This window comes from Bombina bombina, chromosome 1, assembly GCF_027579735.1.
Source record: "Bombina bombina isolate aBomBom1 chromosome 1, aBomBom1.pri, whole genome shotgun sequence".
In the NCBI taxonomy this organism is placed as follows: Eukaryota; Metazoa; Chordata; class Amphibia; order Anura; family Bombinatoridae; genus Bombina; species Bombina bombina.
Genome location: NC_069499.1, coordinates 123,179,556 through 123,251,644, shown reverse-complemented (window position 1 = coordinate 123,251,644; position 72,089 = coordinate 123,179,556).

Below are 72,089 nucleotides of genomic sequence, written 5' to 3'. Positions count from 1 at the left end.
ACAAAAGTTGTAATCTAGCCGATAGTGTCTTTATTTGCATGTAATATATGTGAGGTGTGGATACTGGACAGGTAAATATATTTATATCTCTAGATGGTTATAACTTTATTAAAGTTATTATAAAGACATAAAGGGGTGAAAATATTCATAAAATAGAGAGGAGAACATTGCTAACCAGTACGGCGTGCCTAGGAGGTATAGTTAAATAAATAAAAGGCTGCAGAACCATTTAACATGAGCTATATATTTGTAACACTATCCTGCAGCAGTATGGAGCTTTTGTGCTATTGCCAACTCTATCTCATATGTCATAATGTAAAAGGCTAAATGTTAAAGGGACACTGTAACCAATTTTTTTTCTTTTGTGATTTAGATAGAGCATGACATTTTAAGCAACTTTGTAATTTACTCCTATTATCAAATTTTCTTCATTCTCTTGGTATCTTTATTTGAAATGCAAGAATGTAAGTTTAGATGCCGGCCCATTTTTGGTGAACAACCTGGGTTGTCCTTGCTGATTGGAGGATAAATTCATCCACCAATAAAAAAGCGCTGTCCAGAGTACTGAAACCAAAAAAAAAGCTTTGATGCCTTCTTTTTCAAATAATGATAGCAAGAGAACGAAGAAAAATTGATAATAGGAGTAAATCAGAAAGTTGCTTAAAATTGCATGATCTTTCTGAATTACAAAAGAAAAAAATTTGGGTACAGTGTCCCTTTAAGTGGGAGATAACCTCTATGAAAATATAAGTTAGATCAGAGCTTTCCAAACTTTTCATGTTGGCGACACACTTTTTTAGACCTACATCATTTTGCGACACAGTAATTCAGTTGTACTAGCAAACATACATAAATGATATAATAACGAAATGTATTTACAAGTAACTGTATGTAATTATGTGCAAGAATAAAAAAAAATGTTTAACACCACTAGCTACTTAATATTTTAATGGGATGTATGAGGTTGATGGGATGAACACAATTTCTAAATATTTGGTGGAATATTAGATAAAGACACTCGCATTTCATCATCAAGCATTTTTAAGCTTCCCCTTCCTATCCATATATCAAGAGCAGGAGCAGCAATGCACTACTGGGAGCTAGCTGCAAAAAAAATCCCCACTTTGACTTCTGACTTTAGCCCAGCGTTTAAGCTGCTGCCCTCAGAGCTCTGCGAGTCCGACTGACTACTGCCCGCACTCCAAACACACTGCTGTCCCACTCACTAACTACACGTGCAGTCACGAGCCGATTGAGGAGACTAAAAGTGCAGTCAGAGCCAATGTGCCGCCAATGGGAATAGTTTCAGTTCCCACTGAGCTGCGCCAATAGGTTAAGATGATCTGTGACCCACTAGGTATCAATCACGTGTCAACCACATGATATGCGTAGCAGGCAGGCGGAAAGACAGAAACCAAAAAAAATTGTTGAAAAAAATTAAATTTAAAAAAAATTTGTGCTGAAGCAAGGACACACCTACACACTGCTGCCGACACACAGTTTGGAAAGCACTGAGTTAGATATTAGTTAGCTATAGTAGCTGAAAACGCAGCTTAAAATTGCTTTCTTATCAAGTTAAAGGGACACTGCACCCAAAATTTTTCTTTCGTGATTCAGATTGAGCTTGAAATTTTAAGCAACTTTCTAATTTACTCCTATTATCAAATTTTCTTCATTCTCTTGGTATCTTTATTTGAAATGCAAGAATGTAAGTTTAGATGCCGGTCCATTTTTGGTGAACAACCTGGGTTGTCCTTGCTGATTGGTGGATAAATTCATCCACCAATAAAAAAGTGCTGTTCAGAGTACTGAAACCCAAAAAAAGCTTAGATGCCTTCTTTTTCAAATAATGATAGCAAGAGAACGAAGAAAAAATGATAATAGGAGTAAATTAGAAAGTTGCTTAAAATTGCATGCTCTTTCTGAATTACAAAAAAAAAAAAAAAAATTGGGTTCAGTGTCCCTTTAACTCTGCACTTGTATTTTCTAGAGCTAAAGAAGAGAGGAGATATTCTAAGGAGCCTTACATATGTATGTTGTATGTTCTTCTCCTATATTTTCAAGACATCTACTGTAACACATCAAATCTTAGTAGTAAACATAATATCTGGAACTATTTGTAAAGGTATAAACACATATTGAGTATTGAGTACTAGAGTTCTCAAGATGACTTTGGCATCCCCAATCCGTAATGTAGTCTACATATTAAATCTTTATAAAAAAAAATAAGTGGAAAGGCTCAGACATCTCGGCCACAAACATCTAAGTCCCCAAGCATATTCAAAGTAAAAGCATTATATGAGTACATAACTGGGGACACTAGGTCAAACATAATTTTAACCATATGTGTCTATTATTATCTATGTATATAAAGTACAGAAATAAATATGTAGAACAGACAAGCACAGATAAAAATTGGTAGGTAGTTAGCTGGGTCAAAGGAAATACTACAAAACATATTTTATAGTGGGCTGCAGAGCTTTAGCTGTAGAGATTTCCTTTAGAGGAAGCACTTACCTAACTAACGGCTAGATTTAGAGTTTTGTCGGTAACGACCCGCGTAGCTAACGCTGGCTTTTTTCTGGCCGCACCTTTAAAATAACTCTGGTATTGAGAGTCCACAGAAAGGCTGCGTTAGGCTCCAAAAAAGGAGCATAGAGCATATTTAACGCAACTTCAACTCTCGATACCAGAGTTGCTTACGGACGCGGCCAGCCTCAAAAACGTGCTCGTGCACGATTCCCCCATAGGAAACAATGGGGCTGTTTGAGCTGAAAAAAAACCTAACACCTGCAAAAAAGCAGCGTTCAGCTCCTAACGCAGCCCCATTGTTTCCTATGGGGAAACACTTCCTACGTCTGCACCTAACACTCTAACATGTACCCCGAGTCTAAACACCCCTGACCTTACACTTATTAACCCCTATTCTGCCGCCCCCGCTATCGCTGACCCCTGCATATTATTATTAACCCCTAATCTGCCGCTCCGTAAACCGCCGCTACTTACATTATCCCTATGTACCCCTAATCTGCTGTCCCTAACACCGCCGACCCCTATATTATATTTATTAACCCCTAATCTGCCCCCCACAACGTCGCCTCCACCTGCCTACACTTATTAACCCCTAATCTGCCGAGCGGACCGCATCGCTATTATTATAAAGTTATTAACCCCTAATCTGCCTCACTAACCCTATAATAAATAGTATTAACCCCTAATCTGCCCTCCCTAACATAGCCGACACCTAACTTCAATTATTAACCCCTAATCTGCCGACTGGAGCTCACCGCTATTCTAATAAATGTATTAACCCCTAAAGCTAAGTCTAACCCTAACACTAACACCCCCCTAAGTTAAATATAATTTTAATCTAACGAAATTAATTAACTCTAATTCAATAAATTATTCCTATTTAAAGCTAAATACTTACCTGTAAAATAATCCCTAATATAGCTACAATATAAATTATAATTATATTATAGCTATTTTAGGATTAATATTTATTTTACAGGTAACTTTGTATTTATTTTAACCAGGTACAATAGCTATTAAATAGTTAAGAACTATTTAATAGCTAAAATAGTTAAAATAATTACAAAATTACCTGTAAAATAAATCCTAACCTAAGTTACAATTAAACTTAACACTACACTATCAATAAATAAATTAAATACAATTCCTACAAATAAATACAATGAAATAAAATAACTAAAGTACAAAAAATAAAAAAGAACTAAGTTACAAAAAATAAAAAAATATTTACAAACATTAGAAATATATTACAACAATTTTAAACTAATTACACCTACTCTAAGCCCCCTAATAAAATAACAAAGCCCCCAAAAATAAAAAAATGCCCTACCCTATTCTAAATGACTAAAGTTCAAAGCTCTTTTACCTTACCAGCCCTGAAGAGGGCCCTTTGCGGGGCATGCCCCAAGAAGTTCAGCTCTTTTGCCTGTAAAAAAAAAACATACAATACCCCCCCCCAACATTACAAGCCACCACCCACATACCCCTAATCTAACCCAAACCCCCCTTAAATAAACCTAACACTAAGCCCCTGAAGATCTTCCTATCTTATCTTCACCATACCAGGTTCACCCACGACCGGAGTTAGAAAGATCCCATTGAAAAGATAGGATCCGCAATTGACGTAAGGGGATCTGCGGTATGGAAAAGTCGCGGCTGAAAAGTGAGCGTTAAACCCTTTTTTGAATGACTCCAAATACCGGCGGTAGCCTAAAACCAGCGTTAGGAGCCTCTAACGCTGGTTTTCACGGTTACCGCCAAACTCCAAATCTAGGCCTAATATCCTTCATAATAAACTTATACTTTGGAAAGAAGATGTTTCTAAATAACATGTCTCTCACTAAAGTACTTATAAACTAAACCAAATATAACACAGGGTCCATACTACTTTTTAGAAAAAAGTAAATGTACTACATCTTGTTTTAGCCTATGCCAGATCTACTTCGGCCTTGTATCAGTGGCGGCTGGTGACTTTTGAAGATGGGGGAGCACTAGCCCCGTCCCTCAGATGGCTCCGCCCATTTTAATGTGTGTGTGTGCATATATATATATATATATATACACACACACACACAATGCTATATATATTGCCTTCTTATCTATATCGCGCCCTCCATACCACACACAAATTACAGATTAAAAATGTAGTAACAAATGATTGGCGATAATTGGATTTGTGTTAATAAAAAAATTTATTATAGGTTGTCATCCATTTTTTTTGACTGAGTTAATAACTTTTGATTTTTAAAATAAATGAGTTTACACAGAATACAACTTTCCTGAAGCATAAATATCCAGCATATTAAATTGAAAAACTATAAATTCCCTACATTCATTGTAGAGGCGTAACTAGAAACCACAGGGCCCAGGTGCAAGAATACAAGCAGCAGGGCTAATAGGTTAAACAGAGGGTGTGAATTAAAACTGCAAACAGAAGGAAACTGCTTCCAATGCAGCCCTAGAACATGCATAGCTAGACCGTCTAGCTATGCAATATAGAGCACTATATATATCAGGTTTCTTAATATAAGTAGACTTTAAAGAAATGTTTCCTATTAATGTTGTCTAGATAAATATGAGCAACCATCCATCTATTAAAAAAAACTAAATTTTATCAAACAGCCCATTGGGAGATAGTGAGCATGAAAACAAGTGCAATTTAAGCATCTTACTTAAAATTACATGAAACCCAATTTTTTTCTTTCATGATTTAGAAAGAGCATGCAATTTTAAACAACTTTCTAATTTACTTCTAAATATGCTCAGTAGCTGCCGATTGGTATATGCACATAGATGCCTCGCGTGATTGGCTCACACATGTGCATTGCTATTTCTCCAACAAAGGATAACTAAAGAATAAAGCAAATTAGATAATAGAAGTCAATTGGTGTTATTTGAAATTGTATTCTCTATCTGAATCATGAAAGAAAATGTTTAGGTTTAGTGTCCCTTCAAGACCTGAGAATTGTTACAATGAAAGAGCTCCTGTCTAAATAGATTTCACCCTTATTATTAACAACCTAAACAATTTAAGGGAATCATTACAAAATATATACAAAAACACACACATACTGTGAATACATATCCAAAAGGACTAACTATATGAGTGGGATGTTAACCTTATTACCAGGAACATGGGAAGAAAAAAGATCACATCTTTAACAAAAAAAAAAAAAAAAAAATCTTAGAAATACAGGGTGAAGGGAGGTAACACAACACAGTATAAATTAGAAAATCAGCCAAACTTTTCAGCAAACTTTGAATGCACTAGAGACAATTATAGTGACAAGTAAACTGCTGCCCTGTGACAGGTTAACTAGTCTCATTATTTAGTAAAACCTGCAGTGTGTTATTTTCTGTAGCTTCCCACAGTTAGCAGTGCTGATATGTTAAGTCCTCTGGCAGCTGAGGGGTTAAACTGCAGCCATTGTAGCATCTCTTTCATAACTTATAAATGAGAGATGCTACAATGGCTGCAGTTTAACCCCTCAGCTGTCAGAGGACTTAACATTATCAGCACTGCTAACTGTGGGAACTTAGCTACAGAAAATAACACACTGCAGGTTTTACTAAATAATGAGAGCAGTTGACGGCAGCCAGCCTTCTGCATGAAAAAACAAACAAACAGCCAATTATCTTCCCCAGACAAGATAACAGCCACGTTTGCAGTTAGAGACATAATATAAACAGTTAGTGATTTATAATGAACTCTGAACCTCTTATCTGTACAACACCGCGTCCGGCTGAATCCTAACCCTGACATAGTACAGACACCAGTGACTCTCCACTGCTATTGCCGGCAAAGTGTGTAATGCAGTTCTGACAGGAATCCTGTCACAGGATGCAAAGCTGTAAACAACATGAGAGTCTAGCTAACTAACCCAATGCCTCTTTTAGGTCCCAGGCTCCAGCACCACAAAACTTAGTACCTTCAATTTAGCGCGCTCATTTCCCTGCCAGACTGAGACTCCTCTTACACTTTGCGTGGCTTGTGCTGTTTTAAGCCCATAAGCATAAAACACAAATGAGCAAGGCATCCAATCCATGTTGCGCAATTGGAGGGCAGCTGAACGGCTGACTGCCAGTCTCCATTGCGCAATCGCTCGGGGGGTGTAGAATTTTTTTATTCATAAAAAAGACAATTTTTTTTATTTTTTATAAAATCATTATTAAAACTTTTTTTCCTTTCACTTAACTGTGTACACATAAAAAGGAGCTTTAGTTTGCAGGCTGGTATTTCAAGTCTCCGGCCATATTTGACATTCTTTCAACTAGTCTCTACTCTAGTCTCTGCCTATTGCCTAAGCCTTAAGCCCGCCCCCTGCCTAAGCTTAAAGTACTAGACTACTACTAATCTACCGGACTCAGACTGTTAGACTATGGCTACTGATGTCAGTTGTCACACTGTCTGACTCACTACACTCACCCGGTCTCATTAGTCTCTAGCCGGTACTCCGTCCTGGCTCCTCGCTCAGCTCAGCAGGCTTGCCATGCGGGCTTCTTTTACTGCTCACTGCTCTCTGCCCTCAAGACATTGCTCCTCCTCCCAGTCCCACACACACACAGCTCTTAGTGTGCGAGTGTCACGTGACAGCTGGCTCCCGCACACTAAGAGCTGTGCTCTTTAAGACGGCTATCGGCTGGCCTGTAGGTGGAGCTGCAGTCAATGCAGTTTTAAAGTGGAAAGAGCTTTTGCCTATACTTCTATGTATCGCACTGCACAGCATGTGCGATAGATAGAAGTATTAGGCAAAAGACCATTCCACTTTAACCCTAAGGCAGCCTAAATAATTAAAACCAGCAAATTGAAATGTTTTTAGTCAAAAATTGCAGTGGAGCCTGGAGGATTTTTTAATTTAAATAAGCACAAAAGGTTTAAAAATTGAATTTTTTTTTTTAAATTTTGTACTTTAATTTTTTTTTATTTTTTTTTTCATCAGGGGTCAGGGGGTTCAGGGGTTTCACACAGGGGGTTCACGTGCTCAAGTGCTCCTATAGAGGAGCCTCCACTGCCTTGTATGGGGTCTCGCAGCAACAGTTCACCTCTGAAGCTATGCAGTGCAAAACAGGTTGATTGCACTATTGTCCCCTGGACCAGCTTCTTGTTTGAGTATGGATCACCACCAAATGAAGTTTATCCGCTCCTTATGGGTCTGCTTAAGTGAGGCGATAGCATAATATAATTGGAGGAGATCAGAGGTAAGAGGGGTAGAACATCGTCCATCTCTCCGACCTATGTTTTTTCGATTCACATATCCCCATAGGAGTATACCTGTTATGATCTTCCAATCTGATATCAAGGTATTGTGATGTGGCTAAGGGAGAAGTGTGCACTTGTCAGGTTGAGTAATGCATTTAGCATTATACACAGAAACAAATTTGGGAAATCCAACTACTGAAAGCCAGAATACGGTTGTATCACAAATTGAATGTATAAATTTTGACATTCCAGTCCGTTATTCTTCAGATACCAGAGGGTGTTTTGATGCACCATGTGTAAACACGGCTCCAAGTAACGGGACAAAAAAAAACCTGTTTTTGGGTGTTCAATCTACACCGCTACAATAACAATTTGTGTGCAACTTTTTTCATCTTGTATCTTATGTATTATGTTTAATGCATCCCATATGATACTGGTTTAATACTTTCAGCATATATACAACTGTGAAAGACGAAACGATCTGCTTTGGGGTAGTTTTAACATAGATCCAGGAAAATGTATATTCATGACACCTGATACCTCTAACATTTGGTGGTGCCCGTTGAATACTGGAGTTGTTATCTCTTATCCCTATAGCTTTTGCTTGTCTTTGAATAAACCACTGTATAAGTTAACATATGTTTATTGTTTAATGTTACACTTTCTGTCAGTCTGTAAACTTTGGGGTTGAGAAACATAGATCCAGATTCTCTATAACATGACACCTGATACCTCTCACATTATTGGTGGTGCCCGCTGTTACTGGAGTTGTTTCCTTACCCCCTACAGTTTACACTGTTCTCTACCATTAATATTGGAGATGATTTTTTACATTCTGGCCAATTGATGTATTGTGCACAATACATAAAGCGATACACCTTACACATTATTTAGCTGTTAAAGTGTAATTTTGCTTGTTGCTCTAAATTTATACAGGAGTTGCACTGACATAGATCCTCATGGATCACTATGGTGGCAGATTTTACGCCTTGCACGTAACCACCCACTAGTGGAGGTGTTGTCAGTACAGACAGTTCACAGTTTTAGTGATTCCCCTGTTGTTCTGTGAGATTTACAATAAATTTGTACAGCAGAATCTGTGCTAAAGCATTTGTCCAACTACGTTTCCTTTTCATTGGTTCATGTGTCTATATATTAGTTAATAACTAAGATAATTATATTCTCTGAATGATATGTAGGTATGTAGTGAATGAGAGCAGACCTCACTTACCGCTATTTAGCGGAGCTGGGCATTTTGCTTAGCATTTCATAATCAAAAAGATGTGCTGAAATCCCTGTCTATCCATATAGCAATCTAATTGCGGTTGCTATATAACCTTCCTTTTCAATAATAAGTACAGATCTTGTAATGGAGTTCCCATAGCGTTGCACAATACAGTAATTTTTTAGTATATAAAATCTCTCTATGCTCTGCTATACAGTGTATCTACTGCCTTATATATACACAAACGCATCAGAGAGACATTTAAAGGGACATATATAGAAAATGTTAGATATAAAAAATATATTTGGTGCAAGAATTTTTATATAAAGAGTTATAAAATATATGTTATTTAAAAATTATGTTATTTTAAAAATTGCATGTTATGACAAATTTTGGTATAGGATGTGGTATATACGGCATTAGATATTCCATTTACAATTTAGAGCTTCAATTGGAAGTATAAACGGGCTATTTATCATAGCATGATTTTGTCTACAAACACCTCTTACAAATACAGTCTATTTTAAACGATTTGGATACTTGAAAACATTATATAACAAAATACAAAAAACATTATATAACAAAATAATTGTGGAAAAGTGTTTATACTATTAGTGATCTCTAGTGATGTTGCGAACCTAAAAATTTGCGTTCGCGAATGGCGAACGCGAGCTTCCACAACTGTTTGCGAACGGGCGAACCGCCATAGACTTTAATAGGCAGGCAAATTTTAAAACCCACAGGGACTGTTTCTGGCCACAATAGTGATGGAAAAGTTGTTTCAAGGGTACTAACACCTGGACTATGGCATGCCTGAGGGGGATCCATGGCAAAACTCCCATGGAAAATTACATAGTTGATGCAGAGTCTGGTTTTAATCCATAAAGGGCATAAATCACCTAACATTCCTAAATTGTTTGGAATAACGTGCTTTAAAACACTGAGGCCTAGATTTGGAGTTCGGCGGTAGCCGTCAAAACCAGCGTTAGAGGCTCCTAACGCTGGTTTTGGCCGCCCGCTGGTATTTGGAGTCAGTGATTAAAGGGTCTAACGCTCACTTTTCAGCCGCGACTTTTCCATACCGCAGATCCCCCTACGCCATTTGCGTATCCTATCTTTTCAATGGGATCTTCCTAACTCCGGTATTTAGAGTCGTTTCTGAAGTGAGCGTTAGAGCTCTAACGACAAAACTCCAGCCGCCTGAAAAAGCAGGAGTTAAGAGCTTTCTGGGCTAACGCCGGTTCATAAAGCTCTTAACTACTGTACCCTAAAGTACACTAACACCCATAAACTACCTATGTACCCCTAAACCGAGCTCCCCCCACATCGCCGCCACTCGATTAAAATATTTTAACCCCTAATCTGCCCCCCTCAACGTCGCCGACACCTGCCTACACTTATTAACCCCTAATCTGCCGAGCGGACCGCACCGCTACTATAATAAAGTTATTAACCCCTAACCCGCCTCACTAACCCTATCATAAATAGTATTAACCCCTAATCTGCCCTCCCTAACATCGCCGACACCTACCTTCAATTATTAACCCCTAATCTGACGACCGGAGCTCATCGCTACTATAATAAATGGATTAACCCCTAAAGCTAAGTCTAACCCTAACACTAACACCCCCCTAACTTAAATATAATTTACATCTAACGAAATAAATTAACTCTTATTAAATAACTTATTCCTATTTAAAGCTAAATACTTACCTGTAAAATAAATCCTAATATAGCTACAATATAAATTATAATTACATTATAGCTATTTTAGGATTAATATTTATTTTACAGGCAACTTTGTAATTATTTTAACCAGGTACAATAGCTATTAAATAGTTAAGAACTATTTAATAGTTACCTAGTTAAAATAATAACAAATTTACCTGTAAAATAAATCCTAATCTAAGATATAATTAAACCTAACACTACCCTATCATTAAATTAATTAAATAAACTACCTACAATTACCTACAATTAACCTAACACTACCCTAACACTACACTATCAATAAATTAATTAAACACAATTCCTACAAATAAATACAATTAAATAAACTAGCTAAAGTACAAAAAATAAAAAAGAACTAAGTTACAAAAAATAAAAAAATATTTACAAACATAAGAAAAATATTACAACAATTTTAAACTAATTACACCTACTCTAAGCCCCCTAATAAAATAACAAAGCCCCCCAAAATAAAAAATTCCCTACCCTATTCTAAATTAAAAAAGTTACAAGCTCTTTTACCTTACCAGCCCTGAACAGGGCCCTTTGCGGGGCATGCCCCAAGAATTTCAGCTCTTTTGCCTGTAAAAAAAAACATACCATACCCCCCCCCAACATTACAACCCACCACCCACATACCCCTAATCTAACCCAAACCCCCCTTAAAGAAACCTAACACTAAGCCCCTGAAGATCTTCCTACCTTGTCTTCACCTCACCAGGTATCACCGATCCGTCCTGGCTCCAACATCTTCATCCAACCCAAGCAGGGGTTGGCGATCCATCATCCGGTGGCTGAAGAGGTCCAGAAGAGGCTCCAAAGTCTTCCTCCTATCCGGCAAGAAGAGGACATCCGGACCGGCAAACATCTTCTCCAAGCGGCATCTTCGATCTTCTTCCATCCGGTGCGGAGCGGGTCCATCTTGAAGCAGGCGACGTGGATCCATCCTCTTCTTCCGTTGTCTCCCGACGAATGACGGTTCCTTTAAGGGACGTCATCCAAGATGGCGTCCCTCGAATTCCGATTGGCTGATAGGATTCTATCAGCCAATCGGAATTAAGGTAGGAATTTTCTGATTGGCTGATAGAATCAGCCAATCAGAATCAAGTTCAATCCGATTGGCTGATCCAATCAGCCAATCAGATTGAGCTCGCATTCTATTGGCTGATCGGAACAGCCAATAGAATGTAACTTAGTTCTTTTTTATTTTTTGTACTTTAGCTAGTTTATTTAATTGTATTTATTTGTAGGAATTGTGTTTAATTAATTTATTGATAGTGTAGTGTTAGGTTAATTGTAGGTAATTGTAGGTAGTTTATTTAATTAATTTAATGATAGGGTAGTGTTAGGTTTCATTATATCTTAGGTTAGGATTTATTTTACAGGTAAATTTGTTATTATTTTAACTAGGTAACTATTAAATAGTTCTTAACTATTTAATAGCTATTGTACCTGGTTAAAATAATTACAAAGTTGCCTGTAAAATAAATATTAATCCTAAAATAGCTATAATATAATTATAATTTATATTGTAGCTATATTAGGATTTATTTTACAGGTAAGTATTTAGCTTTAAATAGGAATAAGTTATTTAATAAGAGTTAATTTATTTCGTTAGATTTAAATTATATTTAAGTTAGGGGGGTGTTAGTGTTAGGGTTAGACTTAGCTTTAGGGGTTAATACATTTATTAGAATAGCGGTGAGGTCCGCTCGGCAGATTAGGGGTTAATAATTGAAGGTAGGTGTCGGCGATGTTAGGGAGGGCAGATTAGGGGTTAATACTATTTATGATAGGGTTAGTGAGGCGGATTAGGGGTTAATAACTTTATTATAGTAGCGCTCAGGTCCGCTCGGCAGATTAGGGGTTAATAAGTGTAGGCAGGTGTCGGCGACGTTGAGGGGGGCAGATTAGGGGTTAATAAATATAATATAGGGGTCGGCGATGTTAGGGCAGCAGATTAGGGGTACATAGGGATAACGTAGGTTGCGGCGGTTTACGGAGCGGCAGATTAGGGGTTAAAAAAAATATGCAGGGGTCAGCGATAGCGGGGGCGGCAGAATAGGGGTTAATAAGTGTAAGGTTAGGGGTGTTTAGACTCGGGGTACATGTTAGAGTGTTAAGTGCAGACGTAGGAAGTGTTTCCCCATAGGAAACAATGGGGCTGCGTTAGGAGCTGAACGCTGCTTTTTTGCAGCTCAAACAGTCCCATTGTTTCCTATGGGAGAATCGTGCACGAGCACGTTTTTGAGGCTGGCTGCGTCCGTAAGCAACTCTGGTATCGAGAGTTGCATTTGCGGTAAAAATGCTCTACGCTCCTTTTTTGGAGCCTAACGCAGCATTTGTTTGAACTCTCGATACCAGAGTTAAATTTATGGTGCGGCCAGAAAAAAGCCCGCGGAGCGTTAACAGCCCTTCTACCGCCAAACTCCAAATCTAGGCCTAGGTATGATGTTGTATCGATCAGGTAGTGTTTTTATTGTTTTAAAAGATAGATAATCCCTTTATTATTATTAGTGTGAAGGAAACTGACTGCTATTATTTAACACAGTCAAAAAAGTGTTGTTTTTTTTTAAATCTACACTACTGTTACACCAGATATGAGTTGCACTGGGGGACACGGTGCCCTGGCAGGCAGGCACTGAAACGCACACGTGTGATGGAAACTGACTGCTATTATTTAACACAGTCAAAAAAGTGTTGTTTTTTTTAAAATCTACACTACTGTTACACCAGATATGAGTGGGGGCACTGGGCAAGTGGGCACAGTATACGCTGTGAGCCGGACACACACGCTGTCAGGCAAGCAACTGCAATTAGATTACACAGGGAAAAAAAAAAGCAGACTGATGTTCTAGCCCTAAAAAGGGCTTTATGGGGTGTTGTCCTTACAGTGGAGATCAGATGAGTCCTTCAGGACTGTAGTGGACACTGAATACTCTAGCCTAGCTATCGATTTCCCTATTTAATCAGCAGCAGCTACACTGTCCCTCCTCTCACTAAGAATGCAGCTTCCAAATGAATCTAAAATGGATGCTGTCCGGGAGGTAGGAGGGTTTGGGAGGGAGGGTCTGCTGCTGATTGGCTGGAATGTGTCTTCTGACTGTGAGGTACAGGGTCAAAGTATTACTCAATGATGACGAATAGGGGGCAGATCGAACACCGCATATGTTCGCCCGCCGCGGCGAATGCGAACAAGCTATGTTCGCCGGGAACTATTCGCCGGCGAACTATTCGCGACATCACTAGTGATCTCATAAACTATATCTATTTGAGATATGTGTTTAAAATAATCATGTGTAGATATACTTATATTTTTTTTTATCAAGACATAAATTTGTTTGGAAAAAAGCTAGAAGGATTCTTCCCCTGCCTTAAGTGCAAAGCATGTAGTGATGTCAAAAAGAAAAAAGAGATACAGCCAATGGTCACAAAGAAAAAAATATAAAATATTTGACACTATAAGGTGCACAGACAGAAATGTAGTTTATGTGCTTGAATGTAAATGTGGAAAACAATACATAGGGGAATCGGAGAGAACCCTACGTGACAAAATAAGTTAAGAAAAATTGGAGGAGTACAAATGCTAATAAAGAGCTAATAAAGTTAGAAATTAAATGGATAAATTAATTAAAGACTCTGACACCTAGTGGGCTTAACCAAGAAATTGAAATAGGATGTTTTTTTAAATGAATAAATCACTAGCACATTTATAATCACGTACAAAAAAATTAAAAAAATAAATAAATAAATAAAAAATCTTCAAATAAAAGTTTTAAAAGTTATATAAGTTTTAAGATTTAGAGAAATGATATTAAAATATATTGATAAAAAGAAATTCAAGTATATCTACACATGATTATTTTAAACACATATCTAAAATAGATATATTTTATGAGATCACTAATAGTATAAAAACTTTTTTCAGAATTATTTTGTTATATAGAATGTATCCAAATTTAAAATAGACTGTATTTGTAAGAGGTGTTTGTAGACAATATCATGCTATGATAAATAGCCCGTTTATACTTCCAATAGAAGCTCTAAACTGTAAATGGAATATCTAATGCCGTATATACCACACCCTATACTGAAATTTGCCTTAACATTTTTTAAAAAACATACGCCTAGATTTAGAGTTCTGCGTTAGCCGTCAAAAGCAGCATTAAGCGGTCCTAACGCTGCTTTTGACCGCCCGCTGGTATTTAGAGTCAGCCAGGAAAGGGTCTAACGCTCACTTTCAAGCCGCGACTTTTCCATACCGCAGATCCCCTTATGCCAATTGCGTATCCTATATTTTCAATGGGATCTTCCTAACGCCGGTATTTAGAGTCTTGGCTGAAGTGAGCGGTAGACCCTCTACCGACAAGACTCCAGCCGCAAAAAAAAAGTCAGTAGTTAAGAGCTTTATGGGCTAACGCCGGTTTATAAAGCTCTTAACTACTGTGCTCTAAAGTACACTAACACCCATAAACTACCTATGTACCCCTAAACCGAGGTCCCCCCACATCGCCGCCACTATAATAAATATTTTTAATCCCTAATCTGCCGACCGCACACCGCCGCCACCTACATTATCCCTATGAACCCCTAATCTGCTGCCCTTAACATCGCCGACACCTACATAATATTTATTAACCCCTAATCTGCCCCCCCCAACGTCGCCGCTACCTAACTACACTTATTAACCCCAAATCTGCCGACCAGACCTTGCCGCTACTCTAATAAATGTATTAACCCCTACAGCTAAGTCTAACCCTAACACCCCCCTAAATTAAATATAATTTTAATCTAACAAAATAAATTAAATCTTATTAACTAAAGTATTCCTATTTAAAACTAAATACTTACCTGTAAAATAAACCATAATATAGCTACAATATAACAAATAATTATATTGTAGCTATTTTAGGATTTATATTTATTTTACAGGCAACTTTGTATTAATTTTAACTAGGTACAATAGCTATTAAATAGTTATTAACTATTTAATAGCTACCTAGTTAAAATAATTACAAAATTACCTGTAAAATAACCTAACCAAAGTTACAATTAAACCTAACACTACACTATCAATAAATTAATTAAATAAATTACCTACAATTACATACAATTAAATAAACTAAATTAAATTACAAAAAAAAAACCCCCACTAAATTACAAAAAATAAAAAATATTACAAGAATATTAGGCTAATTACACCTACTCTAAGCCCCCTAATACAATAAAAAAGCCCCCCAAAATAATAAAGGTCCCTACCCTATTCTAAATTAAAAAGTAACCAGCTCTTTTACCAGCCCTTAAAACGGCTTTTTGCGGGACATGCCCCTAAGTAATCAGCTCTTTTGCCTTTAAAAAAAATACAACCCCCCCAACATTAAAACCCACCACCCACATACCCCTACTCTAACCCAAACCCCCCTTAAATAAACCTAACACTACCCCCTGAAGATCTCCCTACCTTGAGTTGTGTTCAACCAGCCGGGCACCGATGGACCAAAAGAGGACATCCGGAGCGGCAGAAGTCTTCATCCTATTTGGGCAGAAGAGGACATACGGACCGGCAGACATCTTCATCAAGCGGCATCTTCTATCTTCATCCATCCGGAGCGGAGCCATCTTCTTCCAGCCAACGCGGATCCATCCTCTTCAACCGATGCCTACTCGCCGAATGAAGGTTCCTTTAAATGACGTCATCCAAGATGGCGTCCCTCAAATTCCGATTGGCTGATAGGATTCTATCAGCCAATCGGAATTAAGTAATCAGCTCTTTTGCCTTTAAAAAAAAATCCACCCCCCCCAACATTAAAACCCACCACCCACATACCCCTACTCTAACCCAAACCCCCCTTAAATAAACCTAACACTACCCCCTGAAGATCTCCCTACCCTGAGTTGTGTTCAACCAGCCAGGCATCGATGGACCAAAAGAGGTCATCCGGAGCGGCAGAAGTCTTCATCCTATTCGGGCAGAAGAGGACATACGGACCGGCAGACATCTTCATCAAGCGGCATCTTCTATCTTCATCCATCCAGAGCGGAGCCATCTTCTTCTAGCCAACACGGATCCATCCTCTTCAACCGATGCCTACTCGCCGAATGAAGGTTCCTTTAAATGACGTCATCCAAGATGGCGTCCCTCGAATTTCGATTGGCTGATAGGATTCTATCAGCCAATCGGAATTAAGATAGGAAAAACCTGATTGGCTGATTAAATCAGCCAATCAGATTCAAGTTCAATCCCATTGGCTGATCCAATCAGCCAATCAGATTGAGCTCGCATTCTATTGGCTGTTCCGATCAGCCAATAAAATGCGAGCTCAATCTGATTGGCTGATTGGATCAGCCAATCAGATTTTTCCTACCTTAATTCCGATTGGCTGATAGAATCCTATCAGCCAATCGGAATTCGAGGGACGCCATCTTGGATGACGTCATTTAAAGGAACCTTCATTCAGCGAGTAGGCGTCGGTTGAAGAGGATAGATCTGCGTCGGCTGGAAGAAGATGGCTCCGCTCCGGATGGGTGAAGATAGAAGATGCCACTTGGATGAAGATGTCTGCCGGTCCGGATGTCCTCTTCTGCCCAGATAGGATGAAGACTTCTGCTTCTCCGAATGTCCTCTTTTGGTCCATCGGTGCCCGGCTGGGTGAACACGACTCAAGGTAGGGAGATCTTTAGGGGGTAGTGTTAGGTTTATTTAAGGGGGGTTTGGGTTAGAGTAGGGGTGTGTGGGTGGTGGGTTTTAATGTTGGGGGGGTTGTATTTTTTTTACAGGTAAAAGAGCTGATTAATTAGGGGCATGCCCCGCAAAAAGCCCTTTTAAGTAAAACATCAAATATTGTGTTAATAATGTGTTTTCAATATAGTACAGGGTGAATTCAATTTTCAAATGACTCTTTTTTTTTGCATTTTCCATACTGTCCCAGCTTTTCAGAATTGGGGTTGTATTAAAGGAATGCCTGATCCAGACAGAGCATGCACATAGGGCTCTGTGTCCCAAAACACCAAATGAAGCACCTCCAAGTGACATAATTGTAAAGCTACTAAACTTCCATGATGAAGAGATTATCAAGTGCACCATAGCGTAGCACCCTATTAGGCATGCAGGAATTGGGGTTGTATTAAAGGAATGCCTGATCCAGACAGAGCATGCACATAGGGCTCTGTGTCCCAAAACACCAAATGAAGCACCTCCAAGTGACATAATTGTAAAGCTACTAAACTTCCATGATGAAGAGATTATCAAGTGCACCATAGCGTAGCACCCTATTAGGCATGCAGGCATTGAAATTCAAATTTTCACTGATCTTACCGGTTGCTCTTGCACTAAATACAACATGGTGCTGGAACATGGTGGCTTCCCGCTAGAGCTTCGTAGTTGTTTCGGCTCAAAATTGACATAACGGGCGAGTGGAGCCTGTAATCTGCCTCCCTATGGTCCAATCATACCTCAACACCTGTCCTGGACTGAGCGGAGGAGTATGGCAGACTTGGAGAAGCAACAGCATTGCAGACACATGGAGGGCTCTCAAGTCACATCAGGTCCATCTTGGATTCAGGCCTAAGCGGTCTTCTTCACACCGGAGCCTATGGGGAACATCACTGGATCCTAACACTGAACCTACATAAGACTGTTACCTCGCCTGGAGGCAGGTTGGTGTGCGGAGCGCATAACTCAGGTGGCAGAGCTGTGTGGGGCTGCGGCAGTCACAGGGATCCTGAACTGGCCACGTAAGGCAAAGACAAAGTGAGTACATCACCACACTAAAGGGTCACTGCTCCCATCCAATCTATTCCGATATTCCGCCTAGAACATAAGCAAAACAGATGGGATAATAGCATATAACAAGATTATTTTTACATGGCCCAGGACTCTGTCGTTACATACTGATTTAAAGCAATAGACCTTGTGGCTCTCCATTTCAGAGGCAAACGATCTGTATAAGTCAACTCAGAAAAGTCCCTGACAAAGGATTTTCATATTATTCTGTAACAGCTCATTATGTAATGTGGGCTACAGACCAAGCAAGTTAAAGTCAAAGTGATTACAGCACCACAATAAAGGATCACTGTTCTCATCCAAACTACAGCAGTATACAGCCTAAAACATAAGGCAAACAGCTGGGATCATAGCACGTAACAAGATTATTTTTGCATAGATCTGGACTCTGATCCTACACACTGATATATATATATATATTTAAAGCAGCAGACTTTGGGGCTCCACATTACTGAGGTAAAAGTTTTGTATAAGTTAACTCAGAAAAACACCAGTGGGCTGCCTGTTACTAAACCAATTATGACATATAACTGTCTACATAGCCTTACAGTATTCCCAAAAGGCTTCTGCCCTCATAAGAAATCTGTCAGAAATGGCTGCAAGGAAAGGACCGAAATCAGATCAACTTAACAGACCCCAATCAAATATCCCATCGGTGTCAAGCCTCAGAAAGCTCTGCAGCAGAAACTCTACAATAGTGATGTCGCGAACTTAAAAATTTCGGTTCGCGAACTGTGGACTCGAACTTCTGCTATTGTTCACGAACAGGCGAACCGCGCGAACCACCATTGACTTCAATAGGCAGGCGAACTTTAAAACCCACAAGGACTCTTTCTGGCCACAATAGTGATGGAAAAGTTGTTTCAAGGGTACTAACAAATGGACTGTGGCATGCTGGAGGGGGATCCATGGCAAAACTCCCATGGAAAATTACATAGTTGATGCAGAGTCTGGTTTTAACCCATAAAGGGCCTAAATCACCTAACATTCCTAAATTGTTTGGAATAACGTGCTTTAAAACATCAGGTATGATGTTGTATCGATCAGGTAGTTTAAGGGTTACGCCCGCTTCACAGTGACAGACCAAACTCTCCGTGTAACACACCACAAACAACCGCAAACAGTCCATTAGCACAACCACGAGATATATAGATTTGATAGATAGATACATAGATTACATAGATCAATAGATGCAATATACATATGATAGATATGAATTACATAGATCAATAGATGCAATATACATTTGATAGATTCGAATTACATAGATCAATAGATGCAATATACATTTGATATATACGAATTACATAGATCAAAAAATGCAATATACATTTGATAAATGCGAATTACATAGATCAATAGATGCAATATACATTTGATAAATGCGAATTACATAGATCAATAGATGCAATATACATTTGATAGATATGATTGATAGTTAGATATATTCGATAGATAAATAGATAGATTTGAAAGATATATAATTTCCCTGACAGAGTATAACAATAAGACATGCGGTCTGGGACCCGTGGTGTGTTAAGTAGTACTATTCTTAGCAGTTTACTACTACCTGTTACTCCCCCTATCGGGGGAGGTCTATATGGCCTGCATTTTTGGAACAGGGAGATAGAAGAAGATGATTGGTCTGTCCTCCTACTTCAAATTTGTCCTAAACACAAGTGGCTGTCCGGCCACGAGATAGATTTGATAGATAGATATACATATATTGATAGTTAGATAGAATCGATAGAAGATAAATAGATAGATTTGATAGATATATAATTACCCTGACAAAGTATAATAATAAAACATGCGGCTGGGACCCATGGTAACAAGGTTGTGTTAAGTAGTACTATTCTTAGCAGTTTAATCCCTCTTACTCCCCCTATCGGGGGAGGTCTATATGGCCTGCATGATTACCCTGACAAAGTATAACAACAAAACATGCGGTCTGGGACCTATGATAACTAGGTTGTGTTAAGTAGTACTATTCTTAGCACTTTAATCCCTGTTACTCCCCCTATCGGGGGAGGTCTATATGGCCTGCATGATTGCCCTGACAAAATATAATAATAAAACATGCGTTCCGGGACCCATTGTAAGGTTGTATTAAGTAGTACTGTTTTTAGCATTTTAATACCTGCTACTCACCCTATCGGGGGAGGTCTATATGGCCTGCATGATTACCCTGACAAAGTATAACAACCAAACATGCGGTCTGAGACCCATGGTAAGGTTGTGTTAAGTAGTACTGTTCTTAGCATTTTAATACCTTTTACTCACCCTATCGGGGGAGGTCTATATGGCCTGCATGATTACCCTTACAAAATATAATAATAAAACATGCGCTCTGGGACCCATGGTAAGGTTGTGTTAAGTAGTATTGTTCTTAGCATTTTAATACCTGTTACTCACCCTATGTGATATACCTTTAAGGTATCTCCCTTCATGCACCTTACTCCTTTAAAAGGGAGCCTCCTACAATTAATCTTTGCCTGATTATTGAAGTTCAACAGCCTGGAGGCTGTTCCCCTTTGTTACTACTCAGGTCACTTCGTTTCCTTTCAAATTTATGTTTGGGAATTATACCTTAAGTTGTTAAACTTTGAACTGAATATCCACAGCTACCTCTGTGTTATTAACCAGTTACTAAATTTCTGTGATTACCGCTCTGCACAAAAATCCCTTTTCAGGTCTCCCTCTGCAGCTCCTGTCAGTTATTTTTTCACATCGCGGAACCTCCGCAACTTTCCGACGCTGGATCCTCAAACCGGAAGTGAGTCACACATTCACCGCAAGCGGTTCTCTCCTGCAACAGGCAAGCTCTCTCTGACTCCTTGGTCACAGGTAACCTCTGTTTGTTACTATTTCTGGATATCGTTTGCATCGGTTATTCCTCTTGTTGCCACATATATTCAAGTTGACTCTCTCTAAATATGTTGCTATACACATGGGATGTGAATCACTATACCGGTGCATATTAATTCCACAACAAATACTGCTTACAAGTTACATATTTGGATAAACCTAAAGTTGTAATAAGCAATTCGTGTGAGTGACTTTGTATATATTTTATTGGGTGAATGTGTGTGAAGTATACGGGACACTGAATCAAGGTTTACAGAAGTTATACGATTCATCCACAAATCAACCCTTTATCTATCTCCTGATTCTGGGCTATCAGAGTTAGAGTTCTAAAACCTATACTACTGGCTATTAATTGCTCACTGTTACCATTTCTGTTCAAACTAAGTCTGTGTTTGCAGAGATAGATATACAAAAGAGCTACAAATATTCTATTTCTGGTTTGTGTGTGAGTGGATTCGTTACATAATAATCAGGCCTAAAACTGATCCTGTTAAATTACTAAAACATGGATCCCACAGAAGTAAAAAATGAATTCACTAATGTGTACCAGAAATTAGATTATTTAGGCCATGCTATACAAGAATTACAGACTGACAATGTAGCCATAAAAGCAATGTTAAAGGATTTCATTACACCTAAACCTATGGATATACCTGAACCCCAAGTACATACACCAACACCATTTTCTGGAAAACGATCTGAGTTTCGTGATTTCAAAAACGCATGTAACTTGCTATTTTCTTTGAAACCACGCACCTATCATTCAGACAGGATTAAAGTTTGCACCACAATTTCATATATGACAGGAGAGCCACGTTCCTGGGCTAACAGATATTTTGAACAGAACAACCCTATTCTAGATTCATTAACTGATTTCTTTTCAGCAATGACAAGTTTGTATGAGGATTCAAACAGCCAAATACTAGCTGAGACCAAATTACGGTCATTAAAACAAGGCAAAAGGACTGTAGAGGAATATACAACAGACTTTCAGATGTGGGCCTCAGACTCATTGTGGAATGAGGTAAGCTTACGTAATCAGTTTCGCCTAGGTTTGTCTGAATCTCTAAAAGATGAACTCTCACGATTGGAAATGCCTGAAACACTCACCGGCTTAATCAAGCTAAGCACCACATTAGATAGACGTCTGAGGGAAAGGAAAGCTGAAAAAAGCATGTATGACCCCTCTATCAGACGCTTTCATCCATCCACAGTCTCTCAAGACAGAAATCAGACTTTTAGCACCCCAATGGAGATTGGGACAATCAAAGGACCTCTGACTCAAGAGGAAAAAACAAGAAGGAAATTAGGAAATTTATGTCTTTACTGTGCTCACAAGGAGCATACAGTTGCAACCTGCCCCCTCTTATCAAAACAGAAGAAGGGTAAGGAAAAAAATATAGTATCAATATACAATTTATCTACTGCAACCCAGCTCACTGTCTCTCTTTCTTTACAGTGGGACCGTCTCCACATCCAGAGTGATGCGTTAATAGATTCTGGTGCTTCAGGGATATATATTGATGATACATTTGTTAAAAAGAATAAAATACCCACAGTGTGTAAACAGCAACCAATTTTTGTGAAGTTAATAGATGGTACTCTGATCCAGAATGGTCCTATCACACATCACACTATACCTTTACTTACTACCACAAAAAATGGTCACACAGAATACCTTACATACGATATCATTCCTATTGATAGACATTCTATTATTTTAGGATATCTGTGGTTAAAGACACATAATCCTAGCATTGATTGGTTAAAGGGTGAGATAAATTTAACATCTAGATATTGCACTAATACGTGTTATCCACACTGTTCTATATCTTCTATTGAGAATGGTATACCAGCGGCATATTCTGATTTGGTAGATGTATTCGATTTAAAAGAGGCTGAATCATTGCCGCCACACCGTGAATTTGACTGCCCCATCGAATTAATACCCGGGTCTCAAATACCCTATGGCAAAATATATCCTCTGTCCCAAGATGAGTTAACCCATTTACGCACTTACCTGGATGAAAACCTTAAAAAAGGTTTTATATCACATTCAACTTCACCCGCAGCAGCTGGTATTTTTTTTGTTAAAAATAAAGATCTAAGTCTAAGACCCATAATAGATTACCGAGCCTTAAATGCAATAACAGTAAAAAACCGTTACCCATTGCCTTTAATACCAGAATTACTGGAAAGACTCACTAATGCTACCATATATACCAAACTGGATTTGAAGGGGGCGTATAATTTGATTCGCATTAGAAGTGGAGACGAATGGAAGACAGCTTTTCGCACACGATACGGGTTATTTCAGTACAATGTCATGCCTTTCGGGTTGAGTAACGCACCAGCTACTTTCCAACATTTCATCAACGAGATATTCCGAGATTTAACTGACATATGTGTTGTAATTTATCTAGATGATATTCTAATATATTCCACAAATTTACAAGACCATGAAAGGCATGTACGATGGGTACTCACCCGACTAAGACAACATAGATTGTTTGCCAAACTGGAAAAATGCAATTTCCATGTTAAACAGATTAAGTTCCTTGGTTATATCTTATCTCCTCAAAAGATCCAAATGGATCCTGAAAAGATAAACACAATCCAGGAATGGACCATACCACGCACGGTTCGAGAACTACAGAGGTTTTTGGGTTTCTCAAATTTTTACAGAAAATTTATCAGAGATTTCTCTACTATTGTAAGACCATTAACCCAACTCACAAGGAAATCCCAAAGATTTCATTGGAATGAAGAAGCTCAAACTGCTTTTAACAAGCTAAAGCACTGTTTTTCCACTGCCCCAGTGCTAACGCTGCCAGACTATCAATCTCAATTCATTTTAGAGGTTGATGCCTCCAACACTGGTATAGGAGCAGTTCTTTCACAAAAAATCAAGGAAAACCAAGAAATGCATCCTGTAGCTTTTTATTCCAGAACCTTGCTCCCAGCCGAAATAAATTATAGCATTGGAGACAAAGAGCTTTTAGCAATTAAAAGTTCCTTAGAGCACTGGAGGCATCTATTAGAAGGGTCAAAAGAACCTTTTCTCATTTTTACTGATCACAAAAACCTTGAATATTTAAGAAAAAGTAAAACTCTTTCTGCACGCCAAGTCAGATGGTCTTTGTTTTTAGATCGCTTTAATTTTTTGATTACTTACAGACCAGGACATTCTAACACTAAAGCTGATGCCCTCTCCAGAATGTATGATTCTACGAATATCTCCGAGACCCTCAATCCAATCATACCAGAAGAGAAATTTATATACTCACTTTCTAACTTAGAAAGGGACATTCTACTGGAAACTCAAAAAGAAAAAGTCTGCCCTCCAAATTGTGAGAAAGATTCCACATCAGGGTTGTTGTACCACAAAGATAGTTTATATGTACCTAAGGCTCTTAGAATGATGATATTAAAACATTATCATGACAATGTTATGTCAGGCCACAAAGGTGTACAAAAGACCACCAACTTGATCAAAAGACACTTTTGGTGGCCACAGCTAAATCAAGATGTTATCCATCATTTGAAAAAATGTGATATATGTGCAAGAAACAAAGTGGCACACAAAAAACCTATTGGTTTATTAACTACCTTACCAATACCAGATATGCCATGGTCCACCATATCAATGGATTTTATTGTTGATCTTCCAGTCTCACAAAAGTACACCACTATTCTAGTGGTTGTAGATCACTTAACTAAATTAGGTCATTTTATTCCACTAACAAGTTTACCCACAGCCATTACTACAGCAAAAGTCTTTTTGGATAATATAGTCAAATTACATGGATTACCGACTACAGTGATCACAGATAGAGGTACTCAGTTCACCTCAGCATTCTGGAGGTCTCTGTGCAAACTGTTACAAATAGATACTCGTTATACCACAGCCTTTCATCCTCAGTCAAATGGATTGACTGAACGTCTGAATCAGACACTAGAACAATTCCTACGATGTTATCTAAGCCATCTTCAGGATGATTGGGTAGATTACCTCCCAATGGCAGAGTTCTCATACAACAACTCGATTTCTACCTCAACCAAAGTATCACCATTCTTCGCCACATATGGTTTCCATCCAACCACTATCACATTATCACATACTACAGTGAATTGCCCCGGAGCAATGGATTTTAGTAATTCCTTACAAGATAGACTTTTGTTGCTTAAGACTCACTTGCAGGATGCTCAAGAACACCAAAAGAAGTACTATGACTTACATCATTCCCCTAGTCCCACTTATGCAGTAGGAGATTTGGTTCTATTGTCCACCAAGTATCTGAAACTTCGTGTGCCATGTAAAAAATTGGCCAATCAATTTATTGGTCCGTTTCCGATTGCAGCAATAGTCAACTCGAACGCTGTTCGGTTGACTCTGCCCAAAGATCTCACCGTTCATCCTACATTTCATGTATCTCTGATTAAGCCTTACGTAGGAAACCCTTCATTACAACTGGCAGATCCTCCTCCACCCATTTATCACCAAGATCAGTTGGAATATGAAGTGGAGTCCATCTTAGATTCCCGGATACGTCGCGGTCATGTACAATACTTGATACAATGGAAAGGCTATGGTCCTGAAAGCAATTCATGGGAATCTCATGAGGATGTTCACGCACCTGATCTACTCTCCGCTTTTCATCGGCGGTATCCTGGGAAGCCATATTTCCGCACCCCTGTTGACTGCCCTTGAGGAGGGGGGTATGTGATATACCTTTAAGGTATCTCCCTTCATGCACCTTACTCCTTTAAAAGGGAGCCTCCTACAATTAATCTTTGCCTGATTATTGAAGTTCAACAGCCTGGAGGCTGTTCCCCTTTGTTACTACTCAGGTCACTTCGTTTCCTTTCAAATTTATGTTTGGGAATTATACCTTAAGTTGTTAAACTTTGAACTGAATATCCACAGCTACCTCTGTGTTATTAACCAGTTACTAAATTTCTGTGATTACCGCTCTGCACAAAAATCCCTTTTCAGGTCTCCCTCTGCAGCTCCTGTCAGTTATTTTTTCACATCGCGGAACCTCCGCAACTTTCCGACGCTGGATCCTCAAACCGGAAGTGAGTCACACATTCACCGCAAGCGGTTCTCTCCTGCAACAGGCAAGCTCTCTCTGACTCCTTGGTCACAGGTAACCTCTGTTTGTTACTATTTCTGGATATCGTTTGCATCGGTTATTCCTCTTGTTGCCACATATATTCAAGTTGACTCTCTCTAAATATGTTGCTATACACATGGGATGTGAATCACTATACCGGTGCATATTAATTCCACAACAAATACTGCTTACAAGTTACATATTTGGATAAACCTAAAGTTGTAATAAGCAATTCGTGTGAGTGACTTTGTATATATTTTATTGGGTGAATGTGTGTGAAGTATACGGGACACTGAATCAAGGTTTACAGAAGTTATACGATTCATCCACAAATCAACCCTTTATCTATCTCCTGATTCTGGGCTATCAGAGTTAGAGTTCTAAAACCTATACTACTGGCTATTAATTGCTCACTGTTACCATTTCTGTTCAAACTAAGTCTGTGTTTGCAGAGATAGATATACAAAAGAGCTACAAATATTCTATTTCTGGTTTGTGTGTGAGTGGATTCGTTACACCCTATCGGGAGAGGTCTATATGGCCTGCATGATTACCCTTACAAAATATAATAATAAAACATGAGCCCTGGGACCCATGGTAAGGTTGTGTTAAGTAGTACTATTCTTAGCAGTTTAATCCCTCTTACTCCCCCTATCGGGGGAGGTCTATATGGCCTGCATGATTACCCTGACAAAGTATAACAACAAAACATGCGGTCTGGGACCCATGGTAAGGTTGTGTTAAGTAGTACTGTTCTCAGCATTTTAATACCTTTTACTCACCCTATCGGGGGAGGTCTATATGGCCTGCATGATTGCCCTGACAAAACATGGGGTCTGGGAACTATGATAACTAGGTTGTGTTAAGTAGTACTATTCTTAGCACTTTAATCCCTGTTACTCCCCCTATCGGGGGAGGTCTATATGGCCTGCATGATTGCCCTGACAAAATATAATAATAAAACATGCGTTCTGGGACCCATTGTAAGGTTGTATTAAGTAGTACTGTTTTTAGCATTTTAATACCTGCTACTCACCCTATCGGTGGAGGTCTATATGGCCTGCATGATTACCCTGACAAAGTATAACAACCAAACATGCGGTCTGAGACCCATGGTAAGGTTGTGTTAAGTAGTACTGTTCTCAGCATTTTAATACCTTTTACTCACCCTATCGGGGGAGGTCTATATGGCCTGCATGATTACCCTTACAAAATATAATAATAAAACATGCGCTCTGGGACCCATGGTAAGGTTGTGTTAAGTAGTATTGTTCTTAGCATTTTAATACCTGTTACTCACCCTATCGGGAGAGGTCTATATGGCCTGCATGATTACCCTTACAAAATATAATAATAAAACATGAGCCCTGGGACCCATGGTAAGGTTGTGTTAAGTAGTACTGTTCTTAGCATTTTAATACCTGTTACTCACCCTATCGGGGGAGGTCTATATGGCCTACATGATTACCCTTACAAAATATAATAATAAAACATGCACTCTGGGACCCATGGTAAGGTTGTGTTAAGTAGTACTGTTCTTAGCATTTTAATACCTGTTACTCACCCTATCGGGGGAGGTCTGTATGGCCTGCATGATTACCCGGACCAAATAAAACAACAAGATAGGCGGTCTGGGACTGGGACCCATGGGTAACTAGGTTGTGTTAAGCAGTACGATTCTTAGCACTTTCATCCCTGTTACTCCCACCTATTGTGGGAGGTCTATATGGCCATCATGATTAGCCTAACAAAGTACAACAATAAAACATGCGGTCTGGGACCCATGGTAACTAGGTTTATTTCAGTAGTACTGTTCTTATTAGTTTAATACCTGTTACAACCCCTAATGGTGGGAGGTCTATATGGCCTGCATGATTACCCGGACCAAATAAAACAACAAGACATGCGGTCTGGGCCTGGGACCCATGGGTAACTAGGTTGTGTTAAGTAGTACTATTCTTAGCACTTTCATCCCTGTAACTCCCACCTATCGGGGGAGGTCTATATGGCCATCATGATTAGCCTAACAAAGTACAACAATAAAACATGTAGTCTGGGACCCATGGTAACTAGGTTTATTTCAGTAGTACTGTTCTTATTAGTTTAATACCTGTTACAACCCCTATCTGGGGAGGTCTATATGGCCTGCATGATTACCCGGACCAAATAAAACAACAAGACATGTGGTCTGGGACTGGGACCCATGGGTAACTAGGTTGTGTTAAGTAATACTATTCTTAGCACTTTCATCCCTGTTACTCCCACCTATTGGGGGAGGTCTATATGGCCATCATGATTAGCCTAACAAAGTACAACAATAAAACATGCGGTCTGGGACCCATGGTAACTAGGTTTATTTCAGTAGTACTGTTCTTATTAGTTTAATACCTGTTACAACCCCTAATGGTGGGAGGTCTATATGGCCTGCATGATTACTCGGACCAAATAAAACAACAAGACATGCGGTCTGGGCCTGGGACCCATGGGTAACTAGGTTGTGTTAAGTAGCACTATTCTTAGCACTTTCATCCCTGTTTCTCCCACCTATCGGGGGAGGTCTATATGGCCATCATGATTAGCCTAACAAAGTGCAACAATAAAACATGCGGTCTGGGACCCATGGTAACTAGGTTTATTTCAGTAGTACTGTTCTTATTAGTTTAATACCTGTTACAACCCCTAATGGTGGGAGGTCTATATGGCCTGCATGATTACCCGGACCAAATAAAACAACAAGACATGTGGTCTGGGACTGGGACCCATGGGTAACTAGGTTGTGTTAAGTAGTACGATTCTTAGCACTTTCATCCCTGTTACTCCCACCTATCTGGGGAGGTCTATATGGCCATCATGATTAACCTAACAAAGTACAAAAATAAAACATGTGGTCTGGGACCATGGTAACTAGGTTTATTTCAGTAGTACTGTTCTTATTAGTTTAAAACCTGTTACAACCCCTAATGGTGGGAGGTCTATATGGCCTGCATGATTACCCGGACCAAATAAAACAAAAAGACATGCGGTCTGGGCCTGGGACCCATGGGTAACTAGGTTGTGTTAAGTAGTACTATTCTTAGCACTTTCATCCCTGTTGCTCCCACCTATCGGGGGAGGTCTATATGGCCTGCATGATATATAATTACCCTTACAAAGTATAACAATAAGACATGCGTCCTGGGACCCATGGTAAGGTTGTGTTAAGTAGTACTGTTTTTAGCATTTTAATACCTGCTACTCACCCTATCGGTGGAGGTCTATATGGCCTGCATGATTACCCTGACAAAGTATAACAACCAAACATGTGGTCTGCGACCCATGGTAAGGTTGTGTTAAGTAGTATTGTTCTTAGCATTTGAATACCTGTTACTCACCCTATCGGGAGAGGTCTATATGGCCTGCATGATTACCCTTACAAAATATAATAATAAAACATGAGCCCTGGGACCCATGGTAAGGTTGTGTTAAGTAGTATTGTTCTTAGCATTTGAATACCTGTTACTCACCCTATCGGGAGAGGTCTATATGGCCTGCATGATTACCCTTACAAAATATAATAATAAAACATGAGCCCTGGGACCCATGGTAAGTTTGTGTTAAGTAGTACTGTTCTTAGCATTTTAATACCTGTTACTCACCCTATCGGGGGAGGTCTATATGACCTACATGATTACCCTTACAAAATATAATAATAAAACATGCATTCTGGGACCCATGGTAAGGTTGTGTTAAGTAGTACTGTTCTTAGCATTTTAATACCTGTTACTCACCCTATCGGGGGAGGTCTATATGGCCTGCATGATTACCCGGACCAAATAAAACAACAAGACATGCGGTCTGGGACTGGGACCCATGGGTAACTAGGTTGTGTTAAGCAGTACGATTCTTAGCACTTTCATCCCTGTTACTCCCACCTATTGTGGGAGGTCTATATGGCCATCATGATTAGCCTAACAAAGTACAACAATAAAACATGCGGTCTGGGACCCATGGTAACTAGGTTTATTTCAGTAGTACTGTTCTTATTAGTTTAATACCTGTTACAACCCCTAATGGTGGGAGGTCTATATGGCCTGCATGATTACCCGGACCAAATAAAACAACAAGACATGCGGTCTGGGCCTGGGACCCATGGGTAACTAGGTTGTGTTAAGTAGTACTATTCTTAGCACTTTCATCCCTGTAACTCCCACCTATCGGGGGAGGTCTATATGGCCATCATGATTAGCCTAACAAAGTACAACAATAAAACATGTAGTCTGGGACCCATGGTAACTAGGTTTATTTCAGTAGTACTGTTCTTATTAGTTTAATACCTGTTACAACCCCTATCGGGGGAGGTCTATATGGCCTGCATGATTACCCGGACCAAATAAAACAACAAGACATGTGGTCTGGGCCTGGGACCCATGGGTAACTAGGTTGTGTTAAGTAGTACTATTCCTAGCACTTTCATCCCTGTTACTCCCACCTATTGGGGGAGGTCTATATGGCCATCATGATTAGCCTAACAAAGTACAACAATAAAACATGCGGTCTGGGACCCATGGTAACTAGGTTTATTTCAGTAGTACTGTTCTTATTAGTTTAATACCTGTTACAACCCCTAATGGTGGGAGGTCTATATGGCCTGCATGATTACCCGGACCAAATAAAACAACAAGACATGCGGTCTGGGCCTGGGACCCATGGGTAACTAGGTTGTGTTAAGTAGCACTATTCTTAGCACTTTTATCCCTGTTTCTCCCACCTATCGGGGGAGGTCTATATGGCCATCATGATTAGCCTAATAAAGTACAACAATAAAACATGCGGTTTGGGACCCATGGTAACTAGGTTTATTTCAGTAGCACTGTTCTTATTAGTTTAATACCTGTTACAACCCCTAATGGTGGGAGGTCTATATGGCCTGCATGATTACCCCGACCAAATAAAACAACAAGACATGTGGTCTGGGACTGGGACCCATGGGTAACTAGGTTGTGTTAAGTAGTACGATTCTTAGCATTTTCATCCCTGTTACTCCCACCTATCGGGGGAGGTCTATATGGCCATCATGATTAACCTAACAAAGTACAACAATAAAACATGCGGTCTGGGACCATGGTAACTAGGTTTATTTCAGTAGTACTGTTCTTATTAGTTTAAAACCTGTTACAACCCCTAATGGTGGGAGGTCTATATGGCCTGCATGATTACCCGGACCAAATAAAACAACAAGACATGCGGTCTGGGCCTGGGACCCATGGGTAACTAGGTTGTGTTAAGTAGTACTATTCTTAGCACTTTCATCCCTGTTGCTCCCACCTATCGGGGGAGGTCTATATGGCCTGCATGATATATAATTACCCTTACAAAGTATAACAATAAGACATGCGTCCTGGGACCCATGGTAAGGTTGTGTTAAGTAGTACTATTCTTAGCAGTTTAATCCCTCTTACTCCCCCTATCGGGGGAGGTCTATATGGCCTGCATGATTACCCTTACAAATTATAATAATAAAACATGCGTGCTGGGACCCATGGTAAGGTTGTGTTAAGTAGTACTATGCTTAGCACTTTCATCCCTGTTACTCCCACCTATCGGGGGAGGTCTATATGGCCATCATGATCTATAATTATACTAACAAAGTACAACAATAGGACATACATGTGGTCTGGGACCGTCTGATTCTTTCAGGTACACAAGTTGCAGTGGTTCTGACCCTGCATTCTTGCTGCAACTCTACCTGCAAGAGAGATCTGTTACATAATCTGTGGTCTGGTATGCAAAGAGCTGGCCTGCCTGAAAGGAGCATCGATTTTAGCAACCCAGAGATATTTTTTAGGAACTGGGGGATGGAAAAAGATGCTTTGACATCCAGTACAGGTCGTTCTCCTACAGCCTTTTTATACGAGTGTCCCGGACCCTCAACAGAAACAACATAATGAAACACCACATATGCCATCCTTTAGCACAATAGAGTACAGGTATGGCATCGATTATAGGAACCCGGAGATAATTTTTAGGAACCGGGAGATGGAAAAAGATGCTTTTACATCCAGTACAGGTCGTTCTCCTTCAGCCTTTTTAGACGAGGGTCCAGGACCCTCAACAGACACGACAGCATGAAACACCACCTATGCCATCCTTTTGCACAATAGAGTACAGGTATGGCAAATTGAACAAAAAACATGATTGGACACCCAGTACACTTCGTTCTCCTTCAGCCTTTTTATACGAGGGTCCCGGACCCTCAACAGAAACAACAGCAGGAAACACCACATATGCCATCCTTTTGAATAATCCAGTACAGGCATTGATTTTAGAGACCCTGAGATAATTTTTAGGAACCGGGAGATGGAAAAAGATGCTTGGACAGTACACCCAGTACAGGTCGTTTTCCTTCAGCCTTTTTAGGCGAGGGTCCAGGACCCTCAAAAGAAACAACAGCAGGAAACAGCACATATGCCATCCTTTTGAACAATAGAGTACAGGTATGGCATGCATTTTAGAAACCCGGAGATAATTTTTAGGAACCGGGAAATTGAACAAAAAAAAATGATTGGACACCCAGTACAGGTCGTTCTCCTTCAGCATTTTTATACGAGAGTCCCTGACCCTCAACAGAAACAACAGCAGGAAACACCACATATGCCATCCTTTTGCACAATAGAGTACAGGTATGGCATCCATTTTAGGAACCCGGAGATAATTTTTAGGAACCGGGAAATTGAACAAAAACCATGCTTGGACAACCAGTACACTTCATTCTCCTTCAGCCTTTTTATAAGAGGGTCCCGGACCCTCAACAGAAACAACAGCAGGAAACACCACATATGCCATCCTTTTGCACAATAGATTACAGATATGGCATCGATTTTAGGAACCCTGAGATAATTTTTAGGAACCGGGAAATTGAACAAAAAACATGCTTGGACACCCAGTACAGGTCGTTCTCCTTCAGCCTTTTTAAGCAATGGCCCACGACCCTCAACAGGCACAACAGCATGAAACACCACATATGCCATCCTTTTGCTCAATAGATTACAGATATGGCATTGATTTTAGGAACCCGGAGATAATTTTTAGGAACCGGGAATATTGAACAAAAAACAGGCTTGGACACCCAGTACAGGTCGTTCTCCTTCAGCCTTTTTATACGATGGCCCACGACCCTCAACAGGCACAACAGCATGAAACACCACATATGCCATCCTTTTGCACAATAGATTACAGATATGGCATTGATTTTAGGAACCCGGAGATAATTTTTAGGAACCGGGAAATTGAACAAAAAATGTGCTTGGACACCCAGTACAGGTCATTCTCCTTCAGCCTTTTTATACGATGGCCCACGACCCTCAACAGGCACAACAGCATGAAACACCACATATGCCATCCTTTTGCACAATAGATTACAGATATGGCATTGATTTTAGGAACCCAGAGATAATTTTTAGGAACCGGGAATATTGAACAAAAAAACATGCTTGGACACCCAGTACAGGTCGTTCTCCTTCAGCCTTTTTATACGATGGCCCACGACTCTCAACAGGCACAACAGCATGAAACACCACATATGCCATCTTTTTGCACAATAAATTACAGATATGGCATTGATTTTAGGAACCCGGAGATAATTTTTAGGAACCGGGAATATTGAAAAAAAAATGTGCTTGGACACCCAGTACAGGTCGTTCTCCTTCAGCCTTTTTATACGATGGCCCATGACCCTCAACAAGCACAAAAGCATGAAAAACCACATATGCCATCCTTTTGCACAATAGATTACAGATATGGCATTGATTTTAGGAACCCGGAGATCATTTTTAGGAACCGGGAATATTGAACAAAAAATGTGCTTGGACACCCAGTACACGTCGTTCTCCTTCAGCCTTTTTATACGATTGTCGACGACCCTCAATAGGCACAACAGCATGAAACACCACATATGCCATCCTTTTGCACAATAGATTACAGATATGGCATTGATTTTACGAACCCAGAGATAATTTTTTGGAACCGGGAATATTGAACAAAAAACCATGCTTGGACACCCAGTACAGGTCGTTCTCCTTCAGCTTTTTTATACGATGGCCCACGACTCTCAACAGGCACAACAGCATGAAACACCACATATGCCATCCTTTTGCACAATAGATTACAGATATGGCATTGATTTTAGGAACCCGGAGATAATTTTTAGGAACCGGGAATATTGAAAAAAAAATGTGCTTGGACACCCAGTACAGGTCGTTCTCCTTCAGCCTTTTTATACGATGGCCCATGACCCTCAACAAGCACAAAAGCATGAAAAACCACATATGCCATCCTTTTGCACAAATAGATTACAGATATGGCATTGATTTTAGGAACCCGGAGATCATTTTTAGGAACCAGGAATATTGAACAAAAAATGTGCTTGGACACCCAGTACACGTCATTCTCCTTCAGCCTTTTTATACGATTGTCCACAACCCTCAACAGGCACAACAGCATGAAACACCACATATGCCATCCTTTTGCACAATAGATTACCTGTATGGCATTGATTTTAGGAACCCTGAGATAATTTTTAGGAACCGGGAAATTGAACAAAAAACCATGCTTGGACACCCAGTACAGGTCGTTCTCCTTCAGCCTTTTTATACGATGGTCCACGACCCTCAACAGGCACAACAGCATGAAACGCCACATATGACATCCTTTAGCACAATCGAGTACAGGTATGGCATCGTTTTTAGGAAACCATAGATCATTTTTCAGAACCGTGAGATGGAAAAAGATGCTTGGTCAGTCCTCCTACTTCAAATTTGGGGCACTGCGCGTGCAATCTACTGTGCCATCAGATATGAGTGGTGTGTTAATGACTGAGTACTATTATTAACAGTTTCATCACTGTTATGTGCCGTTTTTTGGTTTGGGTTTTGTAGCCACAATGCAGCACCAGAGGCCAGAAAAATTAGGCATGTCCAAATGGCTGAAAAATTTGGTATTGGTAACAGTTAGAAAGTGCCCTAAAACCTTGTGGCTTGAACACTAGTTGTTGGCGGATAAGTCACGCAAGTCATCCTGCATTCTAAGAAAAAAATACAGCCAGCCTGTGTGCCATTTGTAGCCCAAGGCAGCTCATCTCATCATCAGGCCTTTTTTACTCAAATGTATCGCCCAATGTCAGTCCCTTCGGGATCCATCCCTCATTCATTTTAATAAAGGTGAGATAATCAAGACTTTTTTGACCTAGGCGACTTCTCTTCTCAGTGACAAAACCTCCTGCTGCACTGAAGGTCCTTTCTGACAGGACACTTGAAGCGGGGCAGGCCGGAAGTTCGATTGCAAATTGGGATAGCTCAGGCCACAGCTCAAGCATGCACACCCAGTAGTCAAGGGGTCCATCGCTCCTCAGAGTGTTGAGATCCGCAGTTAATGCTAGGTAGTCTGCTACCTGTCGGTTGAGTCTTTCTCTGAGGCTGGATCCCGAAAGGCTCTGGCGATGCATAGGAGTTAAAAAGGTCCGCATGTCCTCCATCAACAAAACGTCAGGAAAGCGTCCTGTCCTTGCCGCCATGGTCGTGGGAGGAGGAGGATTACTTTCATCTCTTCCCCTGTTAGATTCCCGTTGTGCTGTGACATCACCCTTATACGCTGTGTAAAGCATAGTTTTTAATTTATTTTTGAACTGCTCCATCCTTTCTGACTTGTGGGAATTTGGTAACATTTCAGTCACTTTATGCTTATACCGGGGGTCTAGTAGCATGGACACCCAGTACAGGTTGTTCTCCTTCAGCTTTTTTATATGAGGGTCCCTCAACAGGCACGACAGCATGAAAGACCCCATTTGCACAAGGTTGGATGCCGAGCTAATCATGTCCCGTTCCTCGTCCTCACTGATGTCACTGAATGTATCTTCTTCCCCCCAGCCACATACAACACCACGGGTACCAGATAGTTGACAACAACGAGCACCCTGGAATGCCTGTTTTGCTTGGTCTTCCTCCTCCTCCTCAAAGCCACATTCCTCCTCTGACTCCTCTTCCTCACAATCCTCTTCCTGTGTTGCCACAGGTCCAGCAAGCGATGCTGATAAGGCTGTTTCTGGTGGTGATGGACACCACAACTCTTCCTCTTCACGCTCATCTATGGCCTGATCCAGCACTCTTCGCAGGGCACGCTCCAGGAAGAAAACAAATGGTATGATGTCGCTGATGGTGCCTTCGGTGCGACTGACAAGGTTTGTCACCTCCTCAAAAGGATGCATGAGCCTACAGGCATTTTGCATGAGCGTCCAGTAATTTGGCAAAAAAATCCCCAGGTCCCCAGAGGCTGTCCTAGCACCCCGGTCATACAAATACTCATTAACAGTTTTTTCTTGTAGGAGCAGGCGGTCAAACAATAGGAGTGTTGAATTCCACCGTGTCGGGCTGTCGCAAATCAAGCGCCTCACTGGCAGGTTGTTTCGACACTGGATATCGGACAAGTGCGCCATGGCCATGTAGGACCGCTTGAAATGGCCACACACCTTCCTGGCCTGCTTCAGGATGTCCTGTAAGCCTGGGTACTTATGCACAAAGCTTTGTACAATCAGATTACACACATGTGCCATGCACGGCACATGTGTCAACTTGCCCAATTTCAATGCCGCCACCAAATTACTTCCATTGTCAGAAACAACCTTGCCAATCTCCAGTTGGTGTGGAGTCAGCCACCGATCCACCTGTGCATTCAGGGCGGACAGGAGTGCTGGTGCGATGTGACTCTCGGCTTTCAGGCAAGTCGACCCCAAGACGGCGTGACACTGCGGTATCCGGGATGTTGAATAGTACCTGGGGAGCTGGGGGGTGCTGTTGATGTGGAGCAAGATGCAGAAGCAGAAGAGGACTCAGCCGAGAAAGAAGTTATGGAAGAGGATGGAGTAGGAGGAGTAGAGGAGGTAGCAGCAGGCCTGCCTGCAAGTCGTGGCGGTGTCACCAACTCCGATGCAGAGCCACGCATTCCATGGTTTTCAGACATCAGCAGGTTTACCCAATGGGCAGTGTAGGTGATATACCTGCCCTGACCATGATTGGCAGACCAGCTATCAGTGGTCAGATGGACCCTTGCCCCAACACTGTGTGCCAGACATGCCATTACTTCCTATCACACAATCGAGTACAGGTTTGGAATTCTCTTTTGTGAAAAGAAATTTCTGCCAGGTACCTTCCACTGCGGTGTCCCAATAGATACAAATTTTTTGAAAGCCTCAGACTCCACCAGCTTGTATGGTAAAAGCTGGCAGGCTAAGAGTTCAGAAAAGCCAGCTGTCAGGCGCCAGGCAAGGGGGTGACTCTGGGAAATTGGCTTCTTACGCTCAAACATGTCCTTGACAGACACCTGACTGTGGGCAGATGACCAGGAACTGCTCCGGAAGAGAGACGGAGTGGCGGATGGTTGAGAGGGGGCAAGGAGGACAGCTGTTATTGACATGGCTGAAGATGCTGTACCAGGAGGAGGAGGGTGGCTTTGAGTTTGTGTGCTGCTTCTACTCATGTGTTCTTCCCATCGGTGTTTGTGATGTGAGACCATGTGCCTTCGCAAAGCAGTTGTACCTAGGTGGGTGTTGGACTCCCCACGACTCAGTTTCTTTTGGCACAGGTTGCAAATGGCATCGCTATTGTCAGAGGCAGACACACACAAAAAAGCCACACTGCTGAGCTCTGCGATGACGGCATTCTGGTGGTGGCAACAGCATGCATTGATTGGCATCGGCGTGCTGTCTGGCTGACCTCGGGTGCTGATGCATGCTGTCTGACTGTGCCACTAGCTCCTTGCGATGACCTCCCCCTGCTTCCAACTCGTCTCCTCCTCCTCATCTCTGTCTCCCCATCTGAACTTTCCCCCTCTTCTTCTTCTTCTCTTCTAGCAGGCACCCACGTGACATCCACGGACACATCATCATCAACCGCTTCACTTGTATCTGACACATCAACAAAGGAAGCAGCAGCGGGTACAACATCATCATCATCACACCGTACCTCCATGTCTGTAATGCTGCCTGACTGAGACATATCACTGTTATCTACATCCTCTGTCAATGATGGTTGCGCATCACTCATTTCTTCCAACTGATGTGTCAATAACTCCTCTGACAGATCAAGTGAAGCGGCTGTGGTGCTAGTGTTGGGGGTGGCGACAGGCGGGCGAGTGGCACTGGTCACTTGAGACCTGCCCAAAGCACAGCTGGAGGTGCATGGTGCGTCAAGGTTAGGAGGACTAGGAGCGGAAGCTGTAGAAGATTGGGTGTCCTGTGTTAGCCATTCAACTAGGTCCTCCTCAGAACTTTTCACGTCCCTGGCACCTGGCCTCTGAACAATGTGCATATTTGTAGGGTCTAAAGGAATCACAGCACCACGACCACGACGGCACCTGCGGGGTGGCCTGCCTCTGCCTGTCATTTTTTTTTTAAATGTACACTTACAATACTATTAAGCAAATTATGAGTGGTGGCACTGGGCAAGTGGGCACAGTATACGCTGTGAGCCTGACACAAAAAAAAACAGACTGATGTTTCAAAGTCAAAAATGTTTATTTTTTAAATATTAAAAGTACTGTGACAACAAATATGATTGGTGGCACTAGTTGGCAAGTGGGCCTGGCTGGCACACACGCTGGGAGGAAGGCAACTGCAATTAGATTACACTAGCTGACTGATGCTTCACAGTCAAAAAAGTGTTTTTTTTTTAAATATTTAAAATGCTGTTATAACAAATATGATTGGTGGCACTAGTTGGCAAGTGGGCCTGGCACACACGCTGCCAGGCAGGTAACTGCAATTCAATTGCACTAGCAGACTGATGATTCACAGTCAGAAAAGTTTTTATTTTAAATATTTTCAAAACTGTTATAACAAATATGATTGGTGGCACTAGTTGGCTTGGCAAGAGGGCCTGGCACACACGCTGGGAGGAAGGCAACTGCAATTAGATTACACTAGATGACTGATGTTTCACAGTCAAAAAATATTTTTTTAAAATATTTACACTACTGTTATAACAAATATGATTAGTGGCACTAGTTGACAAGTGGGTCTGGCACACACGCTGGGAGGAAGGCAACTGCAATTTGATTACACTAGATGACTGATGTTTCTCAGTCAAAAAAGTTTTTATTTTAAATATTTACAATACTGTTATAACAAATATGATTGGTGGCACTAGTTGGCAAGTGGGCCTGGCACACACGCTGGCAGACAGGCAACTGCAATTAAATAACAATAGCAAACTGATGTAAAAGTTTGTTTTTAAAAAAGTTACACTAATGTTACAACAGATAGGAGTGATGCCACTCAGGATAGAAGTAGGCACAGTATGTGCTGGCAGCCTGACACACAGGCTGGCACTAGTGGCAGGATGGCCTGGCAACTAAAATTAAATAACACTAGAAGACTGATGTAAAAGGTTTTTTTTACAAAATTTAAACTAATGTTACACCAGATAGGAGTGGTGGACTGACACTGAGGATGGAAGTAGGCACAGTATATGCTGGCAGCCTGATACATAGGCTGGCACTAATGGCAGCCAGGCTGGCCTGGCAACTAATATTAAATAACACTAGAAGAGGACTGATGTAAAAAAAAATTTTTTTTAAATTTACACTAATGTTTACACCAGATATAAGTGGTGGAAAAAAGAGCTATTAATCACACTATATGATGTGGGCCAGACACACAGGCCTGATGGAAAATGAAATTAGATTAAACTAGCAAAATGATTTAATTTTTTTTTTTTTAATTTACAATAATGTTTATGAGTGGTGGCTGGCACAGCAATTAACCACAGTATATGCTGTGTGAGCCTGAGACAAAGGCCTGATAGAAAATTAAATTAGATTACACTAGCAAAATGATTTAAAAGTTTGGTTGTTTAAATTTACACTAATGTTAAGCAGATATGAGTGGTGGCTGCTGGCACAGAGCAATTAACCACAGTATATGCTGTGTGAGCCTGAGACACAGGCCTGATAGAAAATGAAATTAGATTACACTAGCAAAATGATTTAAAAGGTTTTTTTTTTGTAAATTTACAATAATGTTAAGCAGATATGAGTGGTGGCTGTTGGCACAACAATTAACCACAGAAGCCTGACACACAGGCCTGATAGAAAATGAAATTAGATTACACTAGCAAAATGATTTAAAAGTTTTGTTGTTTAAATTTACAATAATGTTAAGCAGATATGAGTGGTGGCCGCTGGCACAGCAATTAACCACAGTGTATGCTGTGTAAGCCTGATACACAGGCCTGATAGAAAATTAAATTAGATTACACTAGCAAAATGATTTAAAAGGTTTTTTTTTACATTCTAAATAATGTTCAGCAGATATGAGTGGTGGCTGCTGGCACAGCAATTAACCACAGTGTATGCTGTGTAAGCCTGACACACAGGCCTGATAGAAAATGAAATTATATTACACTAGCAAAATGATTTAAAAGTTTTGTTGTTTAAATTTACACTAATGTTAAGCAGATATCAGTGGTGGCTGCTGGCACAGAGCAATTAACCACAGTATATGCTATGTGAGCCTGAGACACAGGCCTGATAGAAAATGAAATTAGATTACACTAGCAAAATGATTTAAAAGTTTTTTTTTTTTTAATTTACAATAATGTTAAGCAGATATGAGTGGTGGCTGCTGGCACAGCAATTAACCACATAAGCCTGACACAAAGGCCTGATAGAAAATGAAATTAGATTACACTAGCAAAATGATTTAAAAGTTTTGTTGTTTAAATTTACACTAATGTTAAGCAGATATGAGGGGTGGCTGTCTGGCTGGCACAGAGCAATTAACCACAGTATATGCAATGTAAGCCTGAGACACAGGCCTGATAGAAAATGAAATTAGATTACACTCGCAAAATGATTTAAAAGTTTTTTTTTTTAAATTTACAATAGTGTTAAGCAGATATGAGTGGTGACCGCTGGCACAGCAATTAACCACAGTGTATGCTGTGTAAGCCTGAGACACAGGCCTGATAGAAAATGAAATTAGATTATACTAGCAAAATGATTTAAAAGCTGCTTTTTTTTACATTCTAAATAATGTTAAGCAGATATGAGTGGTGGCTGCTGGCACAGCAATTAACCACAGTGTATGCTGTGTAAGCCTGACACACAGGCCTGATAGAAAATGAAATTAGATTACACTATCAAAATGATTTAAAAGTTTTGTTGTTTAAATTTACACTAATGTTAAGCAGATATCAGTGGTGGCACTAATCACAGTATATGCTGTGAGCCTCACACACAGGCTGAAATCCAGGCAAATGCAAATAAAATTAAAAAAAAAAAAAAAAAAAAAAAAAGGGGCTTTTTGGGGTGCTGTCCTTACAGCAGAGATTAGATGAGTCCTTCAGGACTGTAGTGGACACTAAATACACTAGCCTAGCTATCTATTTCCCTATAATGTCAGCAGCAGCGACACTAAAGCTCCTCTCACTAAGAAAGCAAGATCGTAATGAATCTAAAATGGCTGCTGCCCAGGAGCTGGGAGGGTCTGTGAGGGAGTGTCTGCTGCTGATTGGCTCAAATGTGTCAGAAGGCTGTGAGATACAGGGTCAAAGTTTCCTCAATGATGACAAATAGGGGGCGGATCAAACATCGTATATGTTCGCCCGCAGCAGCGAACGCGAACAAGCTATGTTCGCCGGAAACTGTTCTCCGGCGAACTGTTCGCGACATCATTACTCTACAACCTTCAGAGATGCTTCTCATAGGGCTAAAGACAAATCCACAACCTTTAAGTCAGAACTTTCTTAATGTTATTCAATCTCAAATTGCTGAACTCCCCTCTAAATAGGATCTTGAATTTTTGAAGTTTTTCATTAAGGAGGAATTGAGAAATCTCAAAAAAGACCTCAATGAAATGGGCTCCAGGATTGACTACTTAGAGAAGGGGCAAGATTCACTAAGTAATTTGGTGCGCTCTAATACTCAACATTTGTCGATACAGGATTCTATGTTGCAATCACTGCAAGAAATGATTGAAGATTTCGATAACCATGGGAGGAGAAATAACCTCAGGATAAGAGGCATCCCAGAGGAAGTTACCCAGGATCAATTAAAATCCTACATTAAAGACCTCTTCCACACCTTAGTGCCACATTCATCTTCTCTAAAAAAATTAGAATATAGAAAGAGCCCATAGAGCGATAAGACCTCCCACAAAACCACCTGCCCCACCCAGAGATGTTATACTAAGATTTTTGAAATACACCACCAGAGAAGAACTATGACAACTTGCGAGATCCAGACAAAATATCTCCTTCCGAGAACACAACCTGCAAATGTATCAAGATCTTAGTCTTCAGACAGTCCAACAATGTAAAGAAATCAGATTTATTACCAAAACTCTACAAGAAAATAGCACAAGATATCACTGGGGTTATCCATTTAGTCTGATAGTTTCCAATAATGGCTCCCGGTTTATATACAAAAATGTCAGTGATCTGGACAATTTGGCAAAAATGCTGGGCTTGTCCTTCCTGCCTCCTCTAGACAACGTGATGGGCCTTCCAACTTCACAATCAAATGTGGTTGGACACAGTCCTAAAGAGCAGCGCCCACAGTGGAACAAAGTTCAAAACAAAAGAAGAAAGATGAGTACTTCTGCATCAGTGGAAACTTAGCCACAGGACCTCTGTCACCATTTACCCCATAGATCTATTAGGTCCTACAGGGCTATATCAGAGACTTCCGGAGACAATTACACTGCTTTACCCAATTTTCATTATCAACCCGGGACAGGTCTTGGTTATGGGTAAGAGGTCATGTAACATTACTGTTCGCTTTTCTTTGGTTTAATGTACTACAGTTAATAAAGTTATTTTAGTATTATATAGATATGTCTAGGCCTTAGTGCCTTTGCTTTTACATTTGTTCCCAAGTAAATTGTTGTTTGCACGTTCGAGTTGTGGGTACCATACTCATCAAGATCCCCTTAAAGTAAAACTCTTTTACCTATTTACCTTCCACCTCAACAGGTATCCACTCAGCCCCCATATACATTGCTTATCTAGTTATTGAGCACCATACAACAACACTCATGCCCCACAACATGGTGTACAAAAGTATTCCTGCACTCATGGCTACTATTGGTAGTATTGGTACTATTGTTAGTTCTGCTAATAGCAGCTGTTTGAATAATCATTATTTCATTAAAGTGACTGCATCTACTGTGCCTTATAATGCACTTCTAATACTGTTTTATGCTTACAAATGTTCCTTTTTAAGATGTGCATATTCCTCTGAACATGAACACACTCTAATACACAACAATGCCAGTAAACTCCTGTGCACTTAAATACTATCACATAACGTGAAGGGGCTTAATATCCCACAAAAGTGATCCATTGCTCTAAGAGACTATAAAAGAATGAAAAGTCACATTGTATTACTGCAAGAAACACATTTTAAAAGAGGTCATGAGCCTCATTCATCCTTCCGGAAATTTGGCCAAACATATTTTGCTTCTAACTCCACCAAACGCAATGGTGTGGGTATATTAATTAACAAATCCCTACCTATCAAGATTAATTCAATTACAAAGGACAGAGAGGGGAGATTTTTGATCATTTCAGGTATGCTACACAATAAGTCAATAACAATCGTGAATATCTATGCCTCACATACAGAACCTTCACAGTTCTTTCAACATACATGTTGGAGTCTAATTGTTGGAGGAGATTTTAATATCGCCCTTGACCCTATAATTGACTGCTCTTCAGGAACATCATCGGTTCCCAAAAAGACATTAAACTTAATAAAATCGAAGCTTAACACTACATGATGTATGGAGAATACATCACCCTAACACCAAGGACTACACTTTCTTTTCACACCCCCATCAGACATACTCTAGAATAGATTACCTTATGTTTGATGTCACTAGCTTAGCGCAAGTCTACCATACAGACATATTCCCCCTTACATGGTCCGACCATGCCATGATCAGCTGTTCTCTTAATTGGCCCACAGCACAGACACAAGAAAGAGTCAGGAGACTCGACAAAACTCTATTAAAAGACCCTATGATTTATCTACAACTCACCAGGACCATAGATGAATACTTCAAAATAACTGTACACCTAACATGAGCCCATACCATATTTGGAACCCACATAAGTGCGTGATTAGAGGGGAATTAATAACTCTGAAGGCGGCTAAAATTAAACAACAAACATACCTAAATACACTGCTTACTGACTTATATAAACTCCAAGATAGTCACAAGTTATTTCCCAAGGACTACTCCCTACTAGACAGTTTAGAGCACAAAAGACAACAATTGAATCTCCATTTAGGCATTGAGGCAAAATGCAACACCTTTTTTCTTAAAAAAAAACCTACTATGAGGGGGTTAACAAACAGGGGAGATTATTTGCTAGACAGTAAAACCCAAAACTTCTATATAATGCATATTAAAGATTATTCAAGGAACAATTGTTACTCCTCAAAAGATCTATAATATTAGACAATATTATACATCCCTCTATAATCTTAACTCACGGAGAGAGATTGATATACAATGCTACGTTTCACAACTAAATTTACCAACCATCACCAAAGAGCAATCAGACTATTTAGATTCCCCGACCACCATAGAGGAACTCCAGAAAGCAATCCTCACACTAAAACCCAGATAGGATAGGAAATACTTAATACTCCCTATTTAAAGACCTCTTATGTCCGCAACTTTTGGCTTACTTTTAAAGCATAGAAGATGAGACAGGTTTCCCCCCAATTGCCCCCCAGGCCACTATAGAGCTAATACCCAAACCAAACATATCCAACACACAGATTACTAATTTCTGTCCAATAACGTTACTAAATTCAGATGTAAAAATATATGCTAAAATTTAGCGAATAGATTGATCTTAATCTGGCCAAGTATTATACACCAAGATCAGGTCAGTTTTGTACCAATCGCGAGGCCAAAGACAACACAGTGTGTAACTTACACTTGATGAGGCATGCTAGAGACAGGGGTATCCCCTCAATTTGGCTGTCAACTGTTGCTGAAAAGGCCTTCAACAGGGTCGGATGGCCTTTTCTCCACCCGACCCTACGAACATTTGGATTAGTAGACAAGACCTTACATAAAATTTTTGCCTTATACCATTCACCTAGCGCCAGGATCTCACTTAAAAGTACCCTAACAAATCCGTTCCAAATATCTAATGGCACTAGACAGGGCTGCCCCTTATCCCCCTTGCTGTTTGCCTGCCTTACAGAAACACTGGCGACAAAGCTGAGAAATAATAGTGACATAGAGGGCATAAAACTTAAAGGAGAGGAATATAAATTGTCCATGTTAGCGGACAATATCCTTTTCTCACTTGCTGACCCCGTGAACTCGATTTGACACCTACTGAGAAAGCTAGATACCTTCTACAAACTATGCAATTAACAATAAGAAATCGGAGATACTAGGGACTGAATTATCCCCTCAAGTGGTAGGCCTAATCAAAAGTATCTGTCTATTTAGTTGGTGCAAGGGCTCTCTGAAATATTTGGGCATTCATCTAGCAGACAATATAGACTCTATATTTACACTAAATTATCTCTCTATTAAAACAACACTGATGAGGGACCTCTTCTCATGGAATGGTATGAACCTTTCTTGGCTGGGAAGGATAAACACAATTAAAATTAACGCTTTTCCAAGACTCCTATACATCCTACAAGCACTTCCCATCCCTTTACCTCCTAAATACATACCGCAGATACAAAAACTATTCCGCTCTTTCATATGGAATAAGCGATCCCCTAGAATAAACAAACACATAATGTTGTGCCATACAGACCATGGTGGGTTGGGAGTTCCAGATATAGGATCATATAGATGCCCCATATTCCTTCAAAGAATCCTAGACTGGAGAATTCACAATAGCCACAAAAGATGGGTTACCTTAGAGGGGAACTTAAACCCAAACACTGACCTACATACCACCTGTTGGCAACCAAACTCAATCTCTGCTCATAGGTCGGTTATTAACCCTATCACCAAAGTAACTCTACAAGTTTGGGAAACTATAAATAGAATAAACCCCTTCAAGACCGAGCCCATTGAATTCACTTCTACAAAATATATGAACCCCTAAAAAAGCTACACACGGATCCTTCAATGACTGACGTGGCCATCCACCATATAATGAATAATGAAACACTTTCCACACAAGAAAAATTAATTGCTAAGGGCCATCCTTGGGCCACCAATTGGTTCTCCTATAGGAGAGTCCATCATTACGTCACCTCACATAAACAATCCTGCAATTTACTATGCCCACTAACCACCCTTGAGAAAATAATTGTTTCCAATCCTCCAATCAAACATAGCTTATTTAATATATACACATTATACACGCAAACCCCCCCCCTACCCCTGGGCAATATGCCTCACACGGTCGACTCTTGGGAGAGAGACCTAGGTGTAATTATTACTCCCCAGACAGCTACAAATATCTTTAGCAATACAAAATTCTTTTCCTTATCCTCCTTAATTCAGGCAATTAACTATAAAATTCTGCACTGTTGGTACGTAACTCCTAGACGATTACACAGATTACACCCTAAGTCAAGTAACCATTGTTGGAAGTGTGGCCACGTGGAGTAAAAGAAACACTAGGGAGTGCTTGAAACAACAAGCTAAAGAGCTTGAAACAACAAGCTAAAGAGTAAATAGTATACAAACCTATCTAGAAAGAACCAGATTTCATCAAAATTAGATATTAAATAATAATGGAAATAGTTGATTGATATATAAAAATTATATTATTAAAATAAAAATATATATATATATATATATTGCCAAAAATAAATGATAATGTGCCGGTTATAAACACATATAAATTTAGCCAAAAAATACGTTAAAATACAATACAATATTTATTCATTGACAAAAAATTGTAGGTCGACCTATTAACAAACACATATATAATACACATTAAAAAGAGAATTAAAAATACATAGCTATTACAAAACACCCAAAATGTTCATGTGACAGATGAAGTCCAATACGGTAAATGCCTTCAGCTTGTCGGTAAGTAGACACACAAACCAGGTCTGTGCACAAAGCCTTTCCGAATATGCAAATGAATGTAGCCGATGGCACTTTGCTCCTACGGACAAAAGGATCCTCTTAATATGTGTCAGAACTGTGAGTAATAAAAAAGATATCCGTACTCACATATTAGGTATCAGGAAGGAGTCTCTGCAACTCAGGAAACAAAGTGCTTACACACAATTATCTTAAAAGAAACTGGCTAAGAAACCCAGTGATGTACTGCAGTGTACTTTTACAGGTACAAGTTTATTTTTAAACCAATTACCCAAGACCTGCTTAACACGGTCAAATACTGCAATCCTCACCTTAACGGGTTATTATGCCAGTCTTTAACAAAACACTCCAAAGTATAGGAGCTAGGAATAATGAGCAACGCGTTTCAAAACATTAAGTTTCTTTGTCAAGCTCTACTGTGGCCACGTGGGCAGTGGTATGAGTCATATGTGGTGGTGGTGTACCCAGATTAACTCCTTTTGGAGGGAGATATTTGAGAAATAGAAAATATTTTTTAGACACTACTTCCTCTAGATCCTGTAATCTGGCTACTTAAAGGGACACAAAATCCAATTTTTTTATTTCATGATTTAAAAAGAGCATGCAATTTTAAACAACTTTCTAACTTACTTCTATTATCTTATTTACTTTATTCTCTTTATATCCTTTGCTGAAAAGCATATCTAGATAGTCCCAGTAGCTGCTGATTGGTGGCTGCACATAGATGCATCCTGTGATTGGCTCACGCATGTGCATTGTTATTTCATCAACAAAGGATATCTAAAGAATGAAGCAAATTAGATAATAGAAGTAAATTGGAATGTTGTTTAAAATGGTATTCTCTATCTGAATTATGAACATTTTTAGGGGGTTTAATGTCCCTTTAACAAGCCAATTAGACTCTCTCAGAGGCACTTCAGACCGCTTCTAAAAATAATGGTAAATAGCATCAAAGTTCTAATAGCTAAGAATTGGAAATCTACAGAAATCCCTTACCTAGAGATGTGGGGAAGCAAAGTATCATACCTGATCAAACTAGAAGAATATAGTTCCTACAAAACTGGTAATAGAGACTCATTTATAGAAATACAGGCAACATGGGAACATTATATTAAAAATAATCTGCCTCCTAGACCCCTTGAGTAGTTTATTACATGTTTTAACCGTCTATCATCCATAAGTTTAACTCTACCTAGGCACCTCAATACTATATTTACATTAGGCACATACTATACATTAAAGAGAAAGCACCGAGTCACTATGGTTATCGAGTTACTTATTTTCTTCCAGGAAAAAAATTGTAATATAAAAAAAAAAAAAAAACAGAATCCAGGTAATAAGTGTTTCTTTACGCACTATGTTACGACTTTTGCCTTTGTTTTTTTGCATATTATATTATGTAATGTCAATTATGAATAACTTTACATTTTCACGCTAGTAACTATCGCCTAGATTTAGAGTTCTGCGTTAGCCGTCAAAACCAGTGTTAGGGGGTCCTAACGCTGGTTTTGGCCGCCCGCTGGTATTTAGAGTCAGTCAGGAAAGGGTCTAACGCTCACTTTCCAGCCGCGACTTTTCCATACCGCAGATCCCCTTACGCCAATTGCGTAGCCTATCTTTTCCATGGGATCTTTCTAACGCTGGTATTTAGAGTCTTGGCTGAAGTGAGCGTTAGAAATCTAACGACAAGACTCCAGCCGCAGAGAAAAGCCAGGAGTTAAGAGCTTTCTGGGCTAACGCCGGTTCATAAAGCTCTTAACTACTGTGCTCTAAAGTACACTAACACCCATAAACTACCTATGTACCCCTAAGCCGAGGTCCCCCCACATCGCTGCAACTCTAATAAAACTTTTTAACCCCTAATATGCCGACCGCACACTGCCGCAACCTACATTATCCCTATGTACCCCTAATCTGCTGCCCCTAACACCGCCGACACATACATAATATTTATTACCCCCTAATCTGCCCCCCACAACGTTGCCGCTACCTTACCTACAATTATTAACCCCTAATCTTCCGACCGGACCTCACCGCTACTCTAATAAATGTATTAACCCCTAAAGCTAAGTCTAACCCTAACCCTAACACACCCCTAAGTTAAATTTAATTTTTATCTAACGAAATAAAATAAATCTTATTAAATAAATTATTCCTATTTAAAGCTAAATACTTACCTGTAAAATAAACCCTAATATAGCTACAATATAATGAATAATTATATTGGAGCTATTTTAGGATTAATATTTATTTTACAGGCAACATTGTATTTATTTAAACCAGGTACAATAGCTATTAAATAGTTAATAACTATTTAATAGCTACCTAGTTAAAATAATTACAAAAGTACCTGTAAAATAAATCCTAACCTAAGTTAAAATTAAACTTAACACTACACTTTCAATAAATTAATTACATACAAATACCTACAAATAAATACAATTAAACCTAACACTACACTATCAATAAAAAAATTAAATACAAATACCTACAAATAAATACACTAACTAAAGTACAACAAATAAAAAAAGAACTAAGTTACAAAAAATAAAAAAATAATTTACAAACATTATAAAAATATTACAACAATTTTAAGCTAATTACACCTACTCTAAGCCCCCTAATAAAATAACAAAGCCCGCCAAAATAAAAAAAATGTCCTACCCTATTCTAAAATAAAAATTGAAAAGCTCTTTTACCTTACCAGCCCTTAAAAGGGCCTTTTGCGGGGCATGCCCCAAAGAATTCTGCTCTTTTGCCTGTTAAAAAAACATACAATACCCCCCCAACATTACAACCCACATACCCCTAATCTAACCCAAACCCCCCTTAAATAAACCTAACACGACCTTTCATCAAGGCATCAACTGTTTTATTAGAATACTTTGTACGTGCCTGAGAATTTGTGTCGCTAGACATTGGAAAGAAGGGACGCCCACGTGGCAGGAAGTGACAGATAAAATCACAGACACCTTTCAATTATCAGAGGCGGCGGCATGGGCACAGGGACAGACGGAGCAATTTCATAAGATATGGTATTATTGGGTGTTGAGGAAGGGTGAGGTGCGGAATCTGGGAGATCAGGTAGGACAAGGCGTAGATCAGGCGTAGGACCCGTTAGGGTAAGATTGAGATGTTGGTTTGGGTAGCGGTGATACATCCCGTTTAATTAAGGGTAGTTCTGAGGAAGATTTGTGATATACACTAATCCTCATACGAGATGGAGACATTTTAACACAGCCTGGAAGAAGGGGGGGGGGTTGAGGTTTACAAGTTGGGGAAATTGTATTTTCATTTTTGGGTTTTTTCTTTTTATGTACAAGGAGTCAATCTTTCATAAAGGAACAGTATAGAAGGGATGGTCTAGGCCATCGAGGTATATTTAGGGTTTCACATTATCTACATGTCTGTTAATGTTAGATGTTGTCATGGTGAATTATACTTGTGCTTGTAATTTTGATTTTTGCTTAAAACTCAATAAAAATCATTTCAACTAAATAAACCTAACACTAAGCCCATGAAGATCTTCCTACCTTGTCTTCACCACGCCGGGTATCACCGATCCGTCCAGAAGAGGCTCCGAAGTCTTCCTCCTATCCGGGGCTGAAGAGGTCCATCATCCGGCTGAAGTCTTCCTCCTATCTTGGGCTGAAGAGGTCCATCATCCGGCTGAAGTCTTCCTCCTATCCGGGGCTGAAGAGATCCATCATCCGGCTGAAGTCTTCTATCAAGCGGCATCTTCAATCTTCTTTCTTCAGGCTCCATCTTCATCCCGCCGACGCGGAAAATCCATCCTGGCCGACAATATCCCGACGAATGATGGTTCCTTTAAGGGACGTCATCCAAGATGGCGTCCCTCGAATTCCGATTGGCTGATAGGATTCTATCAGCCAATCGGAATTAAGGTAGAAAAATTCTGATTGGCTGATGGAATCAGCCAATCAGATTCAAGTTCAATCCGATTGGCTGATCCAATCAGCCAATCAGATTGAGCTTGCATTCTATTGGCTGATCGGAACAGCCAATAGAATGCAAGCTCAATCTGATTGGCTGATTGGATCAGCCAATCTGATTGAACTTAAATCTTATTGGCTGATTCCATCAGCCAATTAGAATTTTTCTACCTTAATTCCGATTGGCGAATAGAATCCTATCAGCCAATCGGAATTCGAGGGACGCCATCTTGGATGACGTCCCTTAAAGGAACCGTCATTCGTCGGGAAGGCGTCGGCCAGGATGGATTTTCCGCGTCGGCGGGATGAAGATGGAGCCGGAAGAAAGAAGATTGAAGATGCCGATTGATAGAAGACTTCAGCTGGATGATGGATCTCTTCAGCCCCGGATAGGAGGAAGACTTCAGCCGGATGATGGACCTCTTCAGCCCCAGATAGGAGGAAGACTTCAGCCGGATGATGGACCTCTTCATCCCCGGATAGGAGGAAGACTTTGGAGCCTCTTCTGGACGGATCGGTGATACCCGGCGTGGTGAAGACAAGGTAGGAAGATCTTCAGGGGCTTAGTGTTAGGTTTATTTAAGGGGGGTTTGGGTTAGATTAGGGGTATGTGGGTTGTAATGTTGGGGGGGGGGTATTGTATGTTTTTTTTACAGGCAAAAGAGCAGAATTCTTTGGGGCATGCCCCGCAAAAGGCCCTTTTAAGGGCTGGTAAGGTAAAAGAGCTTTTCAATTTTTATTTTAGAGTAGGGTAGGGCATTTTTTTATTTTGGGGGGCTTTGTTATTTTATTAGGGGATTAGAGTAGGTGTAACTAGCTTAAAATTGTTGTAATATTTTTATAATGTTTGTAAATTCTTTTTTTTTATTTTTTGTAACTTAGTTCTTTTTTTATTTTTTGTACTTTAGTTAGTGTATTTATTTGTATTTATTTGTAGGTATTTGTATTTAATTTATTTATTGATAGTGTAGTGTTAGGTTTAATTGTATTTATTTGTAGGTATTTGTATGTAATTAATTTATTGATTGTGTAGTGTTAGGTTTAATTGTAACATTATTTTAACTAGGTAGCTGTTAAATATTTATTAACTATTTAATAGCTATTGTACCTGGTTAAAATAAATACAAAGTTGCCTGTAAAATAAATATTAATCCTAAAATAGCTACAATATAATTATTATTTATATTGTAGCTATATTAGGTTTTATTTTACAAGTAAGTATTTAGCTTTAGATAGGAATAATTTATTTAATAAGAGTTAATTTATTTTGTTAGATAAAAATTATATTTAACTTAGGGGGGTGTTAGTGTTAGGGTTAGACTTAGCGTTAGGGGTTAATACATTTATTAGAGTAGCGGCGAGGTCCGGTCAGCAGATTAGGGGTTAATACTTGAAGTTAGGTGTCGGCGATGTTAGGGAGGGCAGATTAGGGGTTAATACTATTTATTATAGGGTTTTTGAGGCGGGAGTGAGGCGGATTTGGGGTTAATAACTTTATTATAGTAGCGGTGAGGTCCGGTCGGCAGATTAGGGGTTAATAATTGTAGGTAGGTGGCGGAGACGTTGGGGACGGCAGATTAGGGGTTACTAAATATAATATAGGGGTCGGCGGTGTATATATTAAATAAACATAGCTTATTTAATATATACACATTATACACGCAAACCCCCCCCCTACCCCTGGGCAATATGCCTCACACGGTCGACTCTTGGGAGAGAGACCTAGGTGTAATTATTACTCCCCAGACAGCTACAAATATCTTTCGCAATACAAAATTCTTTTCCTTATCCTCCTTAATTCAGGCAATTAACTATAAAATTCTGCACTGTTGGTACGTAACTCCTAGACGATTACACAGATTACACCCTAAGTCAAGTAACCATTGTTGGAAGTGTGGCCACGTGGAGTAAAAGAAACACTAGGGAGTGCTTGAAACAACAAGCTAAAGAGCTTGAAACAACAAGCTAAAGAGTAAATAGTATACAAACCTATCTAGAAAGAACCAGATTTCATCAAAATTAGATATTAAATAATAATGGAAATAGTTGATTGATATATAAAAATTATATTATTAAAATAAAAATATATATATATATATATATTGCCAAAAATAAATGATAATGTGCCGGTTATAAACACATATAAATTTAGCCAAAAAATACGTTAAAATACAATACAATATTTATTCATTGACAAAAAATTGTAGGTCGACCTATTAACAAACACATATATAATACACATTAAAAAGAGAATTAAAAATACATAGCTATTACAAAACACCCAAAATGTTCATGTGACAGATGAAGTCCAATACGGTAAATGCCTTCAGCTTGTCGGTAAGTAGACACACAAACCAGGTCTGTGCACAAAGCCTTTCCGAATATGCAAATGAATGTAGCCGATGGCACTTTGCTCCTACGGACGAAAGGATCCTCTTAATATGTGTCAGAACTGTGAGTAATAAAAAAGATATCCGTACTCACATATTAGGTATCAGGAATCCGGCCTCCAAACTGTAAGCACTGCTCCGTGCCGTGGACCACCCACCGAGGGAATCGTTCAGTCTCTGCAACTCAGGAAACAAAGTGCTTACACACAATTATCTTAAAAGAAACTGGCTAAGAAACCCAGTGATGTACTGCAGTGTACTTTTACAGGTACAAGTTTATTTTTAAACCAATTACCCAAGACCTGCTTAACACGGTCAAATACTGCAATCCTCACCTTAACGGGTTATTATGCCAGTCTTTAACAAAACACTCCAAAGTATAGGAGCTAGGAATAATGTTAGGGGCAGCAGATTAGAGGTACATAGGGATAACGTAGCTTGCGGCGGTTTACGGAGCGGCAGATTAGGGGTTAATAGTGTAATGCAGGGGTCAGGGATAGCGGGGGCAGAAGATTAGGGGTTAAAAAGTGTAAGGTTAGGGGTGTTTAGACTCGGGGTACATGTTAGGGTGTTAGGTGCAGACTTAGGAAGTGTTTCCCCATAGGAAACAATGGGGCTGCGTTAGGAGCTGAACGCTGCTTTTTTGCAGGTGTTAGTTTTTTTTTCAGCTCAAACGGCCCTGTTGTTTCCTATGGGGATATCGTGCACAAGCACGTTTTTGAAGCTGGCCGCGTCCGTAAGCACCGCTGGTATTTAGAGTTGCAGTGGCGGTAAATATGACTCTACGCTCCCTTTTTGGAGCCTAACGCAGCCCTTCTGTGAACTCTAAATACCAGCGGTATTTAAAAGGTGCAGGGGAAAAAAACACGTGTAGCTAATGCACCCCTTTGGCCGCAGAACTCTAAATCTAGGCGTGTGTATTCTATTTGGATGCTCAATAAAAATATAATAAAAAACATTAAAATCGAGAAAAAGTGCTAAATTGCACACCACTTAATGTAATGTTTTACTTCATAAAAATGATGTATGCCATGTACTGTATTTATAATCACAGTAAATAAGTCGGTAATTCTAACTTTAAAAATTATTGCCTAGATCACAAGTTTGGTGTTAGCCTTAAAAAGCAGCGTTGAGAGGTCCCAACGCTGCTTTTTAATGCCCGCTGGTATTATGAGTCTGACAGGTACAGGTGTACTGCTCACTTTTATTCCGCGACTCAAGGCTACTGCAAATCCCCTTATGTCAATTTTGTATCCTATCTTTTCTATGGGATATGCCTAACGCCGGTATTATGAGTCTTGGAAGAAGTGAGCGGTAGACCCTCTTCTTTCCAGACTCCTACCGCATTTAAAAGTCAGTAGTTAAGAGTTTTATGGGCTTACGCCGGAACATAAAGCTCTTAATTACAGTGCTACAAAATACACTAACACCCATAAACTACCTATTAACCCATAAACCGAGGCCCCCCCACATCGCAAACACTATAATAAAAAAAATGTAACCCCTAATCTGCCGACCGGACACCGCCGCCACCTACATTATATCTATGAACCCCTAATCTGCTGCCCCTAACATCTCCAACATCTACATTATATTTATTAACCCCTAATCTGCTGTCCCCAACGTTGCCGCCACCTATTAACCCCTAATCTGCCGACCCCAACGTCGCCGTTACTATAATAAAGTTATTAACCCCGAAACCTAAGTCTAACCCTAACCCCCTAACTTAAATATAATTTAAATTAAACAAAATTAATGTAACTTAATTAAATAAATTAATTCTATTTAAAACTAAATACTTACCGATAAAATAAACCCTAAACTAGCTACAATATAACTAATAGTTACATTGTAGCTATCTTAGGATTTATATTTATTTTACAGGCAACTTTGTATTTATTTTAACTAGGTACAATAGTTATTAAATAGTTATTAACTATTTAATAACTACCTAGCTAAAATAAGTACAAAATTACCTGTAAAATAAATCCTAACCTAAGATACAATTACACCTAACACTACACCTACACTATTATTAAACTAATTACCTAAACTACCTACAATTAATTACAATTACATGAAATAAACTAAATTCCAAAAAAACCCACTAAATTACAAAACAAAAGAATTACAAGACTTTTAAACTAAATACACCTAATCTAATCCCCCTAATAAAATAAAAAAGCCCCCCAAAATAATAAAATTTCCCTACCCTATACTAAATTACGAATAGCCCTTAAAAGGGCCTTTTGCGGGGCATTGCCCCAAAGTAATCAGCTCTTTTACCTGTAAAAAAAGAATACAATACCCCCCCAACATTACAACCCACCACCCACACACCCCTACTTTAAAACCCACTCAATCCCACCTTAAAAAAACCTAACAGTAACTCCCTGAAGATCACCCTACCTTGAGCCGTCTTCACCCATCCGGGCACAAGTGGTCCTCCAGAGGGTCCGAAGTCTTCATCCGATCGGGGCAGAAGAGGTTCTCCAGATGGCAGAAGGCTTCATCCAGGCTGCATCTTGTATCTTAATCCTTCCAGAGCGGAGCGGGTCCATCTTCAATCCAGCTGATGCATCTTCAATCCAGCTGATGCGGAGCCATCCTCTTCAAACGAAGACCTAACGAAGAATGTAGGTTCCTTTAACCCTTTGAGTGCTAATGACGGCTCTGAGCCATCACAGAGTTTCTCACTCTGGTGCTAATGACGGCTCAGAGCCGTCATTAGCACTCTCCCACCTTGAGGGAGATCTGGGGGCTCCTAACCGCTCCTACCCCATTGATCGTGCCTGTAGAGTGACAGGCATCGCCGGGGCTTCCTGTTTTGCGTGGTTAACCACACTGCGCAACTTTATTTATACTTAACAATGTTAAGTATAGGAGGAGGGGGCATGCTGCTTAGAAGACTGTATCTCAGGCATCTAAGCAGCCAATTCCGATTGGCTGATAGAATGCTATCAGCCAATCAGAATTAAGGTAGGAAAAATCCTATTGGCTGATGTAATCAGCCAATCAGATTGAAGTTCAATTCAATTGACTGATCCAATCAGCCAATAAGATTGACCTCACATTCTATTGGCTGATTGGAACATCCAATAGAATGCAAGGTCAATCTGATTGGCTGATTACATCAGCCAATAGGATTTTTCCTACCTTAATTACGATTGGCTGATAGGATTCTATCAACCAATCGGAATTCAAGGGACGCCATCTTGGATGACGTCATTTAAAGGAACCTTCATTCTTCGTTAGGACGTCGTTTGAAGAGGATGGCTCCGCGTCGGCTGGATTGAAGATGGTCCCGCTCCGGAAGGATGAAGATACAAGTTGCAGCCTGGATGAAGCCTTATACCGTCTGGAGGACCTCTTCTGCCCCGATTGGATGAAGACTTCGGACCCTCTGGAGGACCACTTGTTCCCGGCTGGATGAAGATGGCTCAAGGTAGGGTGATTTTCAGGGGGTTAGTGTTAGGTTGTTTTAGAGTAGGTGTGTGGGTGGTGGGTTGTAATGTTGGGGGGGTATTGTATTCTTTTATTTACAGGTAAAAGATCTGATTACTTTGGGGCAATGCCCCGCAATAGGCCCTTTTAAGGGCTATTTGTAATTTAGTATAGGGTAGGGAAATGTTATTATTTTGGGGGGCTTTTTATGTTATTAGGGTGATTAGATTAGGTGTATTTAGTTTAAAATTCTTGTAATTCTTTTTTTTTTTCTCTGTAATTTAGTGGGGTTTTTTTTGTAATTTAGTTTATTTCATTTAATTGTAATTAATTGTAGGTAGTTTAGGTAATTAGTTTAATAATATTGTAGTGTTAGGTGTAATTGTAACTTAGGTCAGGATTTATTTTACAGGTAATTTTGTACTTATTTTAGCGAGGTAGTTAGTAAATAGTTAATAACTATTTAATAACTATTGTACCTAGTTAAAATAAATACAAAGTTGCCTGTAAAATAAATATAAATCCTAAGCTAGCTACAATGTAATTATTAGTTATATTGTAGCTAGCTTAGGGTTTATTTTATAGGTAAGTATTTAGATTTAAATAGGATTAATTTATTTAATTATGTTGAATTAATTTTGTTTAATTATATTTAACTTAAGGGGGGTTAGGGTTAGACTTAGATTTAGGGGTTAATAACTTTATTATAGTGGCGGCGACGTTGGTGGCGGAGGCAGATTAGGGGTTAATAAATTTAGTATAGTTGCAGCGACGTTGGGGGCAGGAGATTAGGGGTTAATAACTATAATGTAGGTGTCGGCGATGTTAGGGGCAGCAGATTAGGGGTTCATTAGTATAATGTAGGTGGCGGCAGAGTCCAGAGCGGCAGATTAGGGGTTAATAGTATAATGCAGGTGGTGACGATGTTGGGGGTGGCAGATTAGGGGTTAATAAGTGTAAGATTAGGGGTGTTTAGACATGTTAGGGTGTTAGGTGCAGATATAACTTTTATTTTCCCATAGGAAATAATGGGGCTGCGTTAGGAGCTGAATGCTGCTTTTTTGCAGGTGTTAGGTTTTTTTCACCCAGTTCAGCCTTATTGTTTCCTATGGGGAAATCGTGCACAAACACGTTTTGACTGCTTACCGCTACCGTAAGCAAAGCTGGTATCGAGGTGAGATGTGGAGCTAAATTTTGCTCAACGCTCACTTTTCTGAGTCTAACGCCGGCTTAAAGAAAACTCGTAATACCAGCGTTGTTTAAAGGGAGCAGCAAGAAAAAAAGGAGCATTAGCCCCGCAAGCCTTACAGACAAAAACTTGTGATCTAGCCGAACATTTTTTTTATTATTTTAAATTAACAAGCAGACATTAAAGGGACACTGAACCCAAATGTTTTCTTTTGTGATTCAGATAGAGCATGCAATGTTAAGGAACTTTCAAATTTACTCCTATTATCAATCTTTCTTCTTTCTCTTGCTATCTTTATTTGAAAAAGAATGAATCTAAGCTTCTTTTTTTTTTGGTTGAGAACTCTGAACAGTACTGTTTTATTGGTGGATGAATTTATCCACCAATCAGCAAGAATAACCCAGGTTGTTCACCAAAATGGGCCGGCATCTAAACTTATATTCTTGCATTTCAAATAAAGATACCAAGAGAATGAAGACAATTTGATAATAGGAGTAAATTAGAAAGTTTAAAATTGCATGCTCTATCTGAATCACGAAAGAAAAAATTTGGGTTCAGTGTCCCTTTAAATAACTGAACATTAACAGTTATACATGTTATATATATATATTTATGTGCAGTAAAGTTTTGTGTTTGAAACACTGGGTTTTGTAATTACTTTTCCAGTGTTCACTGAACACTTTACATTTGCTTTTCCTTGTTACGTTTTGTTTAGAAAGTGACTTAGATTTTCTATTACTTTCTTAAGCAATGCATTTAAATTGTTGGCATATACTGAAAGGCTACATATCAAGAAAATATATTTTAAATTCTAGAAATAATGAAACTAGGCTTTATGGATTGCAGAAGAAAATGTGACAGATTGCTTAATCTGCAAACAGGAAAACATCTCTTTTTTTATCATGTGTTGAAAGTGACCTTACATATGCATTAATTGTCACTTTAAAAAGTATCAGTTCATTAAAATGCTTGCTACTGTTATTTTACTGATACTGACAGTATTTTTTTTTTTTAAACAAGCTTTATTGTTTGAAAATGTACAATACATTTAGGGCATAAACTGGCATACAATCAATACAGCATTTGATATTGGTACATGCGCAGTCCATGCTGCCAAACTTTTTGCATCGTGTTATAGTCCAAACAGTTTGACGAGGCGGTGGGGGACAAAGTCCCACCTGTCTGAGCTTGTTTTATAGTATTTTACATTTTTAGAACAGAAGAATAATGGCATTGAGAGTACCGGAGAAAGAAAGTAAGGATAGAAATAAAGGGGGAGGAAGAGAGAGGGGGAAAAAAAAGGGGGAGAAGATGGGGGTATGGGGGAGGGGGATGGGTAGTACACTGTTGAACTCCTGATTGAAGCCGTGGGAATCATGTGCTAGCTGGCTATCGTATAGGGTTACTAAGCTAGGGGCCCCTATCATCCCATGTCAGCTGCATGAATTCATGTGTCGTGATTTTGCCTGCTCTGCGATAGTAAAAGCGCTCAACCCGGATAAGATCTCCAACCTTTGCCCTCCACTCTGAGAGGGTGGGTGTCTGTAGCACTTTCCAGTATTTGGGTATCAGCCCCTTGCTGCACTGTACATCAGAAGTAGCAAGTCATAGTTTGCTTCTACACCCACCTTGGGTAGATCGTGGTATAAGAGGTGAGTTGGGTTAGGTGTGATATTGATTTTCAAGACTCTGCCCATGTCCCTTAGTACATTGTTCCAAAATGGTCGAATGTGGGGGCATGACCACCAAACATGAAGTAATGTGCCTTCCTCCCCGCAGCCCCTCCAGCACTCCCTGTTGGTGTTTGGGTATATTTTCCTAAGTCTCTGACGGGTCAAATACCAATGACTCAGGAACTTGTAGTGCATTTCCTGGATTCTGGCTGAAACCGAGGCTTTCTTGTTTTTCCTGAATATTTTATACCAGTTGTCTATCTCTATGATTAACCCAAACTCGTTATGCCAGGCGTGAGCATACGATGGTAGGCCTGAGTCTCCCTTTGTGAGAAGTATTCTATAGAGTTGTGAGATTAGGTGTCTTGGGGGGCGTTGTGACACACATAGGCTTTTCGAAAGGTGTTTTTTTGTCAACTGAAGTGTGTATTGTTTCTGTGTGTTGAGTAGAAATGTGTGATCTGTGCCACGCAGAACCATGATGTAAATTTCTGGCTATCCAGGGCACTGAACCAAACATAGGCTGGCTCCAAAGCTTTCATTCATGCTTTGTCAAATAAAGATACCAAGAGAATGAATACAAATTGATAATAGGAGTAAATTAGAAAGTTGCTTAAAATTGCATGCTCTTTCTGAATCATGAAAAAAACTATTTGGGTTTACTATTCCTTTAAGCATGAGGTCATGGACTGCTGCCCTGATATTTTCCTGTAAAATATATTGATATACGTTTGGGATGAGGTTTATGTGTTGGTTTGCACTGTCCTTTTTACTCAAAACAATGCATTAAAGGGACAGTCAAGTAAAAAAAAAAATGTTCATGATTTAAATAGGGCATGTAATTTTAAATAACTTCCCAATTTATTTTTATCAACAATTTTGCTTTGTTCTCTTGGTATTTTTAGTTGAAAGCTAAACCTAGTAGGTACATATGTTAATTTCATATGGCTAGATCACGAGTTTGGCGTTAGGGTAAAAAAGCAGCGTTAAGGGGTCCTAACCCTGCTTTTTACTGCCCGCTGGTATTACGAGTCTGGCAGGTACAGGTGTACCGCTCGCTTTTCTTCCGCGACTCGAGGCTACCGCAAATCCCCTTACGTCAATTGCGTATCCTATCTTTTTAATGGGATTTGCCTAACTCTGGTATTATGAGTCTTCGAAGAAGTGAGAGGTAGACCCTCTCCTGTCCAGACTCTTACCGCATTTAAAAGTCAGAAGTTAAGAGTTTTATGGGCTAAGGCCGGAACATAAAGCTCTTAACTAAAGTGCTACAAAGTACACTAACACCCATAAACTACCTATAACCCCTAAACTGAGGCCCCCCCCCACATCGCAAACACTAAAATATTTTTTTTAACCCCTAATCTGCCGACCGGACATCGCTGCCACCTACATTATACCTATGAACCCCTAATCTGCTGCCCCAAACATCGCCGACACCTATATTATATTTATTAACCCCTAATCTGCCCCCAATGTAGCCGCCACCTACCTACAATTATTAACCCCTAATCTTCCGACCCCAACGTCGCCGCTACTATAATAAGTTTATTAACTCCTAAACCTAAGTCTAACCCTAAGTCTAACCCCCCCTAACTTAAATATAATTTAAATTAAACAAAATAAATTTAACATAATTAAATACATTATTCCTATTTAAAACTAAATACTTTTAATTTTAAATAGGATAGGATTTTTCCTACCTTAATTCCGATTGGCTGATAGGATTCTATCAGCCAATCGGAATTCAAGGGACGACATCTTGGATGACGTCATTTAAAGGAACCTTCATTCTTCGTTAGGACTTTGTTTAAAGAGGATGCTCCGCGTCGGCTGGATTGAAGATGGACCTGCTCTGCTCCGGAAGGATGAAGATAGAAGATGCCGTTTGGATGAAGCCTTCTGCCATCTGGATGACCTCTTCTGCCCCGATCGGATGAAGACTTCGGACCCTCTGGAGGACCACTTGTGCCCGGCTGGGTGAAGGCAGCTCAAGGTAGGGTGATCTTCAGGGGGTTAGTGTTAGTTTTTTTTAAGGGGGGATTGGGTGGGTTTTAGAGTAGGGTTGGGTGTGTGGGTGGTGGGTTGTAATGTTGGGAGGTATTGTATTTTTTGTTTACAGGTAAAAGAGCTGATTACTTTGGGGCAATGCCCAGCAAAAGGCCCTTTTAAGGGCTATAGTATAGGGTAGGGAATTTTTTTTTATTTTGGGGGGCTTTTTTATTTTATTAGGGGGATTAGATTAGGTATAATTAGTTTAAAATTCTTGTAATTCTTTTTTTATTTTCTGTAATTTAGTGGGGGGGTTTTCCGTAATTTAGTTTATTTAATTTAATTGTAGGTAGTTTAGGTAATTAGTTTAATGATAGTGTAGTGTTAGGTGTAATTGTAACTTAGGTTAGGATTTATTTTACAGGTAATTTTGTACTTATTTTAGCTAGGTAGTTATTAAATAGTTAATAACTATTTCATAACAATTGTACCTAGTTAAAATAAATACAAAGTTGCTAAACCCTATGCTAGATACAAATTTAACTATTAGTTATATTGTAGCTAGCTTACAGCTTATTTTAGTTTTAAATAGGATTAATTTATTTAATTATGTTAAATTAATTTTGTTTAATTTAAATTATATTTAAGTTAGGGGGGTTAGGGTTAGACTTAGGTTTAGGGGTTAATAACTTTATTATAGTGGCGGCGACGTTGGCGGCGGCAGATTAGGGGTTAATAAATTTAATATAGTTGCAGCGACGTTGGGGGCAGGAGATTAGGGGTTAATAACTATAATGTAGGTGTCGGCGATGTTGGGGCAGCAGATTAGGAGTTTATAAGTATAATGTAGGTGGCGGCGGTGTCCGGAGCGGCAGATTAGGGGTTAATAATATAATGCAGGTGTCAGCAATAGTGGGGACGGCAGATTAGGGGTTAATAAGTGTAAGATTAGGGGTGTTTAGACTCGGGTTCATGTTAGGGTATTAGGTGCAGACGTAAATTTTCTTTCCCCATAGGAAACAATGGGGCTGTGTTAGGAGCTGAATGCTGCTTTTTTGCAGGTGTTAGGTTTTTTCCACCCAGCTCAGCCCCATTGTTTCCTATGGGGAAATCGTGCACAAGCACGTTTTGACAGCTTACCGCTACCGTAAGCAACGCTGCTATCGAGGTGAGATGTGAAGCTAAATTTTGCTCAACGCTCAATATTCTGAGGCTAACGCCGGTTTGCAGAAAACTCGTAATACCAGCGTTGTTTAAAGAGAGCGGTAAGAAAAAAAGGAGCATTAGCAATGCACAGCCTTACTGACAAAACTTGTGATCTAGCAGTTAGACATTGAAGACTGCCTCTAATCTGAATGCATTTTGACCACTAGAGGGCATTAGCTCATGTGTTTCATATAGATAACATTGAGCTCCTGCACGTGAAGTGACCTAGGAGTTAGCACTGATTGGCTAAAATGCAAGTCTGTCAAATAAACTAATATAAGGGGGCAGTCAGCAGAAGCTTAGACACAAGGTAATTACAGTGGTAAAACATGTATTATTATAACAGTGTTGGTTATACTAAACTGGGGAATGGGTAATAAAGGGAGTATCTTTATTTTTAAATAACAAATATTTTGGGGTTGACTGTCCCTTTAAGTATTTTGCCAAAAAGTACAATCTGTCCATAGCAAATTTTCCCAGAAGAGCTGTAGAACATCAAGGCGGTCTTAGGCAAACTTGAGATGTTCCACAATGTTTTTTTTTTTTAGACAAAAATTATTTTGTTTGTGGTGTCTTTTCAGGAAAACCATTCTTGTTCAGTGGACACATGAACAAAGACTTTCTTTTTGGTGGTCTTTTGCTGTTACCTTTGTTTTTTTTTAAGATTGCCTGTTGTGCTCTTGGAAAGATCCTTGCAGGACAACTACTCCTAGAGAGAGTATCAACAGCTCTAAATGTTCTACATTTGTAGACAATTTGTCCTAATGTGAACTGATGAACATCCAGGACTTTAGATATACTTTTGCAACCTTTTGCAGCTTTGTACATCTTGATAAAGTGTCTGCCTGCTCTGAGGCTGTGGACAGAAATCAACCCGATCAAATACGATTGGGTTGATTGACACCCCCTGCTAGCGAATCTGCAGAGGGTGGCATTGCACAAGCAGTTCTGGTGAACTGCTTGTGCATATGCTGTCAGCATTTATCAATGTGCAGCAGACATGATATGCTACATCGTATTATATTGATAAATATACCCCTTTATATGAATGGTAGGGCACCTACACAACCCACACTTCCAATCTCATCTCCTTGATAGAAACACTTGATTCCAAATAGGTTTGGAAAAGTTGTAAACACAAAGCTTCACTTACGTTTTCCAGCCTTCACTGGGAATTAAAACTCAACATCTTCAATAAAAAATACAACTGTGTGTGCTATTAGTTTGGTCAGATTGTTTTTGTCTATAAATGTGACTTATATGAAGATCAGACTTGTTCTTGCAACTGTACTAATATGATTTTGTAGAAAGGAATCTTACATTAGCCGTTTGGCATCTGGTATAAAACTGTAGCATTAATCTAATGCTGAGTGACTGAATCTTGAGGCAAAGAGATCTATAGGAAAAGTCCATGAGGCCAATTTAACAATGGTCTTGTGGACCTGATCCGACAGTGCGGATCAGTTCCACAAGACCTTGCTGAATGCGGAGAGCAATATGCTCTCCGTATTCAGCATTGCACCAGCAGCTCACAAGAGCTGCTGGTGCAACGCTGCCCCCTGCAGACTCGCCGGGTTGAAGTCTGGCGATTCCTGTCCACCGGCTCAGAGCAGGCGGACAGGGTTATGGAGCAGCGGTTTTTAGACTCACCAGAAATACTGGCGCACAAGCTCCATGCGGAGCTTGATAAATGGGCATCCATATCATGAGTAAGTTGAAGACAAAGAAAAACTGACTGTTTAATTTCCAATTTGATACATTCATCCAATTTCTGGAACTAATCTGCAATCTTATTTATTGTTCCTAGAATATATTGTGCCTATATTGTGTAGGAATTCAATGTATTGGTAAAGTTAAAGATCTTTTCAGACTTGTTTATCATTTTAATATCATCTCTCCAAGATGATTTATGCTGTGAGCTGTTAAACAATATGCATCTAGAGAAAAATAAAACTAGTGTTCTTATTTCCTTTAGCAAATCATTGCATTGCAAAACAACTACAATTTACACAATTGTATGTCCAACTTTCAATATTGGAAGGTGCATATTCCCCCTGTGAAGATGTTACTGCATTACTCCAGTACAAAGAGGGGGATAAATAATTGCACATCCATTCAAAGCTTCTACTTCTACTAACCCCCAATTGAGACCTCACATTCAGGGGGTCTCATGTGTATATGTGTGTGTATATATAAATATATTTGTGTATATATGTGTGGTATATAAGTGGATACATGTGTATTGATGTGTTTATATAAGTAAATACGTTAGTGCACACATGCATACATAAATACACATATAAATACAAATGTATACACACACAAACATATATATATACTGTATATATGTATATATATATATATATATATATATATATATATATATATATATATATATATATATATATATATATATATATATATATATATATATATATATATATATACTTTTGGTCTCTTCCCAGTCAAATACTTTTAAACATGCATTATCATTTTTATTGATTTTTTCTTCACATAGAAAATTATATATATATATATATATATATATATATATATATATATATATATATATATATATATATTGACAAAAATAATTAAGAAGGGAAATGACATAAAATAATGACATTTTTGAAAGACTGGGAATACAGCACTCTTTTAAAATAAATAACAAAACACTTGTAGAAATTTACTTAGTGAAAAGGAGGTTTTATTGTGCAGCCAATGGCCCCAGACCAGGCTAGATCCAACTATACAAAGGCATATAAATATAAACCAAAACAAAATATTGTGGCAACCTCAAAACATAAATAAAAAATAAATGATAATGACATAGAAAAGGGCCGGCCCATGTAAACCCATGCAGGTATGGAGCAAGAACTAATGGCTAGATCAAGTGCTACAGGGGGGAAGGTTATTCACTAATGTACCTCAGACCTAAATGGTTTTAGTGAAAACTGAGACATTAAGTAGGTGAATACCTGACATTCCCAAATGCAGTCCTTGTCCTGTATAAATATACAAAGATTTAAGACAAGGAAACAAATAATAGCACAGAAATAACCATCGTAAGCATCATAAGTAATGAGTAGTCAAGCACATTAAACAAGCGTATGTTCCATTAGGAGACAAATGATGTATGGAGTCCCCAAATTAAAGCAAGTAGGACTAATGTAAAGTCCCGAGGTAGAGAGCAAGGTAATTCACGGTACACAGTTGCCGTAGATGTGCAGATGAAAACACATGATAAGATATGGCAGTTAGTTATAGATGAATGAATGAACACAGCCGGTATGTTAGCATGCGTAAAGCAGTCAAGCGTGTTAGTGCAACAACATGTATCAGGAGATATGAAGTAAGCAAGCCAAGTTGGAAAGAGAGAGGTGGGGATGCAGGAGGATACAAACTTTTCAAACAGTACCCCTATTATTTGGTGCCTGTGTAATAGGAAATTCTGACAAGCCGAAAAGCATGCCACAGAGGTAAAACCAATGCTAATTTGCACACAGCGGATGAATGTTATTTGGTGCCTGTGTAATCGGAAATTCTGACAAGCCGAAAAGTTTTTACAACGACCGGAGTGGTATGGTGCAGTTAACAGAGAGGTACTGTTTGAAAAGTTTGTATCCTCCTGCATCCCCACCTCTCTCTTTACAACTTGGCTTGCTTACTTCATGTGTACCGTGAATTACCTTGCTCTCTACCTCGGGACTTTACATTAGTCCTACTTGCTTTAATTTGGGGACTCCATACATCATTTGTCTCCTAATGGAACATACGCTTGTTTAATGTGCTTGACTACTCATTACTTATGATGCTTACGATGGTTATTTCTGTGCTATTATTTGTTTCCTTGTCTTAAATCTTTGTATATTTATACAGGACAAGGACTGCATTTGGGAATGTCAGGTATTCACCTACTTAATGTCTCAGTTTTCACTAAAACCATTTAGGTCTGAGGTACATTAGTGAATAACCTTCCCCCCTGTAGCACTTGATCTAGCCATTAGTTCTTGCTCCATACCTGCATGGGTTTACATGGGCCAGCCCTTTTATATGTCATTATCATTTATTTTTGATTTATGTTTTGAGGTTGCCACAATATTTTGTTTTGGTTTATATTTATATGCCTTTGTATAGTTGGATCTAGCCTGGTCTGGGGCCATTGGCTGCACAATAAAACCTCCTTTTCACTAAGTAAATTTCTACAAGTGTTTTGTTATTTCTTTTAAAAGAGTGCTGTATTCCCAGTCTTTCAAAAATGTCATTATTTTATGTCATTTCCCTTCTTAATTATTTTTGTCAATAATACTAAATGGGTCTGCACCAACACTGTTATTATTAAAGGAGAATTTTTTTTTTCCTAAATTCAAAAAGTGTTTGAGTACACTCATCACTTTCAACACTTGGCCTTTTGCAATTTTTTCCATCCACTCACAACTACTAATATATATATATATATATATATATATATATATATATATATATATATATATATATACACACACAGTACTGTGCAAAAGTCTTAGGTCATTATTTCCATATTTATTTTTTGGTTTCTTTATTACGATACAAACAGAAAATACAGGAAATATGTACACAAAATATAAGAAAATACAATTTTCAGAGCAAAATGGCTTCTTCAGGCAAGAATCAGTACTTAGTGTGACCTCCCTTGGCACTAAGCACATCTTAAACTCTTTTGGGGAAACTGTCCTGAAGTGTTCTGAAGTAACCTTTTGGTATATTATACCTGGATTCTTTCAGCACTTCCCAGAGTTCTTCTTTAGATTTAGGTTGTCTTTTATTTCTTTCTCTGTCCAGGTGATCCCATAAGGCCTCTATAATATTCAGATCTGGACACTGTGGAGGCCAGTCCATGACTGTCAGTGTTTTATCAGCGGTTTTTCTCTCCAAATATGATTTCACTGCATTTGCAGTGTGCTTGGGATCGTTATCATGCTGAAAAATAAAACCATTCCCAATCAGATGCTTTCATGAAGGAATGGCATGATGAATTAAACCCTGTCTGTACTTTTCAGCATTCATAATCCCAACAATTCTGACAATATCGCCAACATCACTGGCAGAAATGCAGCCCCAAACCAGGACAAAAACACACATTGGAGCCCTTCTTGCCATAACACCATATCCCTTTTAACCCTTTTAAAATCTTTTTACTAATATTTAAATTATCATTTTCTTATTAAAAACATAATTTATGGGGGGCGGAGCTAGCAGGCTCCAAAGATGGACGCAGGCTGTTAGAGCTCCAGAGTGAGGTCAGCTGTTTAAGTGACCTAGCGATCAGGAAATGTGGATAGAATGGTGAAAATTGTCAGCAGACATTATACGGCTCTCATAGATCACCTCACTGAAAACGCAGGCTGCTTCCGGATGTGATAGAGACTCGCTGTTACCAAGCAGCACGGCTGGCCACGAGGCCTACTAACTGATCTACTAACTGATAGATAGATATCATTGAGCTCTACGGCCTCTGCCCAAGGACTCAACGCCACCACGGGACATTATCCTGAAGTTCACAAGTTTTATAAAAAAAAGAAAGTATACTCTCGGCCGCCAGGAAACTGGCGCCTAAAAATTGCAGTCTTCCTCTATACTCTGTACATAATGTACAGTTTTATTGGCAAACACTCTTATATTCACCTGCCAGGCTAAACTAATTTAATTGTATAGTAAGTGTAAGTCCCAGAAGACACAAAGGGTTTAGAGGTGCCCGAGGTTTAGAAAAATTACAAAAAGTCATCTTAAAAATTAAGGACGGGTCGTGGACTCTCAATGCCAGGAAAGAAAATAATTTATTAGGTAAGAATAAATTATGTTTTCTTTCCAATGACATGGAGAGTTCATGAATTCATTCAATTACTACTGGGAAGCAATACCAAAGCTAGAATCCACAGAATAGAAGAGAGGGATACACAAGATAGGCAAACCTAAACAGAAGGCACCATCATTTGAAGAACTTTTCTCCCAAAAGAAGCCTCAGCTGAGGCAAAAATATCAAATTTTGAAAATTTTGAAAAAGTGTGCAATGATGACCAAGTGGCCGCCTTGCAAATCTGTTCCAAAAAAGCATCATCTTTAGAGGCCCAAGAGGAAGCGACAGCCCTAGTGGAGTAAGAAGGAGAGAGTAGAAGAAGAGGCCTTCTGACCCCTCCGTTTACCTGAAAAAATTACAAAAAGAGCATAAGATTGACGAAAATCTTTCATAGACTGTAAACAGAACCTTAAAGCATGCACAACATCCAGATTGTGTAATAACCGCTCCTTCTTAGAGGAAGAATTAGGACAATATGAAGGAACAACAATTTCTTGGTTGATATTGCATTCTGAGACCACCTTAGGTAGAAAACATAATTTAGAACAGAGAACTGCCTTATCCGCATGAAGAATAAGGTAAGGAGAATCACACTGTAGAGCTGAAAACTTTGAAACTCTATGGGCAGAGGAAATTGCCAGCAGAAACAAAACCTTCCCGGACAATCACTTGATATCAACAGAAGGCATAGGCTCAAATGGAGCCTGCTGCAGAACTTTAAGAACCAGATTAATACTTCAAAGAGGAGCAATAGACCTAAACACAGGCCTGATTCTAACCAAAGCCTGTACAAAATATTGAACAGCTGGCAAAATTGCCAGATGCTTCTGCAGAAGAATTGACAGAGCCAAAATCTGACCCTTTAGGGTACTGACTGATAAACCCTTCTCCAGGCCCTCCTGAAGAAAGGACAGAATACAGGGAATTCTCACCTGATTTCAGAAATACTCCTAGATCCACACCAATGAAGGTATCTACGCCATATCTTAAAATAAATCTTGTGAGAAACAGGCTTACATGTCTGAAACATAGTCTCAATAACCTTCACAGAAAAACCTAGTCAGAACAAGACTAAGCGTTCAATCTCCAAGCAGTCAGCTTCAGAGAAACTAAGTTCAAATGGAGGAAGGAACCCTGAAGTAGAAGATCCTTCTTCAGAGGAAATTTCCACAGGGGAAATGGTGACACCCTCACTAGGTCCACAAACCAAATTCTGCGAGGCCACGCTGGAACTAGTAGAATCATCGAAACCTTTTCCTGTTTGATATGAGCTATCACCCGAGGAAGAAGGGCAACCGGAGGAAACAGATAAATTAGACCGAAATCCCATGACACTGCCAGGGCATCTACCAGAGCTCCTTGAGGATCTCCTGATCTTACTCCGTATCTTGGAAGTTTGAAGTTTAGACGAGATGCCATCAGATCCAGCTCCGGAACTCCCCACTAGAGTGTTAACATCAAGAAAACTTCTGGATGGAGAGCCCATTCCCCTGGATGAAAGATCTGCTTGCTCAGATAATCTGCTTCCCAGTTGTCCATACCTGAGATATGAATGGCAGAGAGATGACAATTGTGAGACTCTGCCCACTGAAGAATGTGAGTCACCTCCTTCATAGCTAACATGCTCCGATTTCCTCCTTGGTAGTTGCTATACACCACCAAAGAGATGTTGTCTGATTGAAATCTGATAAACCGGATTAAAACTAAGTTGACCACATACTGATAGAGCTTAGAGAATTGCTCTCAATTCTAGGATATTTATAGGAAGGGCAGAGTCCAAAAGTCCCTGAGCTCTAAGGGACCTCCAAACTGCTCCCCAGCCTAACAAGCTGGTATCCGTGGTCACAATCTCTGAAGAAGGTCTCAGGAAACAAGTGCCCTGAGACAAAAGGTCCTGGGAGATCCACCAAGACAGAGACATCCTTGTCTGAGAGTCTGAAACTAACCTCTGAAAGAGATCGGAGTGGACAGTGTTCCATTGATTGAGCATACATAACTGTAAAGGTCTCAGATGGAAGTGGGCAAATGGAATAATGTCCATGGATGCCACCATGAGGCCAATTACTTACATGCATACAGCTACTGATGGATGAACAGAGGACTGAAGAAAATGACAGGCTTCTAGAAGCTTGACTTTTCTGACCTCCATCAAAAAAGTCTTCATAGATACAGAGTCTAAGATTATCCCCAGAAAACATACCCTGGTACTTGGCACCAAGGAACTTTTCCCCAGATTCACCTTCCACCTGTGAGAGTGGAGAATCTGTATGGGATCTTGCTAACTGAAAAGATGGTGCCTGGACCAAGGTATCGTCCAGTTATGGAACCACCGCAATCCCTAGAGATCTTACCACAGCCAAAAGAGCCCCTAGAACCTTTGTAAAGATTCAAGGAGCAGCGGCGAGGCCAAAAGACAGGGCTACAAATTGGAAATATCAATCCAAAAAAGCAAACCTCAGGAACTTGAAATGTTCCCTGTGGATAGGCACATGAAGATATGCATCCTTTAGGTCTATAGTGGTCATAAACTGACCCTTCTGAACCAGAGGGAGAATAGAAAGAATAGTCTCCATTTTGAAGGATGGGACCTTGAGAGACTTGTTGAGAGACTTTAAGTCTATAATGGGTCGCAAAGTTCCCTCCTCTTTGGGAACTACAAAAAGATTTAAACAAAATCCCTGACCCTGTTCTTCTAGAGGAACTGGGATAATCACTCCCAGAGAGGACAAATCCCTAAGACCATTTAAGCCACTGCCCAAAGATCTGGAACGTCACAAATCCAAGTCTGCTAAAAAAAAATCCAAAACTGGATCGGGGGTGGGCCCTTCATGCTGACTTAGCCTTAGTGGAAGGCTGTATGGATTGCTTACCCTTGATCCA